This window comes from Carassius carassius, chromosome 17, assembly GCF_963082965.1.
Source record: "Carassius carassius chromosome 17, fCarCar2.1, whole genome shotgun sequence".
Classification (NCBI taxonomy): Eukaryota; Metazoa; Chordata; class Actinopteri; order Cypriniformes; family Cyprinidae; genus Carassius; species Carassius carassius.
Window position 1 is genome coordinate 23,230,275 of NC_081771.1, and position 72,089 is coordinate 23,302,363.

Genomic DNA, 72,089 nt, shown 5'->3' on the forward strand with positions numbered 1-72,089 from the left:
CATGAGCATTTTTTACTTATTTTGAGAAACTATCATCATATCATATACAAAGAGACAGCAGTGTTTCAAAAAGACACCAATGTTTCAGGAGTTTAGTACACAAAATAGGACACATGCTTATTAGATAACCGTATTTGAGTTGATGTATATGCTTTTATTAAACCATTGTTAGATGCAGTTAGATGCCTGTAGTTATGCAAAGATTTGGTTTCAAAAACAGTATCTATAAACTATTTCTTTTGATTTTAAATCTGCTTTGAACTTCAGATCAATCTCTAAGTAAAGTCTGATTGTGTGGTGGATGTGTTCAAATGTGATCATCTTAATTCAGGTGATGAAGGATGGTGAAAGTCTGACAGTATTGAGCACTACTGTAAGGTTAAACCTGCATGGTGTAAAATGGTTGAAGATGATTAACAGTTGCAAATTAACATTCATTAGAAATTTATAAAAGTAATCAAAATGTACTCAAAAGTAATTAGTTACATTACTTTATTAAAGTAATTAAAAAAGTTACACTACTATTACATTTTAAATAGGGTAACTTGTAATCTGTAACCTATTACATTTCCAAAGTAACCTTCCCAACACTGCATACTAATATGCTTTTAATATCCAAATCCGTTAAAGGATTTTTAGGCTGCATTAATTAGGTAAACCGGAACCGGAAAACACTTCCCATAACACCCTATGTACTTGCTACATCATTAGAAGAATGGCATCTACGCTAATATTTGTCTGTTTCTCTCTTATTCCGAGGTCACCGTAGCCACCAGATCCAGTCTGTATCCAGATCAGAGGGTCACTGCAGTCACCCGGATCCAGTACGTATCCAGACCAGATGGTGGATCAGCACCTAGAAAGGACCTCTACAACCCTGAAAGACAGCGGAGACCAGGACAACTAGAGCCCCAGATACAGATCCCCTGTAAAGACCTTGTCTCAGAGGACCACCAGGACAAGACCACAGGAAACAGATGATTCTTCTGCACAATCTGACTTTGCTTCAGCCTGGAATTGAACTACTGGTTTCGTATGATCAGAGGAGAACTGGCCCCCCAACTGAGCCTGGTTTCTCCCAAGGTTTTTTTCTCCATTCTGTCACCGATGGAGTTTCGGTTCCTTGCTGCTGTCGCCTCTGGCTTGCTTAGTTGGGGTCACTTCATCTACAGCGATATCGTTGACTTGATTGCAAATAAATGCACAGACACTATTTAACTGAACAGAGATGACATCACTGAATTCAATGATGAACTGTCTTTAACTATCATTTTGCATTATTGACACACTCTTTTCCTAATGAATGTTGTTCAGTTGCTTTGACGCAATGTATTTTGTTTAAAGCGCTATATAAATAAAGGTGACTTGACTTGACTTTAGCAGCAAACTTTTTGAAAACTAATATTTATGTAATTCTCAAAACTTTTTGCAGTTGTCGGCAAGCAGCGGACGCTGAGCATCGGGAAGCGATGCAGGGGAGGTCGGCGAAGCGGAGGGAACCGGCGAGCTCGGCCGAGCTGGAGGCGGTTCTGGTAGGCGCTGCGAGCGGCGCTTCTTACGACGCTGCGGCGCAGCGGATGATGCAGGCTTCGAGAAGGATGCCAGGTGAGTCCTCACGTGGCGAGACGTGACGATCTCCTTCGCTGAGCGGGGCTCTGCACGAGCCGCACGAGGGCATCTTTAAAAAGACGCAGCTCTTTTGTGAATGTGCGTCGCAGGGCGAACACACACACAGGATATAACAGAACAAGGATGTAAAGGATATGGGCGTCGGATAGCGCAGCAGGAACAGCAGTGGAAGGCGGCGATGCCAGCGGCTTCAGGATGGCTCATCCTGCTGATATGCTCTTCCAGACGGCGCTTGCTTCCTCGTGATCAGTGAGTCAGCCTTTTCGAGCTCCTTTTATAGGTTGGGCCACACCCGTTCGGCGGGAAGTGGCAAGAAGGGCACGAAGCGCCCTTATTGGTCTGATGTTGCATCAGCCTGCGCTCGATAGGCTGTGGAGTTGCCGCAGAACAAGCCAATGAGCGAACGAGCCGTCTCGCCTATGGCTGTGTACTGCTACAAATGCGCTTTACAAAAATACAAAATTAAGGATAATTTTTTGCTTCAGTATTTCGTGAAAAGAGACTTTTCCCGTAGCGTCTTAGCTAAGACGCAGTACAAGAGAGCTCTCGTAAGAGAACACCCATGACCAAATTCAGTTATAGTCATAGCGCCACCTGCTGGTAACAGGAAGTGACAAGGTTAACACTGTTATGGACTCCTAGGGACAAATTAAAAAGTGTCAAAAAGTGTTAAATAGGCTGGCAAAATTCTAGAAGCATAATAAAACATGCTAGCAACACTTAGCTAAGTGTTAAAGCATGCAACTATTGCACTGAGTAAGGAAGTTGCTCTAACTCAGGCTAGCAACATCTGATCTGCCCCAAACTTCACACGTTTGACAAAAGTACTGTACTGAACACATCAACATGCCCGTATTCGGTTAAAGTCATAGCGCCAGCTTTTGGTAACAGGAAGTGTCATGTGTAACACTGTTATGGACTCCTAGCAACATATTAAAAAGTGCCAGCAAGTGATAAATACACTGGCAACATGCTAGAAACATACTTAAACATGTTAGCAACACTTGGCTAAATGCTAAAGCATCATATTACTGCAGTGAATCAGGAAGTTACTGTAATTCAGGCATACAGTGTCCAATCTGCCCCAAATTGAACAAATTTGATGAGAGTCCTGTCGTGAACACATAAACATGCCCGTATTCGATTGTAGTCATAGCGCCACCTAATGGCAACAGGAAGTGGCATGTCTAACACTGTAATGAACTTCTTGCAAAATAATAAAAAGCAACAATAAGTATTTAATAGTCTGGCGACATTCTAGAAGCATACTAAAACATGCTAGCATCACTTAGCTAAGGGCTAAAGCATGTTACTAATGCAATGAAAAAGGAAGCTCCTGTAACTCAGGCAAGCAATGTCTGATCTTCCCCAAACTTCACACATGTGATAGGTGTTTTGTTCTGAACAAACACCCATGACCAAATTCCGTTATAGTCATAGCGCCACCTGCTGGTAACAGGAAGTGACAAGGTTAACACTGTTATGGACTCCTAGAAACAAATTAAAACGTGTCAAAAATTGTTAAATAGGCTGGCAAAATTCTAGAAGCATAATAAAACATGCTAGCAACACTTAGCTAAGTGTTAAAGCATGCAACTATTGCACTGAGTAAGGAAGTTGCTCTAACTCAGGCTAGCAACATCTGATCTGCCCCAAACTTCACACGTTTGACAAAAGTACTGTACTGAACACATCAACATGCCCGTATTCGGTTATAGTCATAGCGCCAGCTTTTGGTAACAGGAAGTGTCATGTGTAACACTGTTATGGACTCCTAGCAACATATTAAAAAGTGCCAGCAAGTGATAAATACACTGGCAACATGCTAGAAACATACTTAAACATGTTAGCAACACTTAGCTAAATGCTAAAGCAGCATAATACTGCAGTGAATCAGGAAGTTACTGTAATTCAGACATACAATGTCCAATCTTCCCCAAATTTAACAAGTTTGATAATAGTCCTTTCCTGAACAAATCAACATGCCCGTATTCGATTATAGTCATAGCGACACCTAATGGCAACAGGAAGTGGCATATTTAAGACGGTTATGGACTCCATGCAAAATAAAAAAAAAGCATCAACAAGTGTTAAATAGGCTGCCAACATTCAAGAAGCATACTAAAACATGCTAGCAACAGTTAGCTAAGTGCAAAAGCATGCTACTAATGTAGTGAAAAAGGAAGTTGCTGTAACTAAGGCAAGCAATGTCCGATCTGCACCAAACTTCACACGTTTGACAAGAGTCCTGTCCTATACACATCAACATGCCTGTATTCGGTTATAGCCATAGCGCCATCTACTGGCAACAGGAAGTGTCATGTTTAACACTTTTATGCACTATTTGTAACACATTAAAATATTCCATTGTGTGCTAATCATGCTAGAAATATTATAAAACATTCTAGCAACACTTACTATGTGCTAAAGGATGCTATTAATACTATGAAACATGAATTTGTTGTAACTCATGCATACCCAGCATTCCCAGTCTGACCCAAACTTTACATGTTTTATAAGAGTCCTGGCCTGAACACAACTAAAGGCCAATATTCAACTATAAGTATAGAGCCACCTGCTGGCAACAGGAAATTACTTATTTTATACTAACTTAAACATGAGATGTCTGATCTGCCCGAAACTTTGCATGTTTGGTTAGGGTCCTGGCCTGAAGACATTAACATGCAGATATTCAGTTATAATCATAGCGCCACCTGTTGGCAGCAGGAAATGTGGCACAAATATTTACTATTTTATAAGCATATGGCCCAACGTTCACTGTTCCTCATATGGGCACCTGGTGGTGGTGAGCCCGGGTGCAAGGGCCCGTTCATCGCTGCTTGCAGCTTTAATTTATTCTTGTTTTTTTTTTTGTCTTTGTCAAGCACCAATTTACCAAGACAAATTCCTTGTACATGTATACATACAATACTTGGCAATAAATGTGATTCTGAAAACCAGTGAGCTGTCTATAGGTCAAAAACAAAGAAAGGTGAAGCTGAGAGAAGACTGAAAATCCATAAGAGCCATTGCACAAACATTGGCTATAGCCATTACAACCATTTGGAATGTTCTGAGGTAGAAAGAAACCACTAGAGTACCAATTAACAGTAGACCAAGGAAAACATCAGCAGTTGAGGACAGAAACATTGTGACAGCTGTAAAGTAAGACCCTAAAACAACTGTTAGTGACATCAGCAACAATCTCCAGAGGGCAGGAATGAAGGTACTGTATCACAATATACTGGTCGCAGAAGACTTCATAAACTAAAGTACAGAGGGTACACCAGAAGATGCAAACCACTCATTAGCAAGAAGAATAGGAGACAAGCCTAAAACATTCTGGGACAAAGTTTATGTACTAATGAGACAAAAATTAACCTTTACCAAATGATGGAAAGTGAGGTGAAGTGACATTCAGCCAAGTATGCTGACCCATACTCATAATTCGTGCTCTGCATTTAACCCATCCAAAGTGCACACACACAGAGCAGTGAACACACACAATGTGAACACACACCCGGAACAGTGGGCAGCCATTTTTGCTGTGGCGCCCGGGGAGCAATTGGGGGTTCGATGCCTTGATCAAGGGCACCTAAGTCGTGGTATTGCTGGGCCAAGATTCAAACCCACAACCCTAGGGTTGGGAGTCAAACTCTCTAACCACTAGGCCACAACTTAACCAAAGTACATAAAGATGCAACCAAACTGATTGCGAGATCCTTCATAATGCAGCCAGATAATAACCCATAACATAGCGCCAAAGCAACAAAGGAGTTCATCAAGGGCAAAAAGTGGAAGGTTTTTAGACTGGCCAGGTCAGTCTCCAGACTTAAACTCTGTAGAGTATGCATTTTACCTGCTAAAGAGAGACCAAAAGGAGTAACCCCCCAAAACTGAAAGATGCTGCTGTGAAAGCCTGGAAAAGCATCACAAAAGAAAAATGCAAAGGTTTGGTGATGTCAATGGGTCACAGGTTTGATGCAGTTATTGCAAGCAAATATTTTGTAAATAATAATTAGCAATATTATAATTTTTATTCACTTTAATCTAGTTTAATTCAGTCTATTCCAATACTTTTGGTCACATGAGCAATGGGTCGGTTCAAAAAGGTGCTATCTTCTAAGTTGTGTTTATCATATTCAACTTTTGATTTCAAACCCAAATGTTTTCAGTCTGGAATTGGCCAAACTTCTTCTGGAGGGGATTGTGTGTGTGTGTGTGTCTATATATAGAGAGAGAGAGAGAGAGAGAGAGAGAGAGAGAGAGAGAGAGAGAGAGAGAGAGAGAGAGAGAGAGAGAGAGAGAGAGAGAGAATATAAAAACACAGAATATAAAATTGTATTTTATTTTATTTTGTTTTTTAAATTTCTTTAGTCTCCACAACTAGGGCAACATATATGATGTACAATCTTACACAATTTAGTCTACCAAATATTTTGCCCCATGACTCTTAACTGCAGCATAATAATTAAAATGTAAAATACGTTTGAAAAGGGAAGTGCTAAAACATTACATTTTGGTGGCATAATATTAAACTTTAATTTTAAAAATTAAATACTTTAATCGTGTACCCCAAGGAGCTGAAACCTCATTCGTGGTGGCTACACAACCCCCGGAAGCTGATAAGGAGCTCTACTGTGCCCTCTTCAGCCTGGAGGTGGAACTGAAGTTTTGATCTCTTACCTGAAGCCTTTAACGTCATGGCAATTACATAAAATCTTTGTCTGGTTCTTGAACTGTACTGGTCATCGAAATCTCCGATCGGCAGGTATTTTTAAGAGGACAGAAATGAACGTTAATGACTGGTTGGATGTTTTTAGTAACTTCCTGTGAGTGTGATGAGGAAGTGTAAACAGCAGACATGGAGGGCGTGTCTCTGATATATGTTCCTGTACGTTAGCTGTTGTGATCATGGGGATTTCTCTTAAAAATATGTGTCTTTAGTGCTGGATTATGGGGGATGCGGCGGTAGCGAAGCGTCGGGAGCAGCTGACTCGTTGGTCGGGCTCAAGTACGGATAGAGAGCCGGCGGTGCCTCGGAGTCGCTGGAGAGGAGAGACGAGCACCGGGGCTTCTGATGGAGGCAGAACAGACACCACTGAGCAGCAGAAAAAAAACAGGTTTTGAGATTCATGACCACAATAATGACAACCAACACAAAGAGAACGTTTCAGCATTAATTAGTTAATAAATAGTTCCTCGATGTAAACGATCATGTCCGAAAAAAGAAGTTTATTTGTTTCTCAGCTTAACTCTTTAATGAAGATCTCCAGATTTAGTTTGCTATTTTGGCTATCAAGGACCATCTGCCATGCATTGGATTACTATCCCGCTAGAATGTAGCCTATTTAGTGATTAGTTTTCATTCATAACGCATTAAAGAACCAATACAAATGTAAAATATTGTTCCTAGAATTGATGGTTGCTAAAGATGAAGGTTGCATTTGAGACTGTTGAAAACGAATTAAACTATTTGAGTAGGAATGTGCATCCAAAGCCTCCAATACTTATTCTAACTTGCTTCTGATGTTTCATATATTATGTTAGAGTCTGACTCTGTATATGTTACTAATTCGTTTTTGAGGTGTCTGATGCTAAATACCATTCTAGACAGCATGTCTCTCCCTCTCTCAGGTGGCGAGTGAGATTTGAGAAGTCTGCAGAGTTCCTAGCAGTGTGTGCTAGTGGCGACACCGAGGAGGCGAAGGTGATGCTGGGAGAAGCAAGAGTGCAGAATGGAGAAGATGATATGGTTAACTGTGCCAACACAGATGGAATAACAGCTTTACACCAGGTCAGAATCTTACTGCATTTTTAATCCATTTACTGAACATATAATTTGTCTGATGTCTCCACATGCATGCCACACTGTTATTTTGCAAAAAAAATTTCAGGAACTTCACAGTCTCTTTTATATATATATATATATATATATATATATATATAAATTAGGGGTGTAACGTACGCAAAAATCACGGTTCGGTATGTCCCTCGGTTTTAAAGTCACGGTTCGGTTCATTTTCGGTACAGTAAGGGAAACAAATGCAAACATTAAACTGCAGGTTGTTTATTACTAGAAACTTTTTTTAACAATTTGTTTACACTTTTTTAAAATACTTTTTAATAAAATATATATAAAATAAAAAAAGAATAAGAAATAAAATACTGCTGCAAAGTTCTCCACTAATTAAAATACTCTGTCTCAAACCAATATCATATAATAAAATATAATGAAAAATATAAATAAATAACTATGATTACAGTGCAGCATTACCAATCCCAGCTTGTAGACCTGCTCATATTTAAAATATATATATATATATATATAACTTTTCCAAAGTGTAAAATGCAGCATCAACGGTCTCATTTTTTTTTTTAGACCTGCTCAGATTTCGTTATTGCGTTGGACCGATCAGAATTAAGAGCAAAGGTCTGTTTAAATGCTGACGGGAGCTGCGTTTGAATTACAATCGTTTTTTTCCCTAGTTGTAGTATAGTTCACACTCGCGTGATGCCTTTTGAAAACCTTAGGCCGGTGACACACTGGCATATTGCACCTGTCAAACATAGTCTATTTTGCCTAGGCTTTATATTTATGCTCAACATGAAGTATTGTTGTCGTGAAGACAAGATCCTGGTCTGTTGGCGGTCTCCCTCTATGTCCCCTACAGTAGCAGCAGCGCGCCAGCGCCGCGTCAGGCACGATTCTGGTGTGTAAAGACACAGAAAATGCGAAGCAGGTGTCACGCACCTGACATGCAGCAGAAACGCCACGGTCACGCCACGCAGCCAGTGTGTCACCGGTCTTAGAATAAGCTGCAGGGCGGGATTTGCGCTGAACGCGGAGACTTCCGCCACTTAATATGTTCGTTTGGAAACACGAAAATGTACTTATGTTCCGCATACAAAATATTGCATTCAGTCATTCGGTACACACGTGCACCGTACCGAAAGCCCTGTACCGAAACGGTCCGGTACGAATACACGTACCGTTACACCCCTAATATAAATATAGAAAAAGTATGCTCAGTGTATTGGTACTATACTGGGTAATAATTGGTTAATTGGCTGTTATTAGAGGATTTTTGTTTATTTGACGATATTGGGTATGGCATGCTCCTTTTTCCCCTATTTTAACACTTATAGTCGTGGCCAAAAGTTTTGAGAATTACATAACTATTAGTTTTCAAAAAGTTTGCTGCTAAACTGCTTTTAGATCTTTGTTTCAGTTGTTTCTGTGATGTACTGAAATATAATTACAAGCACAATCACTTCTTGGTGTTTGTCAGAATTAGTGGGTTTTTGTTTGTCCACCCGCCTCTTGAGGATTGACCACAAGTTCTCAATGGGATTAAGATCTGGGGAGTTTCAAGGCCATGGACCCAAAATTTCAACATTCTGGTCCCCGAGCCACTTAGTTATCACTTTTGCCTTATGGCACGGTGCTCCATCGTGCTGGAAAAAATGCATTGTTCTTCAACAAAACCGTTGTTGAATTGTTGGAAGAAGTTGCTGTTGGAGGGTGTTTTGGTACCATTCTTTATTCATGGCTGTGTTTTTGGGCAGAATTGTGAGTGAGCCCACTCCCTTGGATGAGAAGCAACCCCACACATGAATGGTGTCAGGATGCTTTACTGTTGGCATGACACAGGACTGATGGTAGCGCTCACCTTTTCTTCTCCGGACAAGCCTTTTTCCAGATGCCCCAAACAATCGGAAAGGGGCTTCATCGGAGAATATGACTTTGCCCCAGTCGTCAGCAGTCCAATCACTATACTTTCTGCAGAAGATCAATCTGTCCCTGATGTTTTTTTTGGAGAGAAGTGGCTTCTTTGCTGCCCTTCTTGACACCAGGCCATCTTCCAAAAGTCTTCGCCTCACTGTGCTTGCAGATGCGCTCACACCTGCCTGCTGCCATTCCAGAGCAAGCTTTGCACTGGTGGCACTCCGATCCCGCAGCTGAATCCTCTTTAGGAGACGATCCTGGCGCTTGCTGGACTTTCTTGGATGCCCTGAAGCCTTCTTTACAAGAATTTAACCTCTTTCCTTGAAGTTCTTGATGATCCTATAAATTGTTGATTTAGGTGCAATCTTAGTAGCCACAAAATCCTTGCCTGTGAAGCCATTTTTATGCAATGCAATGATGGCTGCACGCGTTTCTTTGCAGGTCACCATGGTTAACAATGGAAGAACAATGATTTCAAGCATCACCCTCATTTTAACGTGTCAAGTCTGCCATTCTAACCCAATCAGCCTGACATAATGAGCCTTGTGCTCGTCAACATTCTCACCTGAGTTAACAGTTAATTTTCATGGCAAAGAAGGACTATGCAATTCATCTGATCACTCTTCATAACATTCTGGAGTATATGCAAATTGCTATTATAAAAACTTAAGCAGCAACTTTTCCAATTTCCAATATTTATGTAATTCTCAAAACTTTTGGCCACAACTGTAGTTAGGCTCTGATTTCACCTGGTATAAGGATGTGTTTTCAGTGATCCGATCAAAAATGGTTAGTGGAGGAGCATTGTTGTTTTCAGCTTGTATTAATTTGTGTCTCAAATGCATCTTTTGTGATCGGACGTATTCAAGATTCACTCTCAATTATCACACCCGGTTTAAAAAAAACTATTGAAAAGGTGGTCTTTGATTTTGATCGTAATCTGTGTATTTTGGTACAACTCATAAAAGATCACACACTGTAAACCCGGATAAGTAGAATCTACTTTAAAAAACTGAGGTAACTCGTTGCCTTAAAATTTTTAAGTAATGAAGCATTAGTTGAATAAGTGAAGTGGACTACGTTTAATGTACTTAAGCCCACAATGGAATGGAATAGAACATTTAAGTTGAATTTACTTATAACTGAGTTACAGTAACTGAAGAAACTTAGTTTAAACAATCATTCCCCACCCATTTATTTAACTCAGCTTGTTAAGTAAGCATTACTCCATTACCAATTCAGCTAAATTGTATATTGTAACTGACCCAACTTAACGTTTAGTTCCTGAAACTCAAAATATCTTTCAATCAATAGAGCCATGTAAAATAAATACATACATCTGCAACATTACACTGATCCAATTTTATTTTTATTGAACATGTCTTTTTTTTTTAGCAACAAAAGAAACAAAGCCATGACCTAATAGGTTTCTAGTGTGTAGTTTCCTCTGTGATGGCACATTACAAATTTGAAATTGGAAATTTAACACCAATAGTTCAATTTAACACTTTGTCAGTGTATATATGGATACTTCCACACGAGTGTTAAATCAACACTTTCAAAAGTGTTGACACTTGCAACACCAATAATGTAACACTATTATGGTGTTAAAATATATATATATATATATATATATATATATAGAGAGAGAGAGAGATACATTAATTCACAAAACGATGCATGTTTACACTTATTTATTTTAACTGAAACATTATAAATCTTTTTCCCTGCACCAAAATGTCTTCACATTCAGTGTTTTCAATACATATAAAGAACATACTTTACAACAATTAAAACAATGTCAAAGCAAATCAGTGCAAAGGCACAAAAAACGTATTTGGTCCATATGTATTCTCAATTTAATCAGGTTTATAGTGCTTACATGTATCTGCTTTTCAAGCTTAGATTTTTTTGTGTCACATTTTTATTAATCTTTTTTGTGCAATTTTGTGCAATTCAGAGTGAACTGAACTAATAGTGTCTCATGAACACACAGTTATGCACAGAGACCAACAATCAAGTCTGGATGTTTGTTAAATAATATGAAAAAGTTCAGTATGTTTCTGATTCTTTTTACGATTCCTGAATTCCATGCTAATCTCACTGCGCTGAGGGCTCTGTCTATCAAAATGAATACGCATAAATGGGACAGCACATAAATAAATGACAGTACCAAAAAAATCATATCTAATCTGTAGTTCACGCAGAAAATATATGAAAATATATGAAATATGAAATATGATATAGTATATATGAAAATATATGAAACATACACATACATACATATTTATGGAAAAAAATAACTCAAATCCAATATATTGACACTCAACATTATGAAAACATTATGAAAAATTAAATTAATGCTTAGTATAATGACAAAATTTGGTTAGGAGACATGCAAGAAACAATTAACATTACTGATATTGCTATTTTGACATCAAATTTAATCTGTGAGAAATGTTTCAGATCGTCTAGGCATGCACAGCATACAAATATCATTACTAAATAATATTATTTTATGAAATACATATAGTAAATGAAGTAAAACACTTACTTTCCGTGTTTTCCTTGTTAAAACCAACTTCCCCGTCTGCTCCGCTTCGCAAGTGAAAGAAAATATCTCTCTGAGGAAAGTGTAGGTGTTAACTTCATGTGCGAGGGAATGTATTATCGCGAGAGTCTACGTGACCGGATGGGAAGACTGTTTTTCCGATGTGTAGGTTTGGCGGGGTTTGTGAGGTGGGAGAAAAATAAAGAACCTTGTGCAGAACCACGTCGTGTCAGTGGCTATTTTCATGGTAGCAGAGGATGGTTTCCAACTATAGAGTACCGCCTAAGCTTGACGAAGCCAGACCATATGAGTGCTGGAAAAATGAAATTAGTATTTGGAAACTTGTTACGGATTTGGACAAGAAGAAGCAGGCACTCGCGGTGGTGTTGGGGCTCGAGGGGCGAGCCAGAGAGACCGCTTTGGATCTGATCGATCTGAACGAAGACAACGGTATGGAAACCTTGCTAGCTAAGCTGGACTCCGTATTCTTGAGAGAAGAAAAAGACCGCGCTTATGAAGCGTACTCTCATTTCGACTCGATTTCCAAAGACAGCGCGGTGTCCATGGCAGACTACATCATAGACTTTGAGCAGAGATACAACCACATGAAAAAGTACAACATGACCCTGCCTGATGCTGTGTTAGCGTTTAAACTACTGGACACGGCTTGTCTTGAAGAGAAGAGTAGGCAGCTAGCACTTACAGCGTGCACGGATTTAACATTCGCATCCATGAAGTCAGCGTTAAAACGGATTTTCGGAGGAAAAACCAGTGGAGCAAGCGGAGGCAGCGAGACTCAAGATGCGGCGTTTTTCACGGAGCAGAGGCCACCGGGTAAATTCAGACGGAACAACAGCCAGTCACAGAGCAGACAGTGGCAGCCACAGCAAGGTACAAACCCACTCGACAAATATGGTAAGCGAACAAAATGCGTAATTTGTCAGAGCACGTACCATTGGGCCAAAGACTGTCCTCATCGGAGAAATGAAGTAAAGCTAGCAGAAGATGAAAATGTCGAAGAGTGTAACATTACACTGTTTACAAAAGTTATGACGGACTCTGAGATCTTCCTAACTGAATCACTGGGATCAGCTATCATTGACACAGCATGCACACGTACTGTTTGTGGTGAAAAGTGGCTGGATAGTTACATGAAAGACCTGAGCCAAAGCCAAATAAACAAACTGATGCAAACAGAATCTTCAAGCTGCAGACCTTTCAGATTTGGTGATGGTCAGGTGGTACACTCCAACAGAAAGGTAAAGCTTCCCGCTAAGATCGGACCAACAAAATGTCACATTGAAACGGAAGTTGTTCCTGTTGATATTCCTTTACTGATGAGCAAAATGGCTCTAAAGAGAGCAGGAACTGTTTTAGACATGGAGAATGACAAAGTTGTCATGTTCAAGCAACCAGTGCCTCTTGAGCTCACTAGTTCGGGACACTACTGTGTTGACATTAGAGATGGTAATACTGAAGTAGACACCAATGAAAGTGAAGTTCTTGTCATCACAGCAGAGATGTCTACAAAAGAGAAGCGTAAAGTTCTCCTGAAGCTTCACAAGCAGTTTGGCCATGCCTCTGCAGACCGGCTGCAGAGGCTTATCCTCAGCTCTGGAAATACTGACAAAGACTGTCCAGTTATTCTGCAAGAGATCATCCGTAACTGTGAGGTATGTCAAAGATATAGCAGGACCAAGCCCAGGCCTGCTGTTGGTTTGCCTTTAGCCTCAGAGTACAATGAGACGGTGGCAATGGATTTACATGAGCTGGAACCTGGCATATGGTACCTCCACATCATCGACCATTTCACACGCTTCAGCGCTGGAAACATTGTGAGAACAAAGAAAGCCTCTGAGATTGTCAACTCTTTCATTCACTCGTGGATAAGTGTTCATGGTGCCCCAAAACGAGTATACACTGACAACGGTGGCGAGTTCAACAATGAGGAGTTAAGAGAGATGGCAGAAAAATTCAACATTGAGATGAAGACTACAGCGGCATACAGTCCTTGGAGCAACGGGCTGCTGGAGAGACACAACATGACTCTGACTGAGATCCTCCTGAAGGTGAAAAGGGAAAACGGGTGTGGCTGGCAGATTGCTCTAGACTGGGCTCTAATGGCCAAAAACAGTATGATCAATGTGCATGGTTATAGTTCACACCAGCTGGTGTTTGGTCACAATCCTAATCTTCCCTCCGTTTTGGTTAATAAACTGCCTGCTCTAGAAGGCACTTCTATGAGTACTAGAGTAGGACAGCACCTAGCAGCATTGCATGCATCCAGAAGAGCATTCTCAGAAAGAATAAAAAGAGCTTTACGAAAGCAGCTCAGGCCTACAGATGAAAAGTATGAGACAGGAGACAGAGTGTACTACAAACGAGCAGACAGTACAGAGTGGAAAGGTCCTGCTGTAGTTATCGGTCAAGATGGCTCTGTAGTGTTTGTCAGACATGGTGGTATCCTTGTCAGAGTACACCAGTCCAGGCTGAATAAAGTTAATGCACAGGATGAGGATACACCTGTACTACCTGATATCCCTGAAAATAGTAAAGAAAAAGAAAATGTAATACACACTGATGTGTCAGAGAATTCAGATGATGAAATGACTGTTAATAGAGAAGTGCAAATCCCTGAAAACACAGAAACAGATGATAGAGAAGATGTGAGACAAACTAATGAGACAGAGAGGGATGCTACTAATACAGTGGGTTCCACTGGTGTCAAACTGAGAACAGGTCAGACAGTGACATTTACAAACAGAGATGATGGTACTAAACACACTGCCAGAGTTTTAGGCAGAGCAGGGAAAGCAAAAGGGCAATATAGAAACTGGTACAATGTGCAGTATCTTGAACCAAATGGCAGCGAGAGTCAAAAGGAAGCTTTAGACATGTCACAAGTTGATGATCTTCTCACTGAATGTGAGAACACCGATGGTGATGTACTTATTACCAAAGACATCTCTTTTGATGCTGCTAAACAGCAAGAGATTGAAAACTGGCAAAATAATAATGTTTACGAAGAAGTCACAGACAAAGGTCAGAAATGTATCTCTACTAGATGGGTCTGTACGTTAAAGGAAACTTCTAGTGGTGTTGTTCCCAAAGCCCGCCTTGTGGCGAGAGGTTTTGAAGAAGTCAATATGCATGAATTACAAAAAGATTCTCCCACATGTGCATCAGAGTCACTCAGGCTGCTGTTAGCTGTTATTTGTCAAAACAAATGGCAAGTGAATTCTATGGATATTAAGTCTGCTTTTTTGCAGGGAATGGAACTCTCAAGAGACATTTACATTCGTCCCCCACCAGAAGCGAGCGTGGAGAATGTGTTGTGGAAACTAAAGAAATGTGTGTATGGACTTGCAGATGCTTCCCTCTACTGGTACAACAAGGTCAAAGAACTCATGCTCAACAGTGGTGGTAAAATGTCACGGGTTGATCCTGCAGTGTTTTATTGGCAGAATGAGCAGTCTGAGGTGACAGGAGTACTGGCATGCCATGTGGATGATTTTTTTTGGGCAGGTTCAGAGCATTTTGTAACTAATGTCATCCCTGTACTTAAATCTGCATTTCACGTGGGTCGTGAAGAGCATGAGAGTTTTTCACATGTGGGGATGAACATTGCTACTGTGGGTGGTGTAGTGCAGGTGCATCAGCACAGTTATATTGAAAACCTACAACCAGTTCACTTACAGGCAACACGTGCTGTACAGAGAGAGGCCCCACTAAATGAGAAAGAAAGAGAACAACTCAGATCCAAAATAGGACAGGTTCTGTGGGTTGCTAAACAAACAAGACCAGATGTTATGTTTGACACATGTAGCCTAGCATCCAACATTAAGAATGCTACTGTTCAGTCCATACATGAAGTGAACAGAGTGATCCGTAAACTTAAGTCAGAGAAGGTAACACTTAAGTTTCAATACTTGGGCAACAGTGATGATTTGAGTTTGGTGGTATTCAGTGATGCTTCACTGGGCAATCTTCCAGATGGAGGTACACAGGGTGGGGCTCTAATTGCCCTCATGGAAAAAACAGGAAAGTTCTCTCCACTGTTTTGGCAATCTAAGAAAATCAGACGTGTGGTAAGAAGCACACTGGCAGGAGAAACCCTTGCCATGTCAGATGGTATTGACAATGCTATGTTCTTGGCTATGCTCTACTCTGAGCTCACTACTGGTAAAGCTGATCTTAATGCTCTTCCTCTTATCTGTGTTACTGATAAACATTCCCTGTTTGACGCTCTTAAGTCTACAAAACAGGTCACAGAGAAGAGACTAAGATTAGAAATAAGTGGTGTCAAAGAGCTCATACATGCTAACAAAATCAAAGAAGTGCGTTGGTCAAAAGCCAAGTCACAACTTGCTGACTGTTTGACGAAAAAAGGTGTTTCCTCTCTTATGCTTCTTAAAGCGCTGTATGAGGGTGTATGGAAACTGTAAAATCTGGTCCTTTGAGCATCTATCTGGGTACAGTTTTTTTTGTTTAAATACGCAAACTCACTTAAATGTTACTGTGTTCTGAAAATAATTTTTTTGTGTGACAATGTTTTATGTCAAAATCACCCGTTCATTTTTTTTATGTAAAGAAGAGAGTGAGATTGTTAACTTCATGTGCGAGGGAATGTATTATCGCGAGAGTCTACGTGACCGGATGGGAAGACTGTTTTTCCGGTGTGTAGGTTTGGCGGGGTTTGTGAGGTGGGAGAAAAATAAAGAACCTTGTGCAGAACCACGTCGTGTCAGTGGCTATTTTCAGTAGGAGCACACAACATATTAATGTCGCCATTAAATCAATATGCTGTTATGAAATAGATATTTTAAATGAGGTAAAATGCTTACTTCTGGTCTTTTCCGCGTCTGCACCATGGTCTGCCTGCACAGCCATTCAAATCTGTGAGGAACCGTTAGGCTCGTTTCAAATATATACACTCACAGCATTTAAATACCACCAAGTAATATCATCTTATAAAATACATGTAAACAAGGTAAATCACTTACTTATGGTGTTTTCCTTTGATAAAAAATGAATTCCCCGTCTTCTCCCCATCGTGAGTGGAAGAAAATATCTCTCTTGAGGAAAAGATTTGGAGTGAAGCACATAAATATCGCTAAAAACCAATATGATGTTATTAAACACATTTTAAATGAGATAAAACACTTACTTTTTAGATTTCACATATAGAAATTAAATGACGTCCTCGTCTGTTCCGCATCGTGAGTGAAAGGAAATGTCCTTGAGAATTTTTTTTGCGCACACAGCAAATAAATGTCATTATAAAACGATATGATATTACAAAACCCATTTTATGAGTAAGATTATACACTTTATTTCGCCGTATTCGGTTCTCATACGAGCCGGGTTGTGAGCACACGAGCAAATGTCCCGGATGTGACTATTAACACTCTAAGGTAACTCTGAGTATTTACACCTGCCAGAGGGGGCTGTTTACAATAGCTAAAATTCAACACCACAACTTTAACACTTTACTCTAAAAGTCCCCAACACTAGGATTTCAAATCTGGATAATTTGCTGTGAAGAAAAAAAAAAAAATCTCTTCCTCTTTACCTCCAATCATTACAATATTGTACTGCGCCTCTTCGAGGTTTCATCAATTTTACGTTAACATCAGGGACACAACAATTACATCCGGAAATCACAAACTTACCAGTGACTCCATGGAAAATATTTCACGATTTCAGATTTAGTTTTTGACCCTATGAACCGTTGGACACGCCTTGGCATGAGACGGGATGGGAGGGCATGACACGGGAAGCGCCAGGCTGCAGCCAGTCCTTGTTAGTAACAGGCAAAACTTGATGATATTGAGTTGATTGAGCTCAAACACATAATTACAATAAGATAGGACATGAAAAAGTTCAGCTTACTCAGAATTAACAAGTAATGTCAATAAATTAGAAACATTTAAGTAATATGAACTCAATCTCTTTGAGTTGAATCAAAATCTGGGTTTACAGTGCATAGCAATTACATTACCGTTCAAAAGTTTGGGGTTAGTAAGATTTTTAAGCAGCACAACCATTTTTAACAAATAATAATAAGAAAGAATTCTTGAGTACAAAATCAGCATATTCAAATGATTTTTTATTGATGATGTGACATACGGCCACTGAAAATGGAGCTTTCACATTAGAGAAATAAGAAAAATTTTAAATATTTCACAATATATATATTTACATGTATTTTTTACATATGCACCATTGATTAACATAAGTCTTCTTTTTTCAGAAACATAAAAAAATTGTATGTGCATTACATATTAGATAACTGTAAATACAATGTGGTAATGTGCGTTTTTGGCAACCTTGTGTGCCTCAATTGTCAAGGTCCGTAAAGCCCGAATGATAACTATAAAGATAGTTTTAAAATCATTCTCAATATTAAATAATAGCAGAGTCCACACTACAGCTATAATGATAAAGGCACAGAGAAACAATATCATTTGAATCGCTTACAGAACGATTTTTTTCCATTTGATGAACTATACAAACATTGACACCAAATCAGAATCCATCCTGCTATAACGAGCTCAAATTTAGAGGGACAGACGAGCATGTGCTTAGAATAAACCGATGATATCGTCTGCTTGTGTGGACGTTAATATAGGTATCTTTATAGTTATCGTTCTTGGTGTGAACAGGCTTTAAGTCTTTAACAACAAGGCAAGGTTAGTTCATGCCTTGTAATAAATAAAGCTTGACACCCAAAAATTCATAAATATATGTTTTATTATTCATATGTTAATGGAAAATATTAAATATTTCAATGCAAAATAATGATTGTGATGTGTAAATATACATTACATGTATTCAGAATGTATGGAAAACACATTATTACATTTTTCTTGATAGTATTATTTTAAAAGTATTTTTTTTTTAATTTTTTGTTGAAAAAAGTATAAAAAAAATTTCAAAGCGCACTTTTCGGAAAGGTTGGCATATGTGTTTAAACTTGGTTTAAAAATTTGTTGTTATTTGTTTTATTTGTCATTGACCCATATTATAATACTTACATTTCCTTTAAATGTTTTCCTTTAAATTTTAGTTTTTGGTGTTTGAATTAATTTTTGATTTTGCACGTATGACCATTTATTGGTTATCAGCCATAACATGACTGTAAATGTAGTATTTTAATTGTGGTGCATTTCTATAAAAATCTGATGGACTGTACGTGGTGTTCTTCCCCAGGCCTGTATTGATGGCAGTATGGAGATGGTGGAATTTCTTCTGTCTCGGGGAGCCAATGTTAACCAGGTGGACAGTGAGGGTTGGACTCCTCTTCATGTGGCTGCATCATGTGGAAACCTGGAGATAACAGAGTATGTTATGACTGAATTTAGGGCTGCACAATAAATCGCATGCGATATTTAATGTGCATCTTGTTGTGGTTTTGCGCAGCTTGTCAGTCAAGTCAAGTCAAGTCACCTTTATTTATATAGCGCTTTAAACAAAATACATTGCGTCAAAGCAACTGAACAAGATTCATTAGGAAAACAGTGTGTCAATAATGCAAAATGACAGTTAAAAGCAGTTCATCATTGAATTCAGTGATGTCATCTTTGTTCAGTTTAAAAAGTGTCTGTGCTTTTTTTTTTTGCAATCAAGTCAACGATATCGCTGTAGATTGACCTCGGAATAAGAGAGAAACAGACTAATATTAGCGTAAATGCCATTCTTCTAATGATGTAGCAAGTACATCGGGTGTTATGGAAAGTGTTCCCGGTTCTGGTTTACCTAATTAATGCAGCCTAAAAATCCTTTAACGGATTTGGATATTAAAAGCATATTAGTATGTTATGTGTTAGCCAGGTTAAAGAGATGGGTCTTTAATCTAGATTTAAACTGCAAGAGTGTGTCTGCCTCCTGAACAATGTTTAGGCGCCAAATAGGAAAAGGATCTGCCGCCCGCAGTTGATTTTGATATTCTAGGTATTATCAAATTGCCTGAGTTTTAAGAACGTAGCGGACGTAGAGGATTATAATGTAAAAGGAGCTCACTCAAATACTGAGGTGCTAAACCATTCAGGGCTTTATAAGTAATAAGCAATATTTTAAAATTTATTCGATGTTTGATAGGGAGCCGTGCAGTGTTGACAGGACCGTGCTAATATGGTCATACTTCCTGGTTCTAGTAAGAACTCTTGCTGCTGCATTTTGGACTAGCTGTAGTTTGTTTACTAAGCGTGCAGAACAACCACCCAATAAAGCATTTCAATAATCTAACCTTGAGGTCATAAATGCATGGATTAACATTACAGCATTTGGCATTGAGAGCATAGGCCGTAATTTAGATATATTTTTGAGATGGAAAAATGCAGTTTTACAAATGCTAGAAATGGGGCTTTCTAAGGAAAGATTGCGATCAAATAGCACACCTAGGTTCCTAACTGATGATGAAGAATTGACAGAGTAGCCATCAAGTCTTAGACAGTGTTCTAGGTTATTACATGCAGAGTTTTTAGGTCGTATAATTAACACCTCTGTTTTTTTTTCAGAATTTAGCAGTAAGAAATTACTCGTCATCCAGTTTTTTATGTCGACTACTGTATGTATTCCATTAGTTTTTCAAATTGGTGTGTTTCACCGGGCCGCGAAGAAATATAGAGCTGAGTATCATCAGCATAACAGTGAAAGCTAACACCATGTTTCCTGATGATATCTCCCAAGGGTAACATATAGAGCGTGAAGAGTAGCGGCCCTAGTATTGAGCCTTGAGGTACTCCATACTGCACTTGTGATCGATATGATACCTCTTCATTCACTGCTACGAATTGATGTCGGTCATATAAGTACGATTTAAACCATGCTAATGCACTTCCATTAATGCCAACAAAGTGTTCAAGTCTATGCAAAAGAATGTTGTGGTCAATTGTGTCAAACGCAGCACTAAGATCCAATAGAACTAACAGATAGATACAACCACGATCAGATGATAAGAGCAGGTCATTTGTAACTCTAAGGCCGGGTTCACACCGCAAGCTGCAGCAGAGCAGAAGCAGCGCGTTAGCAGCAGGTAGGCAGAGCAGAAGCAGCGCGCGCCTATTTTGCTTTCACACCGGCAGCGGAGGCAGCGCGCAACTGAACAGCGGATTTTGGTCCCAGTACTCTATAATTACGTTCGCATTGCTTTAATTCCATTTAAAATACATTTAAATAAAAAGACTTGGCAAGAAGCTTTTTTAATTAATAATTTCATTGTTACTTTTGTTGCATCTTTGTTTTGCTGTCTTTGTTTTCCGTGCAGTACGTGTTATTGATAGAAGAAAGGCCATCGTGCTATATTTGTTATTAAGGAGACTATGAAAAAGACGCATACTTTGGGTTCATCCCATTAACCGACGTAGGAGAGAACATGGTGCATATTAGCCTACTATCTTGTTACTGGGTTTGTTTGCAATCAAATTTACCAAAGGACACCCTGAAAACCAATTTAATAAACGGTTTTAAATTATGTGTATATTGTAAATAGTTCACAGCCTTGACTTCCTGCTCATCTTGAAATCAGCATTTACTTGTTTATTATATATGCATGTATCACCTGCTTTTGTTATTTGTGTGCTTATGTGTAATTTAGAAATTGTAAATAAATGGTTCCAATTGAATCAATTTTGAATCAAATAGCCTATTGAGTTGTTCGCTCGTGTGCCAGCAAAAGAGTCAAAAACACTATAAAATTACTTACCATCTGCAATAAGAGCCGCTGCAACTTCATCCCATGCTTTTTCCTTCTCCTGCAAGTCTTTGTAAAGTATATTGTGTGGATCATAAAGAACTTGATATTTCTCAACTTCCACGATGAGACGAGTGTCGTCCATTATTGTCTTTCCAGGTGCACTCTGAAGACCACCGCCTGTGACACCACGTGCTGTTGTTTATGATTGTCAGCACGACATCCGTTCTTCTGCCAATATATAGGCCTAGTTATAAGAATACGACTACTACTAATAATAAATAAATCTCCAAGGCTAAACTAGCAATATAAATTATTTAAAGTTGTTTTTGTATTTCGGCAAAAACGTTTATTTTTGGATAGAACTGTAAGTACTTTAACAGATTTTGTAAAAAAAAAAAAAAAAAAAATTATAAAATAATAATAAAAATAAAAATTATAATAAAAAAATGTGATTTTAAATATCATACATTGTTATGTAATTTGCTAAGAACACAGTAGATATCATTAATGCAAATTTTGGGCAAAATTCCTTTTTCGTTTCAGTACATGTGTATTTTGGCCCTGATCATTGTCACTTTATCTTCTATACATATTTTTTTATATTAATTTTCTTTCCTAACATCCAGTTCTTGTTAAAACACCCTATATGTGCTTTTTTGTGCATTTAGAGCACTTTTTGTGTGAAATCATATTTATTTTGTCCACCAAATGTGTACTTTCACTTTAACTGAGCGTCAGCAGCGCAGCAAAAATAGACCCAGCGCCGAAACGATCGCGGCACTGCTGCTTCTGCTCTGCTTCTGCTACGCTCTGCCGCGCAGCCTCTGCGTGCGGTGTGAACGCTCTAATCTGTTAACATAGGCACCGAAAAAAATACGCGCTGCTTCTGCTCTGCTGCAGCTTGCGGTGTGAACCCGGCCTAAGGAGAGCAGTCTCAGTACTATGATACGGTCTAAATCCTGACTGGAAATCCTCACATATACCATTTTTCTCTAAGAAGGAATATAATTGTGAGGATACCACCTTTTCTAGTATCTTGGACAGAAAAGGGAGATTCGAGATTGGTCTATAGTTAACTAGTTCTTTGGGGTCAAGTTGTGGTTTTTTTGATGAGAGGCTTAATAACAGGCCAGTTTGAAGGTTTTGGGGACATATCCTAGATAAGAAGATAAAAAGATAAAACTAATCGAACAAAGTCATCCTAAGTGTGGGAGCACTTTACTTTGAGCCTTCAAAAAAGAAGAGTAACCTGTAAACTCTGCACTACTGAACTGTTTAACTGTTTAAGACTTTTATTTGTGCAGATTCTCCAGTACAATGTTGTTTGCAAATGTTTACTCGTAAAAGCTGATAACATTGCTTTTTAACAGTTAACATTTAAAGCTCTACAAACATGTTCTGTGATCAGTTTGTCGTTTACCAGTTCATAATTCAGTCTTGCAGCCTAATTATGACTGAATGAGAGAGGTAAATGTTTAAATATATTTGAAATGCACTTTTTTTCCCCTAAGTATTCACTTCTCTTTTTCACACAGCAGGTTTTTTGTGTGTGTCCAATTTTTTTTTTCTGGACAACCTTCTGATGGATTTTACTTTAAAATGTGAGTTCCATTCAGGTTTCATGCCATTGGCACTTTATTCGAAGGATTGTTTACAATTTCACAGCATAGGTGGGCGTACACGGTGCGATTTTTGCTGTCGTACGAGTTCGCATGCGATTTTTTTCAATCGTGTGGAAATCGCGTATGCTCGTATGGTCGCGGCTCGTATCATTTCCGATGAATTACGAGCCGAGCAGAGTGGCTTACGAGCACTTCCCGACCTCCCGATCATTTTTAAACATGTCTAAAAAGTTCGTGAGCTATCGGTTTGAATTCGTGACATGTGTGCGGTTGAACGAGCCGATTTGTTGATTTATCTGAAGTTGACCAATCACGAACTAGGAAAACCACAGAAGAAGAAACAGGAACAGGGCAGCGCCACGGCGAATGTGGACTATTGACCAGAAGGATAAACTCGCTGAAGTCTGACAGGAACAGCGAGCGCTGTATGATGTTTCTAGCAACGTGTACCATGCTTTTTAGTTCTCTCTCTCTCGCGCGCTCTCTCTCTCACACACGCATTATGTAGTTTACAGGGACTCTCCATAGACGTAACTGTATTCTATACTGTATATCCCCATACACTACCTCTATCCATTACGGAAAATGCATGTTTAAAATTTCTATTAAACACCGTATAGTATTTTTTTAAAGCCATTTGGTTTACGAGGGCACAGGAATTGTCCTCACAAACCATGTTTACATTGTAATACCCATTTCAGATATTTATAAACCTACAAGAACACACACACACACACACACACAGGGTGACCAAACGTCCCGGTTTCCTATTGCTGAAAAATAACATGTACGTGTAGGAAACAGTCACGGCTTGTATCAATATTGTATATGCAGTTATGGGAGAGAGAGCAGTTATATTAGGCGCGTTCGACTTGAAGCAGCGCTGCACAGAATGACATCACCTGTATGGCATCAAAGTACCGCGAGAGCGAGTCGAATGCATTGGATATGTGTGCTCTCTTAGCGCTCTCACGGTACTTTAATGTAATACCTTCTGTGCGTGCAGCGGTGCTTCAAGTCGAACTTCGTGTGATTGTTTCTGGAATTCGCAGGTTGTAAAATCGTGTCGTATATCATCTCGTCCGTACGATTTTCAGATAAACACACTCGTGCCGTGTGCGTGGACATACGATCTTCCGACCATCCGAATTCGCACCGTGTACGCCCGCCTTAAGCTATGAAGCTGTTTCCCAAAGCTGTTTCCCAGGTATAAGCTGTGTGTTTACAGGAAAAAAATAATAAAATGCAATGTACTGCAATCTTATTCTGTTTTATTCTTATTCTTCGTGAAAATATGTTCTGAAAGATTCCTTAATAAGCTTTGTTCGGGATGTTAAACTACTTTAGAAGCCCTGAGGACTGCCATGGTGAAAACATTATTTGAAATCTCCTTGCAAAATTTGCTAGAGTACGTATGGGTCAGTGTTTTGATTGCAGAAGAGTTCGACATAGGATTACTAACACATAATAAAACACAACTCCAGGTATATTTTTGATGAGGATATGACAATGCAAAATGGTTAAAATCTCTAAAAAGTATATGTTGAATGATAAAGACCCTTTATTCATAATTTACTTGGGGAAAAATGGGCAAAACTAAAATATAAGTACATAAACCGATTAATCGTAAAAATAATCAACAGATTAATCGATTATCAAAATAATCGTTAGTTGCAGCCCTAAAGTTTATACAATTTTCCTCGCCTATAGTAGAGAATGAGTGGAACTGTTCCTCAGGGGGTCTATAGTGCACTGTCTGATGCGATACTGTAGCTGACGGCTAAATGGTTACCATTTTATCTCTAATAGTATTGATTTTAGAAGTAAAGTAGTTCATAAAGTCATTACTGCTGTGATGTTGGGAAATGTCAACACTTGTTGAGGCTTTGTTTTTCGTTAATTTAGTGACTATTGAACAAATACCAGGGGTTATGTTTGTTTTCTTCTAAAAGAGAAGAAAAGTAATCGGATCTAGCAGTTTTTAATGCTTTTCTGTAGGATAGGTTACTTTCCCGCCAAGCAATACGAAATACCTGTAGTTTTGTTTTCCTCCAACTGCGCTCCATTTTTCGGGCTGCTCTCTTTTGGGTGCGAGTATGCTCATTATACCTTGGTGTCATACTGGTTTCCTTATCCTTGTCAGTGAACAATGGCTATGTGTAGTTAATGCTGCTCCATGTGATAGCACGCATGTGATGGAGATTTACAGCTGATTACAGAACCGACTTTACTGATGAGATGTGCATTAAATATTACATGCAATTTATCGTTCAGCCCTAGGGATGGGAACCCTGTTCTTTGAAAAGAACCGGAACCGTGAGCAATTTCTAAGTTTCGGTTCCGAAAACGATTCTGGTGCAACACGTGACCAAGCGCTGTGAGCAGCCTTGCGCCGGTGTTCTGAATATTCGACGTTTCCCGTAAAAAGCAGCGGTTCTCAATTGCAGTCCTCGCGCCGCACTGCTCTGCACATTTTGAACGTTTTTCTTGGCGCTTCAGACATTTGTTCTATTCGAACATTACGAAAAATAACCATGGTTTTTTTATAGTAAAACTGTAGTAAACCATGGTTTTTTGGCGTGTTGACTACCATTTGTATAATCAGAGATTTACTACAAATACCATGGTTAAACTATGGTTAATTTAGCAAAACCATGGTTAATTTGTGGTTACCATGGATTAACTATAGTAACCATGGTTTTTTGGTTTTATTTGTAGTAAAACCATGGTTAATTTTCGTAAGGGCTGCGAAGTGGACATCACAGGATATTCAGCCATGATTCCAGTTGGAAGCGAACGTAGCTATATGTTCTAATCAAAGTGCATTGAAGTGTGCAAGACGTGAATTTAAATTGTATTGATTTACAGAGGTATATGATGTCACAGTTGTCCATGTTTAAAGAACAAATCAGTGAATGAATGTTTCGATGTGATGTAAATTTCAACAGATTTCCCCTGCTCAGGGAGTAGGGAGCAATGAACAACACAGTTCATGCACGGAGTTCATTTCTAACGAGCTGATTATCTGAATCAGGTGTGTTAACAAAGAGAAACGTGCAAAATATGCAGAGCAGTGGGGCGCGAGGACTGGAATTGAGAACCGCTGCCGTAAAGGATATCACGAACTGAATAACATACACGCCTCCCTGCCTCATTAATTACTGAGCACATTGATTCCAATAATGCGCATTCCACAGACTCGTTGCGTTGTCCCGTCTTTAATTGCCGAACACATTGTTTATCATGACTGTATGTGCACTCGCGCCTTTGATAACTGCACATCGTTTTGTCTGACTGTACATCTAACGGCAGCGCACTGCACCTGCCGCCACTAAATTACATTATATTTGTCCCATATTGTCATTAATATACATACTGGCTCCAACTTGGACCACTAAATAAATAGACTGCTATTGTTATGCAAGTATGAGGGGTAGATTATTTAGTGTACAGGTCATTTCAAGAGTGATAAGCAAAGTGATAGAAAATATTTATTTTAATGCATTTTAAATGTTTAAAATGTGGAAACCACTCATTGCATCACACCATCTCCTGACTGCATTATTATTTGTAAAATAGGGACTTTATGGAGAGTGTGTATACGTTTAACCGTTTATATTTCATTAATTAAGGGAAATTAACAAGTGTCTCAGCCCTCAAGGGACTATTTGGCCAACCAGCTTATTCCTGCTTGAAAAGCAAAACGTTATTGATAGTGTAAAAAACATCAACTTTGAAACACATGCTGATTGATGGACTAGCATTACTCAGCTTTACTTACTACCTTCCAGCAATGCTACATTCAGTGAAGGTAAAATAGTAAAAAACATCTGTACACTGTAATATATGTTGCATTTTGACATTGCCAACCTTTAAATTAAGTTGACAGTAAGTAATAAACAGTATTGAGCATTGAGTAGTTGAGTATTGTGCATTTTTCCTTACCACTATTTCTTAATAATTGTTTAATGATTTTAATGGAACCGGAACCGGAATCAGAACCAGAACCGTTAGGTGGAACTGGAACCGGAATCGGAACTGGAAAATTTCTAACAATTCCCAACCCTATTCAGCCCTAACTGAATTTAATCAGTAATATATTTAAATTAATGATATGTGTTGAAAATGTCTAAAATGTTTATTTTTTAGCTGGCTTTGAAGTTCCTGGCTGTTTCAAATGTGATTGTTCTGTTCTGAGATTAATTCACAATGTAGCACAGCCTTAAGGCCATTATTAGTTGTATTAGTCTGTTATTACTATGGCTATAATCAGCTACATGTAACTATTTAATTGCACAGTATTCTGTGATTCATGAAAAACTGCACCGAATATTAACATTTGTAGTTGTAAAAAAAATTGCACATTCATTCCCCAAATGAATTTTACATAATCAAAATCCTTTCAATACAATTTATTCAGCCAGTTTTACAATATCTACTTGGCTTTATCTCTGAGACAAGCACATACAGTATTACTGGCAGGAACAACCAGGTTGCCAGACAGAAACTGCAATGAGTGGGTGTCCTACATGTGGTTTTTCCTCCACGAGAAGGATGTGGGGGTGAGTGCGGCCAGTAATAGAGCCTGTGTAAATCATCCTCAAGTAATCTGCTCTCTCTGGAATGGTTTGTTCTGTGGGTCCAGGGGAGAACTGCATGCAAATAGCATGAGCAGACACCTCCATCCACAGGAAGTTGCTGCAGATGATGCATTAAGTGCACTTAAAATTTGTCATGCTTTAAACAAGTTTATCCTAAACACAGAAATTCATCATTTTTCCCAGTCCTCTATATATTAAATACACATATTTTGATTGAAACATTTTACTTAACAAATTTCTTAAGTGACATCATATTTCTGTATATAATTACTGACATGCCAGAACAATACTGTGCAGTGAAAATAATATTCTTTGGTGTGCAGTTATATGGTGAACATATGTCAGCAGTTACTGCACCTTAGCACTGCTTTTTTGTATTTTACTACTACATGTATTTAAGAGTACTTCAGCAATGAAGCATTTCATGGGTTGAAATGACTCTGAGAGTTGTACCAGCATAATTATTTTTTAATAAGTTGCTTATGTTGTGACAGTTTTTGTGGACAGAATTGTGTGATTTTGAAGGGTTTACATTTTTTTTCCAAATATTTCTGCCTCAACAAGTGATAGAAATACTTACACTGCTGTGAATGATATTATCCCAGTTAGCATGTACAACCCGAATTCCGGAAAAGTTGGGACGTTTTTAAAATTTTAATAAAATGAAAACTAAAGGAATTTCAAATCACATGAGCCAATATTTTATTCACGATAGAACATAGATAACGTAGCAAATGTTTAAACTGAGAAATTTTACACTTTTATCCACTTAATTAGCTCATTTAAAATTTAATGCCTGCTACAGGTCTCAAAAAAGTTGGCACGGGGGCAACAAATGGCTAAAAAAGCAAGCAGTTTTGAAAAGATTCAGCTGGGAGAACATCTAGTGATTAATTAAGTTAATTGATATCAGGTCTGTAACATGATTAGCTATAAAAGCTTTGTCTTAGAGAAGCAGAGTCTCTCAGAAGTAAAGATGGGCAGAGGCTCTCCAATCTGTGAAAGACTGCGTAAAAGAATTGTGGAAAACTTTAAAAACAATGTTCCTCAACGTCAAATTGCAAAGGCTTTGCAAATCTCATCATCTACAGTGCATAACATCATCAAAAGATTCAGAGAAACTGGAGAAATCTCTGTGCGTAAGGGACAAGGCCGGAGACCTTTATTGGATGCCCGTGGTCTTCGGGCTCTCAGACGACACTGCATCACTCATCGGCATGATTGTGTCAATGACATTACTAAATGGGCCCAGGAATACTTTCAGAAACCACTGTCGGTAAACAAAATCCGCCGTGCCATCAGCAGATGCCAACTAAAGCTCTATCATGCAAAAAGGAAGCCATATGTGAAAATGGTCCAGAAGCGCCGTCGTGTCCTGTGGGCCAAGGTTCATTTAAAATGGACTATTTCAAAGTGGAATAGTGTTTTATGGTCAGACGAGTTTAAATTTGACATTCTTGTTGGAAATCACGGACGCCGTGTCCTCCGGGCTAAAGAGGAGGGAGACCTTCCGGCATGTTATCAGCGTTCAGTTCAAAAGCCAGCATCTCTGATGGTATGGGGGTGCATAAGTGCATACGGTATGGGCAGCTTGCATGTTTTGGAAGGCTCTGTGAATGCTGAAAGGTATATAAAGGTTTTAGAGCAACATATGCTTCCCTCCAAACAACGTCTATTTCAGGGAAGGCCTTGTTTATTTCAGCAGGACAATGCAAAACCACATACTGCAGCTATAACAACAGCATGGCTTCGTCGTAGAAGAGTCCGGGTGCTAACCTGGCCTGACTGCAGTCCAGATCTTTCACCTATAGAGAACATTTGGCGCATCATTAAATGAAAAATACGTCAAAGACGACTACGAACTCTTCAGCAGCTGGAAATCTATATAAGGCAAGAATGGGACCAAATTCCAACAGCAAAACTCCAGCAAATCATAGCCTCAATGCCCAGACGTCTTCAAACTGTTTTGAAAAGAAAAGGAGATGCTACACCATGGTAAACATGCCCCGTCCCAACTATTTTGAGACCTGTAGCAGAAATCAAAATTGAAATGAGCTCATTTTGTGCATAAAATTGTAAACTTTCTCAGTTTAAACATTTGCTATGTTATCTATGTTCTATTGTGAATAAAATATTGGCTCATGTGATTTGAAAGTCTTTTAGTTTTCATTTTATTAAAATTTAAAAAACGTCCCAACTTTTCCGGAATTCAGGTTGTATTATACTGTGCTTATTTTCTGGTGCTGTCACTATTAGATTTCTGCTCAAGCATGGTGCATCTCTCTGCTTGGTGAACTGTGATGGTGATGTGCCAATGGATATTGCAGAGGATGAGGCCACAGAGACACTGCTGCAAGAACACACATTGACACAGGGTTAGTCAACAGAACATCTGAAATGTCACATCATAAATACACTTACATGTAAATCAATTAAATTTAGAGGTATCAGAAATTAAAGTATGCTATATTTACTCAGAAATATCACCCAGCCCAAGTTAGTTTGAGTACAGGTGCAGGACAGAATGTGGTAAATATAAAAGCACAAATGTCCACATACTGATTTTATTAAACAACTTGAAACTAAAAAAAAAAAATTACCTGATGAAGACTTAAATGTTATTGCATCAATATCATTAAGGGATAGTTCACCCAAAAATGTAAACTCTGTCATGATGCCCTTTGAAAATGGTATGACTTTCTGTACATACATCGGAAGTCAATGATAACCAAAACTGTCTGGTTACCAGCATTATTCAAATATCTTATTACAGGATATAGATTTAAAACAATATGAGGGTAAGTAATCAATGACAGAATTTTCATTGTTGGGCATAATATCTATTTAGTATGTGGACTCAAAACAGTTTGAACACAAAGTTAACAAAAGATTTTTAAACACATTGTATTATTTTTTTTACAGTAGATAATAAAGATTTACCTTCTCACATACCTTAATTTTCATTTACATTCATTCATTTACCGGTATATTCATAGTTAGATACATTTTTTATAATTATTCTCTGCAAAACTGTATGGGACCTTATAATTAGTCCATCTCTCATCAGATGTGGAAGCAGCTAAGCGGGCAGAAGAGGAGTGGATCATGCGTGATGCCCGCCACTGGCTCACAAAGGGGCTGCCTGCTAATCTGTGCCACCCCCGGACTGGTGCTACTCCGTTACATGTAGCAGCAGCTAAAGGATATTTGGAGGCCATTAAGTAAGTGTGAATGCAAAAAGAGAAATGTTTCCTCATGAGTTTCCTCTTGGCTTTCACAAAATGTTTACTAATATGATAACATTAACATCATATAAAGCAAATCTATTTAGTCTCTTTCTCAGCAGATAGTTTTACCCCAGACTTCTGGTATCTCAGTGATTAAACCCTAGAGACCATTCCACCATTATTCAACCAGGTTAACACCCCATGCTCATGCAGAATGTTCCGCTACGCCATTGGGCAGTTCTCTGAGCACAAAGCAACAATTGTTTACTTCCTGTCTCTTTGCAAAGTGGAAAAGGAGTGGAGGCCTGTGCCGATGTTTTTTCAGCACAGTTTCCATCCCACTGAGTTGTTTAGAGCTGAAGTCACATCAGCTTCCTCTACAATGCATGATATTTCACAACTTGACAGAAGGGAAAAACAAATAGTTTGTCAGTGTCTAGTGTTTGAGAGCCCCCTCCACCCCCACCTATTTATCGCTGGTTATTCTTTAGAATTAAAAATATCCCTAGAGATCAACATATGGGAATGTAATGCTGTGAAAATGTTTTATTTTTTATTTTTATGGAATGTTGCATTTTTATGGAATGTTGCAATGTATCAAAATCTCAATGTATCAGAATCAGAATCAGAATCAGAAAGAGCTTTATTGCCAAGTATGCTTGCGCATACAAGGAATTTGTTTTAGTGACATAAGCTTCCAGTAAACAGACACACAACAACACACAGAGAAAAAAAAAAAAAAAAAAAAAAAAAAAATTACGGGAGAATTACAAATTGGCAAATAAATAAGTGTATAAACAATTGTGCTATAAATGATAATGGAATAGGATCGAGTGAGATGCAGGAATGTTCTAGGATGGAGGGGTAACAAATAAATATAAGGATATTGCACATTTTTGCATAAGCATAAGTTTAAGTGGGAAACATTTAACTGTTCATGAGGTAGATTGCCTGGGGGAAGAAACTATTCTTGTGCCTTGCTGTTCTTGTATTTGCGGCTCTGAGGCGCCGGCCAGATGGCAAAAGTTCAAAGATGGGGTGACTTGGATGTGAGGGATCCAGAGTGATTTTCTGAGTCCTTTTCCTCACTCTGGATGTGTACAGTTCTTGGAGGGTGGGCAGGGGAGCACCAATAATCCTTTCAGCAGTCCGAACAGTTCTCTGTAGTCTTCTGATATCTGATTTTGTAGCTGAACCAAACCAGACAGTAATTGAAGTACACAGGACTGACTCAATGACGGCTGAGTAGAACTGTTTCAGCAGCTCCTGTGGCAGGTTAAACTTCCTCAGCTGGCGAAGGAAGTACAACCTTTGTTGGGCTTTTTTCACAATGGAGCCAATGTGATTGTCCCACTTCAGGTCCTGAGAGATGGTGGTTCCCAGGAATCTGAATGACTCCACTGCAGCCACAGTGCTGTTCATGATGGTGAGTGGGGAAAGTGCAGGGGGGTTTCTCCTAAAGTCCACAGTCATCTCCACTGTTTTGAGCGTGTTCAGCTCCAGGTTGTTAAGACTGCACCAGACAGCCAGCTGCTCAACCTCCTGTCTGTAAGCAGACTCGTCACCATCCTGGATGAGGCCGATGACTGTAGTGTCGTCTGCAAACTTCAGGAGCTTGACAGAGGGGTCTTTAGAGGTGCAGTCGTTGGTGTACAGGGAGAAGAGCAGAGGGGAGAGAACACATCCCTGAGGGGCACCAGTGTTGGTGGAGCAGCTGTTTGACATGAATTTCCCCAGTCTCACTAACTGTTGCCTATCTGTCAGAAAGCTGGTGATCCACTGACAGATAGAGCTAGGAACAGAGAGCTGGGTCAGTTTGGTCTGGAGGGTTGTTGGGATGATGGTGTTGAAAGCCGAACTAAAGTCCACAAACAGGATCCTCACATAAGTCCCTGTTTTGTCCAGATGTTGCAGGATGAAGTGCAATGCCATGTTGATTGCATCATCCACGGACCTGTTTGCTCGGTACGCAAACTGCAGGGGGTCCAGTAAGGGTCCAGTGATGTCCTTCAGATAAGCCAGAACCAGTTTTTCAAACGACTTCATGACGACAGACGTTAGAGCCACAGGTCTGTAGTCGTTAAGTCCTGTTATCTTGGGTTTCTTTGGAATGGGGATTATGGTGGAGCGTTTGAAGCAGGAAGGCACTTCACACAACTCCAGAGATCTGTTGAAGATCTGTGAAAAGATGGGGGCCAGCTGGTCAGCACAGATTTTCAGACAGGCTGGTGTAACGCCATCTGGGCCTGGTGCTTTTCTTCTTTTGTTTTTCTTGAAGACCTGGCGCACATCATCTTCACAGATTTGAAGAGCAGGAGGTATGGAGAGGGGGATTGCAGGAGGTGTTAATGGTTGTGTAGGGAGATGGTCAGAGTGGGTGTTGGGGGTTTCAAATCTACAATAAAACTCATTCAGGTCGTTAGCAAGTCGTTGATTAGCCTCAGTGCAAGGGGATGGTGTCTTGTAGTTTGTGATGGCTCTCAGTCCTCTCCAAACTGAAGTAGAGTCGTTGGAAGTAAACTGGTCTTCCAACTTTTTAGCATAGGTCTTTTTAGCCGCTCTAATCTCTTTGTTCAGTGTGTTCCTGGCCTGATTGTACAAGACCCTGTCCCCATTTCTGTAGGCATCCTCTTTGGCCTGACGAAGGTGTCTGAGTTTTACTGTAAACCATGGCTTATCATTGTTGAATGTTAAATAAGTCCTGGTAGGAATGCATATATCCTCACAGAAACTAATATAGGATGTTACAGTCTCTGTGAGTTCGTCCAGATCGGTGGTAGCAGCTTCAAAAACGCTCCAGTCTGTGATGTCAAAACAAGATTGTAAATCCTGCTCTGTTTCGCTGGTCCATCTCTTCACAGTCTTTACTACAGGTTTAGCAGATTTAAGTTTCTGCTTGTAGGTCGGTATAAGATGAACCAGACAGTGATCAGAACGTCCCAAAGCTGCTCGTGGAACAGAGTGATATGCATCCTTTATTGTGGTGTAACAGTGATCCAGTATATTACTGTCTCTGGTGGGACAGGTAACATGCTGTCTGTATTTTGGCAGTTCACGGGAGAGATTGGCTTTATTAAAGTCCCCAAGAATGATTAAAACAGAGTCCGGGTGTTGTTGTTCTGTGTCTGTGATCTGATCAGCGAGTTTCTGTAAAGCTGAGCTCACATGTGCTTGAGGTGGAATGTAAACACTGACCAGAATGAGCGAGTGAAACTCCCGCGGCGAATAGAACGGCTTGCAGTTGATAAACTGCGTTTCTAGATCAGGACAGCACATCTTCTTTAACACAGTTACATCTGTACACCACCGTTCATTGATGTAAAAGCATGTCCCGCCGCCGCGCGATTTCCCCGTTGATTCTGCGTCGCGATCCGCTCTAATGTATAACTTGAAAATATGAGCGAAGACAGAGACAGAGACAAAAGAGTTAAAGGGTAAGTTCACCCAAAATGAAAATTAGCTGATTTCCATAAAATCCATTAAAAAAAAAAGTGTCTCACATTGCTCCCCGGTGATCAAAGGCCTCCTGTAGCGAATTGATGCGTTTTTGTAAGAAAAATATCCATATTCAAAATGTAACAATCACTTTAATGTAGCTTGCACCAACAGTTGTACACAGAAGCAGCTCCTGGGCTGATGGTGTATGAGGTCAGCATTGCACATTATTTTGAAAACGTAACTAGAATTCATATATGAATTTCAGTTTATTCAAAGGAATTTAGTGTTTCATACCCTTTAAAATGCCACCTTTAAAATGGTCACTAGGTTTTGATACAGTGCTTGTGTCTTCACAATGTACTGAATAGTGCTGTGTTCGATACATCGATACGACGTGAGATTTGAGGATACTAGTATCGATCCAACTGTTTCTATCGATATCTTGGCACATGTGTGGCAGTGGGCCGCGCTTAATTTGAATACAAGAACACCATTTTAAATGGAGAGGAATGGAGATTTCTTTAAAAAAAAATAATGAATAGAGTACAATTTATAGGCTACAATAGTTGTGCTCCGCAGAGGAGCACAACTGGGTTGCCTGATATACAGAGTCATAATCCCTGAAACAGAGCTACCCACTTGCGCAATATGGAAATATCTGATAAAGGTGACCTTTTCTTTGTCAACCTGTCAACCATGTGTATGCGCATTCTATCCACTATGGATAAACTCGCTGGCTTTCTGAAAACACAGTTAAGCTCGCAGTTTAGCTATCTCCACTTCAAAAAACACATTATTTTCCTCTATGCCCTGCCTTTCTGAAACGTGTCGATTTTTACAAAGCTCTTCGTTCTGAAAAGTGAGGTGCGCACTGATTGGCCAGATATCCAGTGCATAGTGATTGGCCAAATACCTCAACCGTGTGACAGAAATGTTATGCCCCTTACCATACTGTAATGCTGTGTCCCCCACACGACGAGACAAATCTAGTAAAACCCATTATAAACGAGTTCAGTGGGGACATTATTAATGATTATAATGACTTAGGGGCTGTTCACATATTGCGTCTTTTGAGCGCTCAAGTTCGTTATTTCAAATGTAGACGCGTGGTATGCGCGCTCATAATGGAAGCGACGCGCACGCGGTGCGACGCGCTCGTTTTTTCCAGGCACGTCCGCACCGCATCGAGTTAAAAACATTGCAAGCGCACCACAGGTCATGTAGCTTCCTCACCTTTTCCGTACTAACGTTGAAAGCTCAGCCAAGATGAAGGAACAGCTGATCATAGCTGTATATGGATTGCCATTTTAAAATTAATTTAGTAGCAGAGCTACTGCAAGCAATTTTTAGTGCTGCAAATCCATTTATCCATTGCTGAAATGTTCGCGTCTTCATGGAGAGAGCAGGACATGGTTGCTTAGCAACAGCAGACGCTTCAGGAGCGCAAGTGCCCAAAGGCTTTTGGAAAAAATCAGAAAGTAACGCGCCTAGCGTTTTCCATGCATTTTTAGGCACGATATGTAAACGCCCCCTTATATTGTCTTTTTATCATTGAGTTGTGTATCGCTCAGCTTAAACATAAAACCATGTCTGCATTTGTGATCGGAGAAACGACAAACAACAAGCGCTGCTCTACACTGATCAGTGGCAAATTCTTTAAATATGAAAACTTACTTATAGACTTACAGACTGTGTGTCAAAACTGCCAGACTGTCCTTGCAAAGTTGTTATTGCCCCACCTTATAGAAATAGACACTGGCATTGTAGGCTACTCTCTCAGGAATCCGTCGTCGTCCTCCATAAAATGCACTGCACACATCTGAATATTAGGGTTGAACTGTTCCGGAACAGAGTTGTAAATACAACTTAACCACATATTTTTTAACCATGTTTATTGTTTATTGTAAAATGGATCCCCATTAGCTATCACCAAAGTGAACGAGCTAGTCTTCCTGGGGTCCACAACAAAAATAAATCACATAATGTTAATATAGCAACAATATAGCACTACAACTTAGTCTGAATAAATGATTACAGTATTACATTCATAAAATAAATATGTCCTTTCCTTATTCAAATTTTTAAATAGTGCATTCTCAGATGGTACCTAAAAGAGTCTTTGCCATTCATTTTACGTATATTCAATGGGCAATTATTCCAATGATTGATGGCACAATTAATAACAGTTCTCTTTAAAGCATTTGATTTTGGGCGTGGTAACATCATCAGGCCATCATCCACAGACCTAGTCACATGAGAATGTACCTGATCACACCTAACAATTTGGTTATATAAAAAAACTGGTTGAGAAGAATAGACAATGTAAAAAACTTAATTGTATTAAAAACTTCTCCACCGTTAACCATGAGAGCTGACAGTGCATACTAATAGTATTTGTTCTAATGGGACAATGTAATACTAACCTAGCAGCTCTGTTTTGGATCGTTTGTAATTTCTTTAGTTGACCTTTTAGATATAGATGACCATATAGGGGCACAATAATCCAAATGACAAACAATTAAAGATTTAGCCACCTGCTGCACAATGTGTGTGTGGGGACAAAAGAAAGACATTTCCTCACCATAGAGATACCACTACCCATCTTCTTCACTATGGTATCAATGTAGTCTACCCATGACAGCTTACTATCCACTATTGTGCCCAGTAATTTTACTTTATCTACCTGTTCTATAGGTTCCCCATACAAGTTCAAACTCATCTTTGGAATTAATGACAATTTATGACTCGATTCAAAAATAATTGATTTGGTTTTTGAGATATTCAGCACTAACTTATTCTGTTTTATCCAATCAGAAACCATATTTAACTATGATAAAAACATAAAAAAAAAACATAATCCAGTTCACTGACAGTTTTTGCAGCATAATACAATGTGGAATCATCAGCATACATTTGTACAGTTAATTTAAACAAAACAGATGGTAAATCATTTGTGAAGATGGCGTATAAAAGTGGTCCCAGGCAGCTCCCTTGCGGAGCCCCTCAGTCCAAGACCTTAGAGTGAGACCAGCTGCCAGTGTAATAAATCCGCTGATAAACCTGCAAGTGCTAGTCTGCCATCTTTAGGTAAGGGAATAATTTTACTTCTTTCCAAATAGTGGGAAAAACACCTTTCATTAAACATGCATTTAATATTTGTCATAACAGACTGCAAACATAGTCAACCGCCAGGCTAATTACTTTACTGTCCAGTATATCAGTACATACTGAGCTGTGTTCAGGCAGAGACTTCAACAACTTTTTTACTTCCGGCTCATCAACATTATTAAACTGGAAAGTACAACTCTTATCTAACATCACATCTTTTTTTTTAATAAATTTTAGGTAATTAGAATCAGTATTGTCCATATTCTGCCTTAGTGCATGGACCCTATTTATGTAGAAAAAATTAAAATAATTCGCTATATCAGATGGTTTGGTCAAAAACTTGCCTTGTGACTCCACAAAGGAAGCCCCTCCAGATGTCCTCCTCCCCATTATTTCATTAAGGGTTTTGCAGAGCTCTTTACCATCTTGTTTTACAGCATTTATTCTCTGCATGTAATAATCTTTTTTCATCAATCTATTCAGTTTAGTAACCTGATTTCTCAGTTGACAGTACTTGAATCTGTCCTCCACCAATCCAGTTTTCACTAATATAGATTTGGCTTGTTCTCTTTCCTTCATGAGGCTCTTTATACTCTCATTCAGCCATGGGGCTGGTCTCCCTTTTACAATACACTTTCTCATTGGGGCATGCCTATCAACAATCTTCATACGTCTTTCCAAAAAGATATTTAAGGCAGCCTCAGGCTCCTCAGGAGCGTACACATCAGTCCAATCAATACCACCAACATCTGCCAAAAAAACTCTCCGGAATAAATTTCTTAAGCATTCTTTTATGTACTATATTAACCTTACATTTTGCAGTTTTAGTTTTTCTGGTAATTGCTATGATATTATGGTCACTAAAACCCACAGATCGAGAAACTGGTTTAGTGCAACATTCAGGAATATTTGTATAAATATGGTCTATGCAAGTGGCAGAAGTATGTCCAGCACTGTTAGTAAAGACTCTGGTTGGTTGAGAGATCATCTGAGACAGATTACAAGCAGCGATCAATGAAACTATCTTTTGTTTCATTGGACATTGATTCGCAAACCAGTCAATGTTCATATCCCCAAGTAAAAAAATATCACAATTCACATCTGTAACTCTGTCAATTAACACACATAAATCATTCAGGTATTGCACATCAGTCCCAGGAGGTCTATAACAGCAACCTATTAGCACCGGCTTTAGGTGAGGAAGATGCACTTTAACCCATAACGATTCTAAACCATCTGAGATAAACTCAGAGCACAGTGTTGCCGGAAAGTTATCTCTGATATATAATGCTATGCCACCCCCATATTTATTGCTGTCCCTTATAAAAAATATTATAGCCATCAATGGAAATCTCTGTGTCAAGAACAGTAGCATCCAGATGAGTCTCCGATACTGCCAAGATATGAATGGTGTTTTCTGTAGTTAGATAATTAAGTTCAAATACCTTATTTCTGATGCTGCAGACATTCAAATGAGCCATAACGAGACCCTTTGAAACAGAAAGGAGACGCTTATCACCAATAGGCCTACTATCCATAATTATTATTTTTCTTTAAAATCAGTTCTGTCTTTATGACCTCAAGTTAAGGAAACCAGAGAACTAGTCTCTCACTTCAGCTCTTAGCTCCAACTCCTGGCTGTTAGTTCCTTTCCTATCCTTATGCTTTCGGGCAGGGTGATGGACAATAAGCTTGTCATGTCGGATGTAGGCTATGTCACCTCTTTCTCTGGCAGCTTTCATGGGTGGAATGAGTTCCTTACACTTTCGCCTGATGGCTTCAGTATAGTCCTCGTTCACATAGATGTTGGTCCCTTTCAGGTCCTTAGTCTTTCCCAGAACAGTCATTTTATCTTTGTATCTGAGGAATTTGACCATGATAGGCCTAGGTCTCTTTCCAGAATATCCGGATGGATTGCCAGTCCTATGTGCACGTTCAATCACCATCTGACTACTGTCCAGGTGAAGCTTCTCATTTATCAAATACTTGACTTTGTCCTCAACCTCTTTCCAGCTTTCATTCTGGGTCTCAGGAATGCCATCCACAACAAGGTTATTCCTTCTTATTTGACCCTCCAAGTAATCCGCTTTCTCAGTCATTTCTGCCAATTTCACCTGCATTATTTTGGTTTCAGCACAAGCAATTGTTCTTTCTGACTCAGTTTTATCATTTTTCTTTATTAGATCATCAGTGTCCTTCTGGGAGAATTGCAAGCTGCTTCTCGGCTCCTGTGTCTCCTTGATCAATTTGTCAATCCGAGTGTTCACATTGTTCACAATTAATTCCACAACAGTCTTAAAGTTGCTTTCTTGCTGCTGTAGAAGTTGCATGAACATCCCTTTGTTGACTCATTAGATTCCTTAACTGTGAAAGTGACACCAACTCCTCTCCAGTACTTTGGTTACTGCTTTGGTCCTTCTTGGGTGGCATGGTGTGCTGAGATTCTCTACCAGGAAATCCTCAGGCTTCAGCCGACCAAGTAGGCCAAGATAGTATCCAACAAAAATCACAAAGTATGAATACCATCCACTGTTTTTCATTAAGTATCTTATAAAATATAGAGTCTCTGTGTGGATATAAAAAAAATGTAAGTTCATAAGTTAAGATAAAACACTTAAAATTCAAGGTTCAGAGGAACTGCAGGAAGAGCATGTCACCATATCATGTCACCATATCATGAGCGACCATGTGTTCCATGTGTTCCTGTTGCTTAGTGGTAGAGCATTGTGATAGCAGTGCAAAAGGTCATGGGTTAGGGGTTAGCAACAATACTTCAGAGAGAATCAAAGTTGTCTTCTTTCTTTGCGTGAACATTTGGTTGCGTTTAGGAGCAGTGCGTCTGATTAATTCCATTAAGCATGTCTCCAGTGCAGAGGTCGTTTCCGCACAACGTCTATTTTTTGTTGCGCTGCACGTACTGAATTAAAGTAACAGTGCATTATTTCCGGTACATATGAACATGCATTGACACAAAAATTTAGTAATTACACCATAAATGCATATAATTACACCATAAATACATATAAAGTCTACTGTGTTTCACAGTCAACACATAGGCTATGGTTTTTTGGCTAGGTTTAAAGGAAAAAAGCACTTTTAGATAAGGTAATCATTTTAAAGTTCTTAAATAAAGTTGTTTATGAACCACAGGATTGCTAGTAAAAAAGATTTAAATGCAAAAGAAAAGGCAATAGAGCAGAGCTGACTGTTTCTGTCAATGGTAAGTTTTAACATAAGAAAAGTTGTTTAAATGTTTTGCTTTAGCAACTTAATACAGTAAATAAATCTAGAAGTAAATGCAAAAGTAAAAAGCATTGAATAATTGATGAAAGATTGTATTACTTTACTGTGTGAAAAATAATCACAATGTTGAAAAAGCATTTTAAGTAATAATGTTTGGATTTAACATCAAAATAATGGATAAATGTTGTGTTTGTACAACACATTGACTACATATGCACTGCAAACAAACCTCACATATACAGTAGCTCACAAAATCAGGCTTTCGCTGTGTAAGCTATTAAGCAACAATTACACAATTGTAAAAACAAAAATACAGTGCATGATCAGATATTTAGGTGAGGTAAATATCTATTTTTTTATTATCCCCCTCCACCCCTCAAATGAAAAAAAAAATCCTCTCACAACAGTCACCTAAGAGAAAGATACTGCTTTCTGTGATCGATTTCTGTGAATCCTTATTGGAGCACCCCTAGCATTATATGACCCCTTCAATATATTAGTATGAGTACATTACAATATAATTTTATTAGAATGAGCACATTATTATTTATGGGCTTAAAAACAAGCTGCAAACCATCAGAATATTGTATCTGGTGGGGAATGCCCAATGTAAACATGAAACATATGCCATTACCTATATTTTACTGTGGCACAGTTATGGAGGCCCTTCATAATGCAGAGGTCAGCTGCCTGCTCTGCCTATAGATAGCAACAGCCTTATAGTTTGCAGTGTTTAATAAACAGCTGTTATACTAACTTTTACTGAGGTTAAATTCAGTACAGTCCTGTATCATGATGCATATCTTGGCCTCTGTATCGGGATATGTGTCGTATCATGACTTTGCAGGTGATAGATACAGCCCTAGTACTGAACACTTGCATAGGCGCCGATTTATGTTTTTCTCCGTGCATGCAAAAAATATTACATTTCAGAACCTTAGGCTAATGGACAGCGGCCGATACAAACAAACACAACAGCGTCACTTCTCAAAAATACAAACAGGATTGGAGATGAAAAGTTTAACTGACACCTAACCGCTAATGCGTTCAGCTTCTTGGGAAATTAATGTTTTGTAAATATTGATTAAAAAACTATTGCGAAAGGACAGCGTTTCCATTAACCGATTGTTGCGACTAAAATAATGAGTTTCTGGGAATGTCTACCTCATTTATGTTTCGAAGTTTCTTTTGATAGTGGCATGGCTTTTCTTTGAGGTTTCAAATCCATTATTCATATAGGCTAAAAAAATATTTTTTTATTTTATGTATTTAACAAAGAACTCGTATTCTGTCCAAAAGTAGGCTACTTTTGTGTCCATTAGTTTTTCCTCTTTTAAACCGTATATAGGCCTATAATTGAGCAGAAAAATGTTCCCATTTAAACCCTGTTACGAACTTTAAGGAGTCTAGGGAATGTACTGTAACATTTACATTTTAACGTACTGCTGGGTATGAAATGAGGTGGAAGAACATGACAGACAAAACTTTGAAAGAGAAAAAATACTGGACGTTTATTCACAAAAAGCCAAAGCCACTAGATCCAGTAAAATAACAATAATAATGTGCGCTATGTACAAAGTGAAAATGTAAACAAACAAACAATAAAATGGGAAAAGAACGAAAGCGGCGCCAAAGGAAAGAACAAAATATAAGAAAACAATCCTTAATCTAAACCTAATCTAACCAAAGCAAAATGTAGAAAATAAACCGAAATCTTCAGTGCATCCGGCACCTTAACTAAACTGTCTAACAAAAACAGAAATACAATGTGTGGCGCTCACTTCTTACCTAGTGTGTCTATACAATATGTACAGTGTATATCGCGATATACTGACCTGCGTTCTCTTCCCTCTGTACTACCAGCTGTTACTCAAGGTCTCATAGCGAACGAATAACTCTTAGTCTGATTAATGATTAGTGATTACGGAAAGCAGTAAATGATTACATACTCGCACGGCACTGTATAGTGGGGGATGGGACATTTTCAGAAACGCTGTGATTGGTGGATAGGATATGGAACATGCATGCGACTGGTTATGTCACTGTCACTGACAACAACATAACCAATCACAGTGTGGCAGACGCTTCATAGCGCCAACTGCAATGTTTAATTTTAAATAAATGTAGCCTACTGGCAGTCTGGCACTGGCACACGTGGGTGCTCATTTTCCGTGGGTGCTCGGTATTTTCCGTGGGTGCTCGAGCCCCGGAGCACCCACGGTATCGGCGCCTATGAACACTTGTACGAATGACTTAATGCAGCTTTTTTTTTTTTTTTTGTCTGTCAGATTGTTGTGTCAGTGTGGTCTGGATGTGAGTGCTAAAGACTATGATGGCTGGACTCCTCTCCATGCTGCGGCTCATTGGGGTCAAAGTGAAGCCTGTCGTCTACTCGCTGAGCAACTTTGTGACATGGAGGCCCATAGTAATGGGGTGAGTGAGACAGAAAAAAATGTGCTAAACATTTAGCACCAAATTCTGTTGTCCAGTAACAAAGCAGTCTTCCTTAGGCATGTGTTTACCAACCTGAAGTAATAGTTCACTGAAAAATGAAAATTCCAAACCAGTATGACTTTCCTCTGTGGTACATATTATATATTATGTGATATTTTGTGAATGTATTTTTCTTTTTTTTTGTATCTTCAAACATTGTTCAAAATATCTTCCTTTTGTTTTCGGTATAAGAATGTAAGTCAAACGGGTTAGAACATGACAATGAGTGAAAAATAACAATTGTCAATTTCAGATAAACTAGATCTTTAAGAGCCTTATCCTCTGTAGGGCCACATTTATATTTCAGGACAATTTTATCTTATTTTATCAAGACTGTAGAAAAAATAAAATGTGTTGTAATCAGTTGATTCTGAAAAAAATAAAATGAAAATACAGGATAAATTTTAAATCTTATCAAGAAATATGGTAGCAATAGCCAACATACTGCAATTCTAAATAAAATAAATGCACTGTAGTTGTAAATTGGAATATAAAGGAAAAAGTTGAGGCCTGATATGTTAGAGAAATAAGTGCACAGCAGGAGTCATGCACTCTTAAAGCAAGAGGAAGTGTGGAGCTTCTGTTCTGTGTCAAAATGCACCACATTTCTGCAGCCAGCAGCAGCACTGCAGTTTGCCATAGCTCTGTTTCACAATGTGGGTGGGTTGATGTGTGTTTGCGTGCATGTTTGGGAAATTATAATAACTGAAACTGTTGTTTTGTTTTGTTTTTAAGGGTCAGACTCCATTTCATGTGGCGGATGACAGTGTTGCGTCATTATTGGAAGAACTGTCTCAAAGACAGGCTAATGTGAGAAAACACACACACACCTTTATCTAAACCAATCTGTCATTTTAGACACACAAGGAAGAAATTCACTGCTTACTATATGTAATGAAGCAGGCCTATTTAACTAGTGGCCTGCAGGCTGAATCTGGACATTTTGAAAAGGTTGTCAGTTAATTCTCAAATAACTTTTTTACAGTGATATATATACAGTTGCATCTCAAAAAATTTGAAAAGTTATTTTTTTGTAACCTATTTCAAAAAGTGAAAATTTAATATATTCTAGATTCAGTACATGTAAAGTAAAATATTTCAAAAGATTTTTTGTTTTAATTTTCATGATTAGAGCTTACAGCTCATGAAAGTCAAAAATCCAGTATCTCAGACTATTAGAATATTTCCTAAGACCAATCAAAAAAGGATTCGCAAAACAGAAAAGTTCAAGTTCTTTAAAGTATATTAATTTATGCACTCAATACTTGGTCGGGGCTCCTTTAGTACAAATTCCAGCATCAGTGAGGTGTGGCATGGAAGCGATCAGCCTGTGGCACTGCTGAGGCACTATTGAGCCTTCAGCTCGTCTGTATTGTTGGATCGACTGTTTCTCATTTTTCTCTTGAAAATATCCCATAGATTCCATATCTGTTTCAGGTCAGGTATGTTGGCTGGCTGATCAAGCATAGTAATATCATGGTCAGCAAACCATTAAGAAGTGGTTTGGCACTGTGGGGAGGTGCTAAAGTCCTATTGGAAAAGGAAATCAGCATCTCCATAAAGCTTGTCAGCAGTTGGAAGCATAGAGTGCTCCAAAATCTCCTGGTAGATGGCTGCATTGGCTTTAGACTTGATAAAACACCAGCAGACGTCATGGCACCCCCAATTAGGAAACTTCACACTGGACTTCAAGCAGCTTGGATTCTGTGCCTGTCCAGTCTTCCTCCAGACTCCACACCTTGATTTGCAAATAAAATGCAAATTGACTTTTATCTGAAAAGAGGACTTTGGACCACTGAGCAACGATCCAGTGCCTGGTTGCATAAGCACCTTAAGAATTAGCTTTTGCTTTAAGAATGAGACTGAAGGTGTGCTTTCCCCTTACCAAAGGGAATGACTTAAGGTTGTTGCATATAATCCCTTAAACACATACCTTAGCAAAGGGAAACCATTAAGTATTTCATGACAGCGACCAAAGTTTTGCCATTAAAAAAATTGACTGTTGGCATGGTCACATTTGTTAATGCAAATAGCAGTGTAAGTTTTCACAGTAAACAATATAACATGGATAAGAAAAACAAAAAAGAAAACCTATATTAAAGAGAAGGGCTTGGTAGCCCTTTTTCTGAAGACGTCTGAGCATGGTGACTCTTGATGCACTGACAGCAGCTTCAGTCCACTCCTTGTGAAGCTCTCCCAAGTGTTTGAATCGGCTTTGCTTGACAGTAGCAAAGTTGATGACTGCTTACAGTCATCCCTGTTGCTTGTCCACCTTTTCCTACCTAATTTCTTCCAGTCAACTTTGCATTCAATATGCTTTGATACAGCACTCTGTGAACAGCCAGCCCTTTCAGTAATGAATTAGACTCTTTGTGGAGGTTGTCAATGATTGTCTTTTGGACCATTGCCAAGTCAGCAGTCTTGCCCATTATTGTGGTTTCAAAGAAAAATAGATATCCAGAATTTATATTGTAGAGATGGTCATTTAATGAAACATGAAAAAATATTCTAATATTTTGAGATACTGGATTTTTGACTTTCATGAGCTGTAAACTCTAATCATCATCACAAAGAAAATAAAAACATTTTACTTTTTACTTTACATGTAATTAATCTAGAATATATGAAAGTTTCACTTAAATAAGTTTAAAAAAAATAACTTCAATTAACTGCACTATTATTAGCAGAAAGAGACAAACTCAATTTGTTTTTGTGACATCAATCACAAAATAAATTCTAAAATGAGCTTTTTGTCTTACCAAGTGCAGGTTTTTTTTTTTTCTTTTTTCTTTTTTTTTTCTTTGCTTTTGCAACATGAAAGAGAACAGAATATGAACAGACAGTTGCAGTCTTGAAATCTGTTCAACTGAACAATAGAATCCACAAATTAAAAATTTGTTCATCATGAACATCATAATGTTCTTGTCAAATGAACAGAACTTTTGTGAATTTTGAAACCTACATACAGTTGCCAGAAGTCTGTGTATTTGGGTATTTACAATTGCTAAACAAACGCTATAACTATACCACAGTCACCTGACTTCAGCGTCAACATCACCAAGCTTCCTGGAACTCTTTCAGTCTATATTTAAAAAATAATAATAATTATCTGAGTGTGATTAATAACACAATGAAGCTGTAAAAAATGGACTAGTGAGTAGATGAGTTTTTATGTTTGGTGTTATGACGTTTAACATGCTCTCAAACAACAACCTCTGTGGTCCCATTTAGTCACTTGTTAGCAAAAGCAATAAAATAAAACAATCCCAAGGGGTATTACCAATTTTTTTTTATGTCATAGAATAAAACTTATATCTTGTTCTTGTGTTAAACACAGATCTTATTTCAGGCATTTAACAAAAAAAAACCCATTGACTTCGGGATGATGGAAATGGAAGTGTTAAAATGCCATCTTTTTCCTAGGTTTTGGCCTACAAAAATATGTCGTCCATTCAGTACTCTATTATCTGTAATTCTTTGCTGAATTTGAAAACATGAAGTTAATTCAGTGTTCAAGGCCTTTAACCTATAAACACACACACTCAGAAAAAAGACAAACCTTGAAAGCAGACATACATTATGTAGATGTCTTTTTGAGATTAATCAGATGTTTTTACTCAGCAGATTAAGCACACTAGTTAGCAGACAAAATAGAGACATACCTGTGCCTATCTGGGAACTGACTGACACTTTACTTTTAAAACAATAATATGTACCTTTAAGGTACTAATATGAACCATTTAGGTGTAGCTAAGGTACAGATTTCTGCATTATATATGTGTGTATATATATATATATATATATATATATATATATATATATATATATATATATACACCAATTGCATTTTAACCTATTAACCTATTTTACTTATTAATGAATCTATTGACAGCTATAATTTTATTTAATGAGCAATGTTGAGGCTGTTTATTTGTTGTTTACATGTTTTTGTACATCTTTAAACTCATTGCTATACTGTTTTAACTATTAGTCATAACAGTAATTAAATCTGGGCTATTTAGATCCATTCTAAATTAAGTATGTACATTTTTTGGATCTGCTTATTTTAGTGGAGGACTGAACAGGCACTTATTGAGCAACAAAATTCACAGATTTCAAATGCCGACACTGCAAACAAGAAACACAGGTGAGAAAGTTGATTAGTCTTTCAGTCTTTGCAGTCACAAACATCTTCACTCATACTTCTCTTTCTCTAAGGAGCTCTGTGTGCCGAATGAGCAGCAGGGACAAAATATATGTACAGGACCAGTCTAAGGAACGAGGGATCTCAGGAGGCCTGGGACTCAACGATAAGAGAGAAAGCAGCTCAGGTTTGTCTTTGTATATTTCTCTCTCTCTCTCTCTCTCTCTCTCTCTCTCTCTCTCTCTCGCTCTCTCTCTTATTCAGCAGCATTCAAAATATTCACATATATGAAACATACATGTACAAGACTACAGTTTGTTTGATGATGTTTGTTTGTTGTCTGTTCTAGAAAGTTCAACAGTGTCGACACCAGAGAGCATCGTTCCCTCTTCAGGGGTCAGACACACAGTCTTCTGTATCAGCTTTTAATGTCAGAATCTCTCTGCTGGTACATGTGATTTAATCACTGTATGTTTGTGTTCTTCAGACCATAGAGAATAAAGAAGTCAAGGTGAATGATCAGGAGAGGGCGAGTCGCACAGCAGTTGTGCAGCCAACCCCTCAGAGGCGAGAGTCACCTGCTGAGAGCCCCACTAACGCCTCTAGTGATGGAAGGAAGTAAGATAGTTTGATCCCAAGTATTAAATGCTTAATAATTACACTTTTATTTATTTTATTGATTTTATGTTACTGTTGTACAAATCTTATGTTATTTTATGTAAGTCTCCATGAATAGGAAGTATTAGTGATGGCATAACGTAGCAGTATTACCAAGTAAAGACATTTTTATACTGAAATAAAAATTAATAACAAAAATATCATAACCCTCTATGGATGCCTTGGCAATAGAATCGCCATTGGCAAGTCATTTTTTTTGTTTATTTGCTAGACTTATACTTGTTTTAAAGGTAGAATAATTCCAAATGAGTGAAAACATATCCGTGCTAAACTCTAACGCAAACACCTGGTGTGTGAATTACATAGAACATAGTTTTAGTTTATTATTCAATGGTAATTTTATAATCAGTGTTGGGGAGTAACTAGTTACATGTAATGGCGTTACGTAATTTAATTACAAAATTATTGCAACTGTAATTAGTTACAGTTACTAAGAAAAAATGAGTAATTAAATTACAGTTACTTATGATTTTTTACGATTACAAAGGGGATTACATTTGAATATTTACACACATCCACATACAGATTTAACTGATTTATTTCCCAAATTGCACTGACTATTCTGAGACATACCGCCCTAATAATTTCCGGGATGCGCAAACACAGTCTGGTGCGTAGAATCCAGTCATAAAAACGAAATGCCTAACGCGGACGGAATATGCCACATTTTGGATGACTAAATCAAAAGTAGGTCAGTACACTTGAATCAAAACATGACATGGACTAGTGTCTGTGAATATAAAGCCCCAAAAATGCAATATATGACTTGCACATTCTGCGTTTCTGTGGAAATCAGGCGCGGACTGGACACCGGGAGAACCGGGACAATTCCCGGTGGCCTGGCAGACGATTTTGCCCCACTATTTAATATCATTATTGTATAATTGCCTGCCGAATGTACTAAAGCGATCATTTGCGAATCCGCCATTTGATAATTAAATCTCCAATAAGTCATGAAGTGTTAGTCATGACTCGCGCGCTCTCCGCGCCTCCGCCAAACGGTTTGGATCAGACTCAGAGTAATCAATGCGAGAGAGAGAGAGAGAGAGAGAGAGAGAGAGAGAGAGAGAGAGAGAGTGGACTGCTGGAGCGGAGAAGCAGAACTACTGTTCAGGGTTTCAGGTCAGTTTCATCTGTAAAGATGCTTTTTTGTCTTTGTTTTTTTATTTATTTAATCAAGCAGCAGCACGTTGCTCATCAGTCATCACTCAAAATACTATATAAAGGACATCATTATTATCAGTTGTAATGTTACAGTAGTAATTTAGCTGAAAAAAAATCAGATTTTTTTAATAGATTTTGGGGGAGCTACGACAGACAACACAACCCTTACGAAAATTAACATTTTAATATTTAACTATAAATCCAGAGAAAATGGTTAGCCTACTATTGTTTAACTGTGATAACCAAAAATGTAAAATTATTTTACAAATGTATTTATTTAAAAATAAATACAAATCCATTTGCAAAAAAAACAAGGTTATTTTACTTTTATATAGGCTAATAAAAGCATGGTAATTTTTTGTAAGGGAAAAACATGACTCGTGTACAGTATTAGGATTTTTCTATAAAGATATTGTAGTATTGTAGAGTATTGTATTGTAAAGTATAGTTTTGTTCAATCTTGAGTATTAAAGTCATGAGAGAGATGGATAACAGAGCAAAATAAAGAGACTGAAGAGAAAAATGGAAGTGAAGGTGCAGTTCAGGAGAGAACTTTTAATTATTTTGCATGTCCCCAAATTAAAGATTTAAACCTTTTTTATGTCAGGTCCGTACAAAAAAATAGTTTTGTCCATGAATTTGTTTGTGTGAGTTTGGATTTTCCAGTCTGAATTTTTTTCCCAGTCTGCCCCTCCTGTAAATTAATGGCAAAGACATGGTTTCATTTACTACATAGGCCTACTGAAGCTTGCAGTGTTTTCAACCTCTGCTGCCACAATATAGGATTACACGAGTACATAAACATAATTTCTAGAACTGCTTTGTGTCACTTAATGAGCATTTTACTTATTTTGAGAAAACTATCATCATATACAGAGACAGCAGTTTCAAAAAAACACCAATATTTCAGGAGTTTATTACACAGAATACGTCACATGCTTATTAGATAACTGTATTTAAGTTGATGTATATGCTTTTATTTATTATTCTTTAATTTTCACAAATTTAGAAAGTAATCAAAAAGTACTCAAAAGTAATTAGTTACATTACTTTGATAAAGTAATTGAAAAAGTTACACTACTATTACATTTTAAACAGGGTAACTTGTAATCTGTAACCTATTACATTTCCAAAGTAACCTTCCCAACACTGTTTATAATTAAAACTGTATTAATTAAATCTCTACAGCAGGTAAACTTATAAAGGAGTGTTTTACTGTCTTTTGGTATTGAAGTTTGTATTGAGAATAATTTATTATAATATATATATAATAATATATAATAATTTATACAATTTTAATATATCATAATTTATTATAATAATTTATTACTATTATTATATTACTAAGCAGTATGTAAAGTAATATGTAAATAAATGTTACTGTTTAATGCAATAAGCCTACTCGCTAGTCACAAAGCGGAGCGGAGTGCCTAAACCCCCTTAGCTATATAAATACACTGTAAACTACGGCTACAATGAAATCTCACATTTCGAAACAGTTTCTTTAGTGCAGTAATACTAATGTTATGAGGTCACAGCTGTATGTGTATATTATATATTAATTATTAACTATACATTAATGCCATTTATAACATTGTTACTGGTTCTGATCTGTCAATCATGGCATTCAGTTTTTGTAGTATTTTTGCAGTATTTGTTTTGTTTGCTAGGCTGAATTGTTTTGCACATCTGAGAATATTTTTACACCTAATGACTAATTATTTTTGCAGTTGTGTTTGGTGCTAGTAGTAGTAAAGAAGTTACATAATTCAGAATGTTTTATTGACTCCAACAGACATAATTAAAGACTATCTTTTTTATAAACTAGATTTAAGATCTGTTGCTGAAATTGTGTTTTACAGGTATCAGGCTCCAGTGAGAGACGAGGAGTCAGAGTTTCAGAGGAAAGCTCGCTCGCGTCTCATGCGGCAGTCACGGCGATCAACACAGGTGTGTATTCACAACCCTGAACAAAACTCATTCAAAGAAAAGAAAAAAATTAGTTTTGCTTAATATTTTCTTAACAACATGTTAATAGCGTGCCCAAAAAATGTATGATTATTATTATTAAAATAATATTAATAAATATTAAAAATCATTATTATTATTCAATTTTTCTTTGGGATTTTGATTGTCAGGGAGTAACATTGACAGATCTTAAGGAAGCAGAACGGATTATTGTTAAGAGCAATGAAGCACCTCAGCACCTCAGTGTTCAGCCTGTGAGCCCCAACATCACACTAACACCAGCTGAGAGAGGTGAGTCTCAGTACCATCCAGTGTGTCTGAAGCACCTGGAGTTGATACTTCTGTTTCAGTTGACACTAATTATTCTTTGGTGTTTTTAATTCTGCGTGAATTCTGTATAGATATTGAGAGTTTTCTCTCTGCACTAGACACAGAGCCAGTGAAGGAATTGGGAGATGCAGAGACAAGACTGGGAGTGAGAGATCGCAGGAAAGGGAGGAAAGAGAGACGCTCAACTGGTATCGTTCAGCTGGCTGGAGAGGTGTGCTACAAGCATTCATAAAAAACCCAGGGCATTCTCGTTCACACTAAGCATTTTCAATACAAACTGACTTTTGGAAGTACACTTCTTTGCCGCTTCTCACCTGTATATTACAAAGAATAACAAAGGATGATGATGCACATGAATTTACATTTTAAGCAAATTAATGCCCACAACCAGGTTTCCACAGTAGAACAGGAGGAGTTTGTGGAGGTTCCCTATTTTATGATAATGAATTTAGCAACATTCATATGCAAACACATACAGTACATGACAAAGGTTCAATAATGTAGACCTTAACACTATAATGAGATATTTGTCCCAAAACTGGCATGTGATTTGTTTTACAATATTTCCTTGACAGACTTCTTTAAAATATGCATCACCTAGTACTTTGGAAAAATCACCAATAAAATTATTATTTTTTTCTTACATTTTAATCAGGGTGATGTGATGGATCATGAAATTGGGTCATGATTCAGTGTACAATTCATAACTGTTTCCAAAAAAGGCATTAATTTAATACGAGAGACAGTTTGCACTGTAGTCAAATAATGGCAAAATAATGAATCAAATCATACATTGGCACTATTCAAGTCAAGTCAAGTCACCTTTATTTATATAGCGCTTTAAACAAAATACATTGCGTCAAAGCAACTGAACAACATTCATTAGGAAAACAGTGTGTCAATAATGCAAAATGATAGTTAAAGGCAGTTCATCATTGAATTCAGTGATGTCACCTCTGTTCAGTTAAATAGTGTCTGTGCATTTATTTGCAATCAAGTCAACAATATCGCTTTAGATGAAGTGACCCCAATTAAGCAAGCCAGAGGCGACAGCAGCAAGGAACCGAAACTCCATCGGTGACAGAATGGAGAAAAAAACCTTGGGAGAAACCAGGCTCAGTTGGGGGGCCAGTTCTCCTCTGACCAGACGAAACCAGTAGTTCAATTCCAGGCTGCAGCAAAGTCAGATTGTGCAGAAGAATCATCTGTTTCCTGTGGTCTTGTCCTGGTGGTCCTCTGAGACAAGGTCTTTACAGGGGATCTGTACCTGGGGCTCTAGTTGTCCTGGTCTCCGCTGTCTTTCAGGGCAGTAGAGGTCCTTTCTAGGTGCTGATCCACCATCTGGTCTGGATACGTACTGGATCCGGGTGACTGCAGTGACCCTCTGATCTGGATACAGACTGGATCTGGTGGCTATGGTGACCTCGGAATAAGAGAGAAACAGACAAATATTAGCATAGATGCCATTCTTCTAATAATGTAGCAAGTACATAGGGTGTTATGTGAAGTGTTCCCGGTTCCGTTTTACCTAATTAATGCAGCCTAAAAATCCTTTAACGGATTTGGATATTAAAAGCATATTAGTATGTTATGTGTAAGCCAAGTTAAAGAGATTGGTCTTTAATCTAGATTTAAACTGCAAGAGTGTGTCTGCCTCCCGAACAATGTTAGGTAGGTTATTCCAGAGTTTAGGCGCCAAATAGGAAAAAGGATCTACCGCCCGCAGTTGATTTTGATATTCTAGGTATTATCAAATTGCCTGAGTTTTGAGAACGTAGCGGACATAGAGGATTATAATGTAAAAGGAGCTCATTCAAATACTGAGGTGCTAAACCATTCAGGGCTTTAAAAGTAATAAGCAATATTTTAAAATCTATACAATGTTTGATAGGGAGCCAGTGCAGTGTTGACAGGACTGGGCTAATATGGTCATACTTCCTGGTTCTAGTAAGAACTCTTGCTGCTGCATTTTGGACTAGCTGTAGTTTGTTTACTAAGCGTGCAGAACAACCACCCAATAAAGCATTACAATAATCTAACCTTGAGGTCATAAATGCATGGATTAACATTCATGCATTTGACATTGAGAGCATAGGCCGTAATTTAGATATATTTTTGAGATGGAAAAATGCAGTTTTACAAATGCTAGAAACGTGGCTTTCTAAGGAAAGATTGCGATCAAATAGCACAACTAGGTTCCTAACTGATGACGAAGAATTGACAGAGCAAACATCAAGTCTAAGACAGTGTTCTAGGTTATTACAAGCAGAGTTTTTAGGTCCTATAATTAACACCTCTGTTTTTTCAGAATTTAGCAGTAAGAAATTACTCGTCATCCAGTTTTTTATATCGACTATGCATTCCATTAGTTTTTCAAATTGGTGTGTTTCACCGGGCCGTGAAGAAATATAGAGCTGAGTATCATCAGCATAACAGTGAAAGCTAACACCATGTTTCCTGATGATATCTCCCAAGGGTAACATATAAAGCGTGAAGACTAGCGGCCCTAGTACTGAGCCTTGAGGTACTCCATACTGCACTTGTGATCAATATGATACATCTTCATTCACTGCTACGAACTGATGGCGGTCATATAAGTAAGATTTAAACCATGCTAATGCACTTCCATTAATGCCAACAAAGTGTTCAAGTCTATGCAAAAGAATGTTGTGGTCAATTGTGTCAAACGCAGCACTAAGATCCAATAAAACTAATAGAGAAATACACCCACGATCAGATGATGAGAGTAGATCATTTGTAACTTTAAGGAGAGCAGTCTCAGTACTATGATACGGTCTAAATCCTGACTGGAAATCCTCACATATACCATTTTTCTGTAAGAAGGAATATAATTGTGAGGATACCACCTTTTCTAGTATCTTGGACAGAAAAGGGAGATTCAAGATTGGTCTATAATTAACTAGTTCTTTGGGGTTAAGTTGTGGTTTTTTGATGAGAGGCTTAATAACAGCCAGTTTGAAGGTTTTGGGGATATATCCTAATGACAATGAGGATTTAATAATAGTCAGAAGAGAATCTATGACTTCAGGAAGCACCTCTTTTAGGAGCTTAGATGGTATAGGGTCTAACATACATGTTGTTGGTTTAGATGATTTAACAAATTTATACAATTCTTCCTCTCCTATAGTAGAGAATGAGTGGAACTGTTCCTCAGGGGGTCTATAGTGCACTGTCTGATGCGATACTGTAGCTGACGGCTGAATGGTTGCAATTTTATCTCTAGTAGTATCGATTTTAGAAGTAAAGTAGTTCATAAAGTCATTACTGCTGTGGTGTTGGGAAATGTCAACACTTGTTGAGGTTTTATTTTTCGTTAATTTAGCCACTGTATTGAATAAATACCTGGGATTATGTTTGTTTTCTTCTAAAAGAGAAGAAAAGTAATCGGATCTAGCAGTTTTTAATGCTTTTCTGTATGATAGGTTACTTTCCCGCCAAGCAATACGAAATACCTCTAGTTTTGTTTTCCTCCAGGTGCGCTCCATTTTTCGGGCTGCTCTCTTTAGGGTGCGAATATGCTCATTATACCATGGTGTCAAACTGTTTTCCTTAACCTTCCTTAAGCGTAGAGGAGCAACTGTATTTAAAGTGCTAGAAAAGAGAGAGTCCATAGTTTCTGTTACATCATCAAGTTGTTCTGAGGTTTTGGATATGCTAAGGAATTTGGATACATCAGGAAGATAACTTAAAAAGCAGTCTTTTGTGGTAGAAGTGATGGTTCTTCCATACTTGTAACAAGAAGTAGAATTTACAATTATGGCTATATGAAGTTTGCACAAAACTAAATAATGATCAGAGATATCATCACTTGGCTGCATAATTTCAATACGATCAACATCAATTCCATGTAACAGTATTAAATCTAGAGTATGATTTCGACAATGAGTAGGTCCTGAAACGTGTTGTCTAACCCCAATAGAGTTCAGAATGTCTATAAATGCTGATCCCAATGCATCTTTTTCATTATCAACATGGATATTAAAATCACCAACTATTAAAACTTTATCTGAAGCCAGAACTAACTTGGATGTAAAATCACCAAACTCATTAATAATGTCTGTATGGTGCCCTGGTGGCCTGTATACTGTAGCCTGTACAAACATAACAGGGGATTTATCATTAACATTTGTTTCTCTGGATAATGTTATATGAATCTGCTATGCATCTCGTCACCACGATAAGCAGGGAGGGGACCAGAGCATATTACAGTGTCTGACATTGTGCTTGCAAGTTCACACACCTCTTTAATGTTATTTTTAGTGATCTCCGACTGGCGAAGTCGAACATCATTAGCGCCGGCATGAATAACAGTCTTACTGTATTTACATTTAGCATTAGCCAGCACTTTTAAATTTGCCAAGATGTCAGGCGCTCTGGCTCCTGGTAAACATTTGACTATGGTGGCTGGTGTCTCTATATTCATGTTCCGTACAATAGAATCACCAATAACTAGAGCACTTTCATCAGGATTCTCAGTGGGTGCATTACTGAGTGGGGAGAACCTGTTTAATGTTTTGGTCGGAACAGAAGAGCGGTGTTTTGACCCACGACTACGCTGCCTCACTGTCACCCAGTTGCCCTGCTGCAGGGGCTCTGTTGCCGGAACCGAACAATGTACAGGAATCCCTGAGCTAGATGCATCCAAAGCCGTATCTAGAGCTCTAACATTCTTACTGTCCTCAATTAAAGTTTGGATGCGTGTCTCTAATTCTGAAATCTTCTCTGTCATCCTAACTATTTCCCTGCATTTATCACATGTGAATCCCTCATCTGCGACAGAGATAGATAAACTGTACATGTGGCAAGAGGTGCAAATAACAATAGCAGGAGAAGCCATTACTCATCGTTCTTGATGAAATATTCTTACTGCGGTTGTTTGATGAACTTGTGAAAAACTGGAGTGAGAGAGAGGAGAAAAGAAAGCAGCGATAGGTTCGAATGAAAACGCTAATGACAAGCTAACGAGTTCTAACCACTATTAGAAATAAAACATTTTTTGTAGTGGACTATTGAATATGCATCATAGATTTGCACATTGTTAGGGAAAATGTAATGAACCAGCAACTAAAATATGTAGGCTAATTATATTAATGTTTTTATTACCTATTAATTCTTATTATTTTTGCAGTTGTGTTTAGTGCCAGTAGTAGTAAAGAAATTACATAATTCAGGAATTTTAAATGGCTGACTTTGAAATGGACAGTTATTGACAATTAATGTTTCTTTTGTTCAGATGGATGATATGGATGCAAATGAAGATGCTGAACAAGACAACAGAACCAGGTTTGTGTCTGTTTTATCAAGGTTTTGTACATCGCCTGGTGTGGCGCTTTTGTTTGAGAGGTATATCCAATATGTACTTAGTGGTTCAGCATTTCTTTGTGTCAGTGTCTTGTGTTTTTTGTTCTTTGTTGCCTTTCTCTGTAGATATGGATGCATTCGCATTTGCCTGTCCCTAATCAAGGGATTAATTAGTGCACTATTTTAAATAAGCTGCTAATAAGCTCATGTTGAGAGAGTAATATTGAGACTTTTGTAATGTTATTTTTTTAAGAGTATTGTTTGTTTTTGTAGTGATCCCCAGTTAGACTATTCCAGACACTCTTCTCTGGATTATAGTAAGGTAATCATTTTTTTTTTTTTTTTTAGTCTTTGTTTTTTTACAAACATTGAACATTCAGAAATTAATGAACAATATAAAGCTTGTTCACACTCTTGTTATGTAATATGTGTTTTCTCAGTTGTATCTGCAGGTGTTGCAAGAGAATGGAGATCTAAAAGAGAAGCTTCAAGAAACTCAGATGCAGTTAAATGAGAGTAAAGTTCAGCTGGAGAAACTCAAACAGGTGGGAAGTGTTGTTTTCTTGTCCTGAGACCTTGGGATAGGAAAGAAATGTCGAACCATTAAAGTTAGATTTATTTATATATAGTTGCATTTGTTTGCATGCACACAGAATCAGGAGAATGGATCAAACAGACCAGCCCTGCTGGAGTTGGAGAGATTTGTAAGTTGCCACATTTTCATGCCTCGTCACGGTTCGTGTGTTTTAGGTTTTAGTGGTAAAAATTCTGCAATTTGTTTACAATTCAACAGTCTTTGTCAGATTTTGTAGACTAAACACTTGTATGTAGGACCAAAATCTCAAGCACCTGTTTTACATCATTTTAAAGCTAATAATGGAGGTGTCTTTGACCAGTATCATCTCAACAACAGTGTCTACTAATCGCAAAACTGAAATCAAAAAATTTATTTTGAGAAAATGGTTTATTTTTATTGACATTTTTTTGATGTTATGTAATGTATTTAATTGCTTGGTCAATGTCTTTGTGGGCTTTGGTTCTTTTGCCTTCACATTCTGGACCTCAACTGGAATCATTTTCATTGCATATTTAGCTGCAATGCAGACAAGACCTTCCTGAAAAAAAATTCACACCATAGAATGTTCGTCAACCAATCAGAAGCAAGCATTCAACAGCCCTGTAATATAACCTAGATTAATAAATTTTATTTCACCTAATTATCATGTTAACAAATTGAACCCTATTGTAAAGTGTTTTTTTGTTGTTGTTGTTGTTGTTGTTAATTCTGCTCTGTTTTTTTCTTCAGGAAAAGAAACTTCTTCAGCGGAGAGCTTCTGAGTTAGAAGATGAACTCAAAGTAAGAGCTTGTGCTTTACAGTATTTAGAACTGTTTAGAATTTCAGAATAGATTTAAATGAAGTTAAATTAGTTAAACAGAGCTGTGATTACTACACTCTTTTGATAACTGAAAACACAATTAGTAAACATGTAAGAAGTACGAGTTGTTTAGAACATTGTGTATGATGGATATGTGAGATCTGCAGAACTTTCTACAAATTTCCATGCATACGCATGGAACCGGTTCCATGTGGGCCTGTTCATCTCACTGTTTATCGTCCTCCTTCTAGGTGCTTGTGGATTTGCGTGCTGACAACCAGAGACTGAAAGATGAAAATGCAGCTCTCATTCGTGTCATTAGTAAGCTGTCTAAATGAACCTCTGGGTTCTTTGGATTTTTTTTCCTGAATTCCTTGGGAAAGTTGCTGTCCCATTTTCTGCCCAAAGAACTGCACAGCATGTTTCTTTCCCTCTCTCATCTCTGGGACATATACCCCATGCCTGGGGTGGTTAAACTACTGTTGTTTAAAAGGATATGTACATATGTAAGGCCTTGTTAAGCTGCCACTCTAGACTCATCAAAACTGGAATTTCCGATGACACAACTCAAGTCCATCTGCTGTTCAGCTGCTCTAGATTATTGTGTTCATCTCTGATTCAGGGTGCTCTTGTAACATTTGTAATTTCTTTTGCGCAGTGTGCTTACGTTTTTTTTTTAAATAGCACAGATAAGGCTTATAGCTTTAAAGTTCCTTAAAATTAACTTAGTTAATGCCCTTATTGTGCCCTAGACTGTGCTGCACTTATGAGAATTTTGAATAATTTGAAGTTTCAGTTCAGGTTCACTGTTCAGTTTCACTTAAAGACAGCTACCACTGCAATCTTTGCCTTTCAGCAGGTACCTCTAGAAACCTGCAAAATAGATCAATTAAGATTATATAATATACAGAATATAGAATATTGTTCATTAATAACAAAAATGATATATTACAGATCATAGATATGCAGTGTTAACAGAACAGGGTTAATGTACGTTGAAATAGAAATTAAGTTTTAATATATTTTCATCTACGTTCATATTTGATTGTACATAAAGCACTGTTAAGAAGTATCTAATATTTGTTAAAAGCTTATTACTGAAATTGCAGTGTTGGCAGACTTAATATTTAAATTCTGCTTTTTAATGCCATGGCAATGTCATTATAATTTTAGCTTAAAAATAATTGTAATATTTCTTGAAATGGTAAGCAAAAAAGTAAGAACAAATGTGCCAAACAGTAACAGCATGCTCAGGGGTCTCTTAGTGAGACAGTAGAAGGTCTTGGGGTAATGTGTCTTTTTCTCAGTATGTATCTGGATTAACACTGTACTTTAGCTGACTACTGTTCTTTGGACCAAACAGGCATTAGTATGGATATATTTCTCTATTATTGCATATTTATGAATACATTATATATGATGAATTTTGATGCTGATGTGTTTTGCCAGTGGTGTAATAATTTTTTTATTAGAAAGAGACACACAAGTTTTTTTTTTTACTGTGACTATGAGTTTTGTCCTAAACCAAACCGGTGCCATAGGTCAAAGCTTTTAAAGGTTTACCACTGTTTATTTGTGTTTTTTTTTCTCTCTAAAATGATTGCTTACAGGACATCCAGCAAGTGTATTTTGCCAAAAAATGTGCCTTTCTATATATATATATATATATATATATATATATATATATATATATATATATATATATATATATATATAGATAGATAGATAGATAGATAGATAGATAGATAGATAGATAGATAGATAGATAGATAGATAGAATATGTCTCTGTTGCTTTGTTAAAAATGTTGAGTCAGTTATTCTCTCTGACCAATAAAGATCAGTGCAAATGGTTGGGAAATAACCATTAAAGCAATCTGTGCACAAGTGCTTTTATCTCTTGCATAAATAAATAATGGCTTGCTAGATATAATTATTTCCTGGTCTGATTTCCCATTATTGGCAGTGGTAGGAAAATTAAATGAAACATAAGAAGTTGACAAATGAGTGTAATTCAGTAAATTTCCACCTGGGAAACATCACAGGAAAATGTTATGCCAGTCTTTACCGAGTTCTATTACAAACTTAAAATATGGCTAATGGTGTTTTTCTAGTTTCTGTTTTATTCTTAGATGTCAAATAATAGTTTTATTGTAAAGAAATGAAAGGTAAAATGAAATAATAAATTCTGAAGACATTTTACCTGTCCTCCAGTTAAACTATAACATGGTAATCTACACACATTATTAGTGGATTTACTTATAGGCTCTATTACTTTTAGAATGTTTTGGACTGAACTGTTTTAACAGACAATGATTTGTATGCACACAGTAGCTCATTTCAGAAATTTATTTTCAACATTTACTATATAAAGACTGTACACTGTAAATGTAATATTATTATAAAAATATTTTAAATGACAATTTGTCCCTTTTTAGGTTCACTTTGCAAAGTGTATCCCAGCCACGGTCCTAGAGTACCCCTGACAGTACACATTTTAGGTCAATTCCAATCGGAAGTGAGCATTAATATGTGAAGTGACAATAATGCATGAGTATGCCCTACTCACTCCAAAAGTCAGAGCACATGAAATGCGAACTCTTGAGAGAAGGTGGCAGTTGTGTCTCATAATGTGACATGCTGACCACATCGTTGAGTTATCTCACCGGTTTGAATGTCATGAGTATAATGCAGTCTCAGTTACTCCATTAGCTTTTCCTAGGCCAGTTAATGTCTGTTAATGTTGTTGCAAATAAATATTTTGCAATAAAGTTTTTAAAAACACTTTATTTTAAGGACCAATTCTCACTATTAACTGATTGCTTATTAGCATGTTTATTACTAGCAATATTGGCTGGTACTTATAAAACACTTATTAATACCTTAATCTGCATGATCATATTTTAACATCCCTTTATCCTACCCCATACCTAAACTTAACAACCACCTCACTAACTACTAATGAGCAGCAAATTAGCAGTTTATTGAGAGAAAACTCCTAATAATTGTGAATTTGTGTTCCCAATTCTTAAGTGTAACCAAAGTGTTAAATAACACTTACATTATATTACATTTAGTAATTTAGCATATATATATATATATACTAGGGGTGGCACGGTACAACTTTTTCACGGTTCGGTTTGTTTTACAGTTTTAGAGTCACCGTTTCGGTAGCTACATTTCGATGTGTTTTATGTTTATGGAAAAACCATACTTTCAAAAAGAAATTTTATATATATATATAAAACCTTGGGCCAAAGCGGGCCAGCTGGGGCTAGAGGACTGGTTATGAACAAAGGCAGGATTTCTCAGTGTCTGGAAGCTCATTGCTGCAGATCATTTCAGAAAGATAACAGCTTTAACACCAGCATTAAAGACTTTTTTAAATAAGTTGAGCTCAACCCTTACGGAAATTAACCATGGTTTTACTACAAATAAAACCAAAAAACCATGGTTACTATAGTTAAACCATGGTAACCACAAATTAACCATGGTTTTGCTATATAAACCATAGTTTAACCATGGTATTTGTAGTAAATCTGTGGTTATACAAATTAACCATGGTTTGCTATATAACCATAGTTTAACCATGGTATTTGTAGTAAATCTGTGGTTATACAAACGGTAGTCAACACGCCAAAAATACATAGTTTTACTATAATAAAACCATGGTTATTTTTCGTAAGGCAAAACTCACTATTAGTCAGCAGCGAGTGTTTGAAATAACTCGATCCGATGTGGATTACAATCACTAAACAAGGCAGAAATATTTATAAGCGATGTAAAAGACTATGCATGCTAAACATTAACGTTAACATAGAAAACATGGTAAATGCAAGCACTTCGAGAAATCAGACGTCAGCTTCTTATTCTCCATCACAATTGTGTATTTATTTAGTAACATATTTTATCTGTCGTCTTGTATGAGAATTTAGCTCCACGTAGCATAGCCTATCATCAAAATATAATAGCCTAATGATTTTTGTTCGGGAGCTTTTATAAAAATACAGAGTCTGCGCTACGGATCATTTCAGAAAGCTAACAGCTATAACACCAATAATAAACCCCTTTTTTATTTATTTTTTTATAAGTTGAACTCAAAACTCACTTTCAGTCAGCAGGAGTCTTTGAAATAACTTGATCTGATGTGAATTATAATCACCATACAAGGCAGAAATATTTATAAATGATGCAAAAGACTGTGCACGCTAAACATTAAAGGGATAGTTCACCCAAAAATCATAATTATGTTATTATTAACTCACCCTCATGTCGTTTCAAACCAGTAAGACCTCCATTTATCTTCGGAACACAGTTTAAGATATTTTAGATTTAGTCCGAGAGCTCTCAGTCCCTCCATTGAAGCTGTGTGAACGGTCTACTGTCCATGTCCAGAAACGTAAGAAAAACATCATCAAAGTAGTCCATGTGACATCAGAGGGTCAGTTAGAATATTTTGAAGCATCGAAAATACATTTTGGTCCAAAAATATCAAAAACTACGACTTTATTCAGTATTGTTTTCTCTTCCGTGTCTGTTGTGAGAGTTCAAAACAAAGCAGTTTGTCATATCCGGTTCGTGAACGAATCATTTGATGTAACCGGATCTTTTTGAACCAGTTCACCAAATCGAACTGAATCGTTTTAAACGGTTCGCGTCTCCAATACGCATTAAACCACAAATGACTTAAGCTGTTAACTTTTTCAATGTGGCTGACACTCCCTCTGAGTTAAAACAAACCAATATCCCGGAGTAATTCATTTACTCAAACAGTACACTGACTGAACTGCTGTGAAGAGAGAACTGAAGATGAACATTTCTTTTAAAAGTCCGTAAAAGTGACTTTGTGCTTCTTTGGGATGGCACAATCAAGCGACGTTCACTTTCAGAACGCAAGCTTCTAGAGGGCAGAGATAAGTCTGAAGTATTGAATTTAGGTAAAGGGGTGCAGAGCCAGTGGTGGTTTTGTATGCAAACATCAATGCCCTGAATTTTATGCAAGCAGGTATTGGTTGCCAGTGCAAATTGAAAAACAGGTGTGACGTGCATTCTTTTCGGCTCATTAAAAATGTATCTTGCTACCATGTTCTGGATTAATTGTTAAATTAATCTTTTAAAAACAACGTGCACATAAATAATAAAATTACTTTTTTGAAGTGACCATTACACATATGGCCTTGTGGGAGGGGCCTTATAAAAGTGTTAATTTGCTCACTTTTATTTGTAAGTTCAATTTATCCCCTTCCCACAGTGCTCTTTAAGGGTGCAAAAAGGGCATTTATAATTGCATTTTGATGTGCCCATTTTAAATCAGGGAGCTTCTACTAACAAGGTAATGATTTAAGTCAGGTATATTTGATTAGGGACTCAATCAATCATAATTATTTCTACAGCACATTTAAAAAATATCATGTTACCCACTGTAACCTTATTTCTCTGAGGGAAAGACCATTCAAGTTGCACCCTCTGGTACGTGTTCTTGAAGCTCTTCTTAAAGGCACAATATGTAATTTTTCTGCTTTAAAAATAGCAGAAATCACTATATGTTATATATTTTTTTTAGTTGTGTACTTACATTATCCCAACAGTTTCCACAAACTTTCAAATTCTGAGAAAATTTTAGTTTAATTAGAAGACACGGCACGTTTCTTTATTTCCGTTTTGTCGCCCGTCTATGGCGTCATATAACCTTTGACCCCTCTAGTTTATCTTACTTCCTGCGGAACCCGGCGGAATGCCAAATACAAAGGTGAACAGAAGCAAAGAAGAGACGAAAAAGTAGTAGCTAGCCTTGATCGAGACTATTATATTTTATATTTATATTGTTTATGTTAGTATTTATACCTCAATCAATAACTTAGTTATGGATCATGATTATGCTTTGCTTGCACGTTCTGTGAAGCGCAAACGTACGGGTGAAATAAATGACCCGAGAAGGTTTTGGGACAAGAGAAGAAACAAGACACGGGTAAATATTGGAGCTGCATTTCCAAGATGGAGAGAGCTTCGTGACAAGCTGAAACTACAGAGAGATGCCGAACTCGCTTGCATTCTAATAAACAGGTATGCATCCATTCAGCTAACTGTATCTATCCGTATATTTTGTGAAACGATGATGTCTTGTGTAAAACGCAGACGGACTAGCTCTCATGTATAGTATAATGTAAATCCACATTTATTCTATATCTAGCTGGATAAAGTAGCTTCAAATGCAGTTCACTATCTTGTTCGATATCATAGTATAAACGTAATTATAATTAATAAACGAAAGGCGACCGTGTTTTTTAACATATATTACTACTAGCTAGATGGAATATTGATTTGATAGGGTTCTGATAATTCATATATCTCTCCGTTCGAAAAGACGTGATTGTCAAAATACTAAGTTAGAATGAGTGCAGAATGTGGGGAGCGACAGAGCGCGTGTTCTAATGACAACAACTCCCATGAGCCCACGCTCTTTCCCGACGTCATCAAAGTACGTCTTATGTTATTATTTTGATTGAGTGACCCCTGGTGGCCAAAAATCCCATACTGTACATTTAAACATCCATTTGGCAGCGGGAATTGGTCTATTTATATTTAGGCTGCATGTGAAAGCTAGCTGAATAGTTGCCTTGCTGCCCTATCAGCTAATGACTTTGCAGGCAGTGTTTGTGCATGAAGATACAATAGCCAGATACTATGGCCTTAGCATGTTTCATATCCATCACACACTTCTTATTAAAAGTGCCCCACTCAGCTGCTTATAGCTGAATTAAACTCGCTTCAAACTGAAGAACTTCACATTGTTTTTGATCTTAACTGAACCAACACTGAACTGAACACTGAACTGAACAGGCTTGTTTAGTTGGGGTCTGAAAGACACTTCAGGTTCAGTAATTTATCAATATGACTGCAGAGACTGACACCATCGGATGAGGACAAAACTGAACTAAAACTGAAATAAACTCGATAATGGTACTATTGTCTTCTGTAGAATTTCTTTATAGCTGAATTGCATTGCAACATTGCTGCTTCTGAAGAACTGCTTATAGCTAAACTGAATTTGTTTCAAATGAATAAACTTCACACTGTTATTGATCTGAACTGAACCAACACTAAACTGACTTGCATGAGTTGAATAATGAGTGCATTGTCTCTTTTACAGCTGCTTTCCAGCAGAATCGGAATTGTCTCTATAGTTGAGTTTCCAAAATTGATTCTGATAGTTTCCTGTTTTTTTCTTCTTCTTTTTTTTCTGTGAAGCTGCTTTAGCGCAAACTTTATTGTAAATAAATAAATGTTCCCTCAATATAACATAATAACATATGATGAAGCTTTGAAGTGGTGCTTGAGCAATCAAGAATATACCAATATAGACTACTAAATTTTTCCTTCTATTCCCCCTTTCCTTACATCCTTCCCTCAACTCCAAAAGATGATGATACACAGGGGCAACCTTTTGTTTACAGCTTTAGGCAATGTTTCTGTCAATGGGCAAACAGGAGAGACACAGGACCCAGAACCGATCTAAAGTATCCAGATAAGAATGTTACCCTTTCTCAATGGAAAAGTGCTCAAGAAACATTGCCGTAAAAAGTTGTCCTGTGTATCATCAGCCTAAGGGAGCTAAAATGCAAAGAAAATAAATTTCAGGACCATAGTTTTTGTATGAAATTGCAGTTTATACTATTTCATAGCACTATATTCAATTATAAGTGTTTATGCTATTGATTTTAAATTTACTTTTTGAGTTTACTATATTAGATTTAATAAAGGGAAAAACTTAACTTCAAGTTAATAAATAAATAAACATCATGAACATGATTATACTACTGGAAAAGGGAATCATAGGTTTGGAAGGACATGAGAGTAAGTGAATAATAACAGAATTTAGTATTTTTGTGTGTGCCTTTTAGGCCAGAGCCCATGCCACAAACGGATTTTGACAACTTTTAATTCAGTTATTTAACTTACTGTTTTAATATTTTGAATTAGTAAAATAGACTTTATTTACAGTTTATATATTTTCTAATAGTTCCTGCTCTCTGTCACCGTTTCACGTGATTGGATGTTTGCTGGAAACGTCACACTTTTGTGCACTCGTCCCAACCATGCATTATAAAGCGAAGAAGAACATCACAGGAACGAAACATGAGTAACAGAGAACATATGGACCCTTACAAAACTGCTGAACCAAATCGAAATCTATTTTAATTTCTCAACTCAAAAGCAACTCTAAACACTCTAAGCATTTGTGGGGGTTTTTTTTGTGAGACTACTTTGCTGGATTGATTGTTTTGTATGTTTCGCTTGTGTTACCATAGCAACTAAATTACTCGGCTTCTTTTGCGTTCACTGCTTACTTCTCGTTTAAGTGAGGTAACGTTAACGTGAGTAATCCGCTTGTATATTGATGCCCAAAATACCAACGTCAGCTTTCTTTGTCTATAATACATAAAAGATAATTGTTTTGTTTTGAAGGAATGATGGCCAGCGGATCCAAATATCGGGAGCACAGAGTCAATCACTACAGAACAGAGACACGACAGTTAATACAAAGTGTGTGTGTGTGTGTGTGTGTGTGTGGTAATGCATGCCAGCACTAATGCATGTTTTCTTTAAGTTTATCTTTTCTGTGGCTCCACCTGTGTGTTTGTTTTGTTTCATTGCAGTGATGATGCAGGAGTCTCGTCTAACAGACTTTCAGCAGAGGCAGATCAATAATCAGCTGAAAAGTGAGTTTAGGTGACTGATTTTATAATACCCACAAATGTCACGACAGCTGTCTTCATATTTTATGCCTAATACAATATTTTCTGTTCGAGCAGATGGCGGCGCTCTTCCACTAACATTTAATCTCACGCCGCTCGAGCCCAGTGTTCAGTCAGAGCCCAGAGTCACTAAAGTGGCCGCGCTGATTGGTCACCAGGAGAGACGCAGTGCAGAAAGATGCAGTGCTGGAGATAATTATAAACGAGAACAGTTTAAGCCTAGAGCTATACGTAAGTGCAAAAAACAACAACAACAATTATTACCATAAAAACCAAACCAAAAGAACGGTGATTATAGATAAATGGGAAATGTTATTTTTTATTAAGATTCAAATACCATAGCATGAAATAAAAGCTTAAGATATCTTACCTTGTCAAAGGTAAACATTTATAAATTATAGTAACTGGGAAAAAAAACTTCTCCATTGACAACTTCTCCAAAAGATCTCCATTGATCAAAACCTGCATTTCTTTTAAGACAATACAATAATTTACAACACATATAGTGTCAAAGTGGGGTGTTTTCTCTCTCTCTCTCTCTTAAGAAGTTAGATGGGGGCCTGTTCTTAAATGTAGTTGATTTTGTTTTTGTTTGCAACAGGCTTAAATAATTATTAATATATTAACTTAAATCAGCATGTAACACATTTCATTAGTTTAAAAAAAAAAAAAAAAAAACAATTGTAGTTGTGTTTCTTTATGTCTTTTCATCTTAGGTGTGTGAGAGGTTGTCTATTTTTGTACTATTGCTTTTCCTGTCTGTGGTTAGCTCTGCCACAGCATCTAGATATGAGATCATTAACATACAAACATAGCAATGTAACAAAATACTTTCCAAAGATAAATTTAGTAATAATGACAACTATTTGAGTACATTTATATAAATATGTCCTACTTAACCCATATTCACCAACAACATAAGAACTAAATAGAAAACAACAGTCTATATAAAATAACAGTCTATATTAAAATGTATCCATGGTCATCCTCAGTGTGAGCTATCAAGTGTGCTTTGTCTGTATACATATACAGGCTTACATACATTTCACTTGTGTTTTATGCAAGTGTTTTTAAATGTAACAGTAAAGACTTTTCTATTCATCTCTGATGATTTGTCTCTATTTTTAGGAGATCAAGAGAAAGAGAAGAGACAGCTACAAAATCTTTTTTCTACTGGTCAAAAGGATGTTGGGCCAACTCACTCCCAAAGAGATTCCACAGAGAGAAAAGAGAAACAGATAGATCGATTCCAAGAGGGTGAGACAGTATATAGAAGTTGTTTTTCTTTCGAATCCATCTCATCTAAGGGACCTAAATTTATATTTTACTTATAGTGATTGAATATTTAAATAATTTTCTAAGTAATGTTGTATTTTTAAATTTCCTTTCCTTTTTGTGGTGGCCACAAATTGATGTGCTTTCAGTTTATTATAATTTAGAGGGGTACGGAGAGAGTTGTGTTTATGAAGACATTTTAATGGGAGCTCAGTATAAGCATATCAAGGTAACATGGAAACTATAATGATGTAATTTCTTACCAACAGTCCTTGATGAGATTGAGGAGAGGAAGCAGTTTTTAGAGGACATGACGGCATTGGGAAAAGGTCACCAATACCAACAACTCATCAACACAGAGATTTCCCAGGTGAAGATACAAACACATAAGCTGACCAATAGAAGCCAATACTATCATGCAACATCACCAACCTTCATCAGTTTTTACATGCACCTGCATTTTCAGTTTAAAAACCTGAGAAATTTGCAAGTTATTCATTAATGTTTTATGGTACCACACTTAAATGTCCACATTTTTTATTTTATCTTTATATTCTTGTGTGGTCATAAGCTGTTTCTAATCCCGGGAACACACTGCCTGATTTTCAAAGCCTTCGGACCGCTGATTTTCTCACACAACATGACTGTTTGGAATACCATCTTGTTGCTGTTGTTTAAACAATGGATCAGTTAGCGTTTTTTGATCATTCATACTACACGATTGTCATTCACATGAATGATCACTGATTTGCCTCAGATTTCAAGCATTTGTCCACTATTTCCACATAACTGTCAGTGAGTAAAAACTGGGGTTAAAAATATGCAGTCTGTACCCGGCTTTAGTCTTGAATCAAAACTGCTTTGTTCTAAACTGCTGCTAACTGTGTGATATTTTTTATTTTATATTTTTTACAGAAAATCCGTGAACTTGAAGAGATTGACAAGAAACGCAGTGAAGAACTAAGCACACTCAAGCTAGATGGAAAAAAGGAACAAAACAAAGCGAGGGATAGAGAAGGTGAAAATATGAGTTGTTAGACATCTATGAGTATTAAAAATACTTTCAAAAAAGGTCAAAACTTCAGAGGGTTTTCTTTTATTAAGTAGGTTTATTTTTTTATGTGTCCTCCATCCTAAAAGCACAGACTGTTTTAGAGACAACAGAAAGCCCTTGGAGTTGATCATGCACACATAAACTCTGACAGAACAAGCACAATACTGAAATCTGATAAATACAATTAAACACCCAAATACTTGAAGACACAAACTGAAATATCAACAAAATAGTCAAAGACACTTAACAGCCAATACTAGGACGTATGCATAAATTAAACAGATAAAAGGCACTCCTTCAGAAATACACTCCTGCTTAGTTTTACAGAGATTAAGGCCCAACACACAACATGTGACATTCTACAGTGAAAATAAACCATTTTTAAATTAAAACGTAATATTGCATAATCTTCTTCCAGGGTCTCTGAAGTGTGACTGATATCCATTATTGCTTAACATGAAAAACCTTACAGTTAACATTTTGTGTTTGCATTGAGTTATAGTTTATATATATATTTTTTTGTATATCTGTCATCGATTCTTCAGACTGAACAGCTGTCTACAAGCAATTTACAAGTCTGATGGTTTCTTACACTTTTAGATAGGTTAACCTAAATTTGACACTCAGTTTTGCTAGTATGAAGTAATTCTATGAACTAATACACTGTCAGTAAAAAACATTTCTCATCATAGGGTTATAACGATATAATTTAACAATATTTTAGAAGTTTATTTTTTATATGAATAATTCTACTAAATAATAATAAATTGCCTGCCAAAATTGGAATGTTGCATAAGGTTGTTGAAACAATGCCACAACGAATGCACACAGTAATCAAAGCCAGGTGGTGTATAAAACCAATATTAATCATATTAAAATTAATTTTTATATTAAAATGTTGTCCAGGGTAGGGTTGCACCAGCTGTTCATGAGTTCTTGATTAAACTGGAACATAAAGTCCACACTCTCTTTGTAATTTAGTTCTGAAAGCAGATGCTAGTAAATTGTAAACTATCCAAAATAGTAATACATTGTTTACCTTAAATTATTCAACATCAGAGCAGAAGTGAGATTATTATTATTTTTTTTACTTTATTACTATAGGACAGTGCAGAAGTGACAGGAAGTGAAGTGGGGGACGATGAAGGGGGGCAGGATCTGGAAAGGTCCTCGAGCTGGGATTTGAACTCGGGATGCCCGTAGCACAATGGCGCTAAATGTTGGCGTGCTGCCCACAAGGCTGTCTGCGCCAACTTCAGTTTATCGTTTTAAGATTGATTCCAACTTCTTTTGCCTCGTGTACCTAATGCTTAAATTATGTTTCTAAGACTAGTCTGTAAATAACATTGTAAGTAACACTGCAAATGACAAAATAAGGAACAATAAATAAATACTGAGGCAATACTGTTTTTTTGGCACAGAGCCATGCACACAGTTGTGCTGTTTAGATCTGGTTAAGTGCTGGAGGGCTGCAAGTCAGTTATTCACATAACATTATCTTTTTTAAAATAAGAAAACAAATGTAAATGTCAACACAAACATGTCTAAAGCATTGTATTCTGTCAGATAAACATGAGCTTATTGATGAAACAAAAATCTGCTATGTGGTCAGATGCTTCCATCATTATTCAGTGTATATTCTATCTATATGTTCAGTTATGTTTGAAACCAAGTTTAATGGTGCAATTTTCGAATATTTAATACTGCGTAAACTGTAACTCAATGGCCATTTTAAACTTTTTTTTTTTTTTTTTTTTTTTTTTTTTATTGAACAGCTGGTGTAACCAAACCCAGGCAGACAAAAAACACCAAATCCCTGAAAATCACAAAGCATTCATGAGATATAAATGCTTTTCACTTATTCTCTTAGCAATATTATAGACTGCGATAATTGTTATTCATTTCTGATTTCATCTCAACAATGCTTCTTTAATAAAATGAAAGGGCTGAATGTGGCCTGAAAAGATTCACTAAAAGTGCTTTTTGTTCACTTTTCAGTGTGAACAGAAACAAGTCCGCCATGCCATTTATAAAAAAAAAAATACAAACGCAGAGAACAAGATTAAATTACGTTTGGCAAAAATGAATGAATAAATGTCATACCATCTAATGGGCTTCCTGTTGAGCACTTCCTATGACTAATGATGAGTGTGGCGGGGGAGGCGTGGTTCAGCGAGGTCTGCGACGGGAGAGAGTGAAGAGACGAGCGGTGGTAAGTGGTTCAAGTGAGAAACAAGGAACACCTGGATCTCGTTACAGTGATTGGCATGGGGAAGCGCTATTTAAGCCGCCCAATGATCGGCAGAGAGAGAGAGACCCGAGTACTCTGGGAAGGAAGCAGCAGCAGCGGAGCGCGAGTGCGAGTGTCAGCAGATAGTGTGAACGTGAATATTTATGCACATGTGGCGCGACTTTATTTTCCTTGTTTGTTTTGGTTATAAATAAAATCTTCCTCGAGCCTCAGTACGCCGACCCTGGTCTCCTTCCTTCACACCCAAAGAACCTTGAACCGTATTACACTGGTGCCGAAACCCGGGATAGGAAGGAGAGTGCAGGAGCGGTCCGCCACACAGGGCAGCCTTAACCCGGGTGAAGGCCTGTTGGCAATGCTCCATCCACTGGACCGTATCTGGTACCCCCTTTTTAGTGAGGTCAGTCAGCGGGCTGGTGAGGTCCGAATAGTCA

General features: G+C 37.5%; 2 protein-coding genes across 4 annotated transcripts; both read left to right on the forward strand.

Annotated features, from left to right (window-relative positions):
* Positions 1-6,255: 6,255 nt before the first annotated feature.
* Positions 6,256-60,255, forward strand: ppp1r12c (protein phosphatase 1, regulatory subunit 12C). Of its 2 annotated transcripts, none has more exons than XM_059571304.1 (21): positions 6,256-6,400; positions 6,577-6,752; positions 7,267-7,426; positions 19,122-19,252; positions 30,086-30,204; positions 30,897-31,050; positions 43,134-43,278; positions 44,074-44,148; positions 47,409-47,485; positions 47,557-47,669; positions 47,832-47,878; positions 47,970-48,100; positions 51,187-51,274; positions 51,463-51,583; positions 51,721-51,833; positions 56,877-56,926; positions 57,218-57,266; positions 57,385-57,489; positions 57,598-57,648; positions 58,251-58,301; positions 58,573-60,255. In XM_059571304.1, the coding sequence occupies exons 2-21, from the start codon at positions 6,586-6,588 to the stop codon at positions 58,657-58,659; spliced, it is 2,034 nt and encodes a 677-aa protein (XP_059427287.1). In that variant the 5' UTR covers positions 6,256-6,400; positions 6,577-6,585; the 3' UTR covers positions 58,660-60,255. The 2 variants fall into 2 exon arrangements, with proteins under 2 accessions (XP_059427287.1, XP_059427288.1); XM_059571305.1 differs by having other exon boundaries at positions 6,321-6,461.
* A 6,189-nt stretch (positions 60,256-66,444) lies between these two features.
* Positions 66,445-69,429, forward strand: c17h22orf23 (chromosome 17 C22orf23 homolog). Of its 2 annotated transcripts, none has more exons than XM_059571306.1 (7): positions 66,445-66,683; positions 66,786-66,863; positions 66,977-67,039; positions 67,133-67,306; positions 68,204-68,332; positions 68,620-68,720; positions 69,266-69,429. In XM_059571306.1, the coding sequence occupies exons 2-7, from the start codon at positions 66,788-66,790 to the stop codon at positions 69,386-69,388; spliced, it is 666 nt and encodes a 221-aa protein (XP_059427289.1). In that variant the 5' UTR covers positions 66,445-66,683; positions 66,786-66,787; the 3' UTR covers positions 69,389-69,429. The 2 variants fall into 2 exon arrangements, with proteins under 2 accessions (XP_059427289.1, XP_059427290.1); XM_059571307.1 differs by having other exon boundaries at positions 66,446-66,558.
* The last annotated feature ends 2,660 nt before the right edge of the window (positions 69,430-72,089 follow it).

What these genes read in the sequence shown, in the direction of transcription:
- ppp1r12c (XM_059571304.1), top strand. Translation starts at nt 6,586, where the DNA reads ATGGGGGATGCGGCGGTAGCGAAGCGTCGGGAGCAGCTGACTCGTTGG. An exon ending in GAATAACAGCTTTACACCAG is followed by an intron (nt 7,427 to 19,121) that starts GTCAGAATCTTA and finishes GTTCTTCCCCAG; the next exon opens with GCCTGTATTGATGGCAGTAT. An exon ending in TCGTTCAGCTGGCTGGAGAG is followed by an intron (nt 51,834 to 56,876) that starts GTGTGCTACAAG and finishes TCTTTTGTTCAG; the next exon opens with ATGGATGATATGGATGCAAA.
- c17h22orf23 (XM_059571306.1), top strand. Translation starts at nt 66,788, where the DNA reads ATGATGGCCAGCGGATCCAAATATCGGGAGCACAGAGTCAATCACTAC. An exon ending in GATCAATAATCAGCTGAAAA is followed by an intron (nt 67,040 to 67,132) that starts GTGAGTTTAGGT and finishes CTGTTCGAGCAG; the next exon opens with ATGGCGGCGCTCTTCCACTA. An exon ending in TCAACACAGAGATTTCCCAG is followed by an intron (nt 68,721 to 69,265) that starts GTGAAGATACAA and finishes TATTTTTTACAG; the next exon opens with AAAATCCGTGAACTTGAAGA.